General features: G+C 46.8%; 3 protein-coding genes across 3 annotated transcripts in view; 1 reads left to right on the top strand and 2 right to left on the bottom strand.

The window, feature by feature from the left end:
* Positions 1-9230: 9230 nt before the first annotated feature.
* Positions 9231-14396, top strand: GPRC5A (G protein-coupled receptor class C group 5 member A). Its single transcript, XM_040968216.1, has 3 exons — positions 9231-10199; positions 13322-13380; positions 13533-14396. Exons 1-3 carry the CDS (start codon positions 9257-9259, stop codon positions 13623-13625), a joined length of 1095 nt encoding a protein of 364 aa, XP_040824150.1. The 5' UTR covers positions 9231-9256; the 3' UTR covers positions 13626-14396.
* Positions 14397-28650: 14254 nt separating this feature from the next.
* GPRC5D (G protein-coupled receptor class C group 5 member D) lies at positions 28651-36608 on the bottom strand. Its single transcript, XM_040968227.1, has 3 exons — positions 35714-36608; positions 29947-30014; positions 28651-28905 (listed from the first exon to the last, which is right to left on the bottom strand). The coding sequence occupies exons 1-3, from the start codon at positions 36606-36608 to the stop codon at positions 28834-28836; spliced, it is 1035 nt and encodes a 344-aa protein (XP_040824161.1). The 3' UTR covers positions 28651-28833.
* A 15169-nt stretch (positions 36609-51777) lies between these two features.
* The window catches only part of HEBP1 (heme binding protein 1), a 23608-nt gene continuing 4779 nt past the window's right edge, over positions 51778-70606 (bottom strand). Inside the window, exons 2-4 of the mRNA XM_040967237.1 lie at positions 68823-68961; positions 65780-65960; positions 51778-52375 (exon numbers count right to left, since the gene is read on the bottom strand). Coding sequence (XP_040823171.1) covers positions 52204-52375; positions 65780-65960; positions 68823-68961 — 492 coding nt within the window. The 3' untranslated portion in view covers positions 51778-52203. The remainder of the gene's footprint in view (positions 52376-65779; positions 65961-68822; positions 68962-70606) is intronic.

The following is a 70606-nucleotide window of genomic DNA, read 5'->3' on the forward strand; positions in this document are numbered from 1 at the left end:
TGGGGTCAGCTCTACAGTGGCCCCTGAGTTGCTCAAAATGAACGCAAAGGCATGGTAGCAGGTCAACTTCCCCTAATAGAAATCACTTGGGACAGTGCCTTTCACAGCCCTGGGCAAGGCTAGCAGGTGGCCCAAGCATCTGTGGCCTTCCCATTCCTGGCTTCTTTCCGAAACGTCCCTGCCTTTAAAGGGCTAGGCGGAGGGTTTATTCTTGAAGGGGCAGCTCCCATCTCCCGGGTAGGAGACTAGGGAGGGCTTGGGTGCTGCCTGCTGCTAGGAATGGCAGGGGAGAGAGGAGAGGAAGGGGAGGCAGGGGAGGCTGGTGGCAGAGAAGGGCTGCCTGGGAAACAGAGGGTCTGCCCCTCCCAGGTCTGGACAGCCCAGTGCTCAGCGGTTTCCCCAGGAAGGGTTGTCCGCCTTGAGCAGAGCGCCTGGTTTGTCCTCCCAGGCCTGGAGGTATCTCGGCTTCTACCCCCAGCCCCGCCCAAGCTGAGCCCAGGCAGGGGCGGGCACCCCGCGTTCCTTGGAAGATATCTGGGGGATCCTGTGAGGGAGGAGAGATTTCCTGTGTTGCGATTTCAACCCCTCCGGCTTCTCTTGTTCCCTGGGGAATTTTCATTAGAACTTTTTTCTCCCCTACACTTCTTTCACTCCTGAATGGTAATTAAGGACGGTAGGATAGAGAGTAGAGTTTGACTGTGATGTTGTTCTTTTCATACTGGGCCTGTTGTTACTGAAAGATCCACCAGCTGAGCTGAGAAAAGGATGTCACTCAGTACACAACCAATAGCATTTTTTTGTTGGTGGGATCTTTGACTTTCTGAGTACTTCGGTGTGTGTGTTTCTATTTTTATGGCTTTTACAAAATTAGCATACATAGCCTGTCCATTTCCTATGTGAGAGCTTCACATTTTTCTCTATGTACGAAAATATGCTCCTTTTTTGGCAAGTGTGCCATGGATTCATAAAGTCTTAGTGATCCTTTACAGAAATTGTCCTCTCATCACGGACGCAGAAAATGAAAGGTGGTAATTTTGATCAGCGATAGTGATCTCATGAGGTATGATGACTATTTCCACCCAAGCATCCATGGAACATGTGGAAAATTTCTAGTATTATTTAGTTTGCATTTTTCGGCTGCCAAGTGTTGATAAGGAAGGAGGAGAGTCTTGTAACCTTAGCGTTTCTTTCAGTTTCTCCTTGTACTTCAGTAGTTTTTACTTTATATGTTTTAGTTGCTGTAGTGTTTGTCACGGCAGAGTATCTGATTATTTAATCTTCAGTGTGGAACATCCCTAATTATTATAAAATAAGCTGTTTTTTTTTGGCCTTGATCACAACTTTGTACAATATTAAAAGCTCAACTTGTGCTTGCCTCTTTAACTTGAACGAAGTATGTAGCTGTGAATCTGGCACCTATACTTGCTAAATAAACATTACTTATTAGCATTCCTTCTTTTGTATTTATTTTCCATTTTTGCTTCTTTTTAACCCTGCGGATCCCTTTGCTTTCAGAGGATCCTATAGGCACACTAGGTTAGTCTTTCCAAGATGACTGGTTGTAGCTCTAGTCTCTTGCTGTTGCCATCTTGCTCTGGGGCATGGGGTCTGCTCTTCCTGTTGTCTTTCTAGATGAGCTAGGCACCTGAGGAGGTGGTGGTCCCATTCTCAGAACTTAGACGCATAAACCTGGAGGGAGAGGTGATGTGGTGTATCCAGTGTGACTGTGTTACCTTTATATAAAAGAAGGGTCCTGGGGGGCTTTGAGGTAGATCCTGAGTGCCCTTCATTGTGTTCTCCCGTTTTACCAACATTCCTTTTCTTAGAATTATAAATCTAAAATCTACATACTTTCTTTAGAAAAAGAGGAAGAGGGAAAAACTCCCAGAGAACTTCTTAAGAAGTGTCCACTTGTCCTGGATCTCTCTGTCACACTGTTTTGGTCAGCCTAAGCTGCTGACGATGGTGTATTTTCTCTCTGACACTACATAAAAAGTTCCAGTTTGTGATGTGATGCAGATGTTATTCACAAGCTGTGGCTGTGATGTGTCATTCTTTACATCATCCGAACCGGGATGTCAATGGAGAGACGGGGATCCCAGAGATTTCTCAGCAGGCTTTTTTCATTGACGACTAATCCTCCGTCGAGGTCTGAGCAGTGTCAGTGGGACTCCTCCCTTAGCAGAACTCAGCCTGGATCGAAATTATGAGGATTATGCATCAGCACATATTCATCTCAAAACATTTTTTTTTTCTTTCCCATTACTCACACTTGCTAATAAATAACTTGCTTCGGGTAAATATTCCGCAGTTAGTCCAAGTCTGAAACATCTGCTCTGTGCCCACAGGGCCGAGCACCAGGCGGACAGACTGCCAATGATAGGCGGCTTGCTCTGTTTCCTTCAGAAGCTGTTATTAATGTGTATCCTGTGCATACAGGAAACTATTGAAGGCCAAGAAATAGTTGCTTGTAAAAACTATTGAAAAGTTTGTAAGTTTAGAATGAGATGAAATTAATGTTGGTAATACTTTATATTTTTAATTAAATTTCCAATGTTTGTTTGAAAGGCAGGAGGTGGGAACCCCAGCCCGGAGAACTCCGATATGTGAGATGCCCACACTTAATATGCCGTTTCACTGCTAAATCCAGAGCCCCCTTTCTTGCTGATTTGGTCAGCTCCATTTGCAATGCTGAATTCCTTTGTCCACTGCCCTTGGAAGCTGCTCTGGGAAACCACCCAGGTTTATTTCTTCTACAAACCCCTGACAATTTCTTTTTAATGTGCTTTTTGCTGACTCCTACCATGATGAGGCTATGTCTCTCTGCTTCTGTCTTTGGCTTCCTGTGCAATCTCAATCCCTCTGAAGGCTTCAGATACCACCTGTAGGCTAACCTGTGGATACAGGCCAGCCTTCTCCTGAGCATCCGACTTGTGGGTGCACCTGCCAAGGGAATTGACAGAACCAGGTGTCTGGAAGTCTGGCCTTTTCAAGCATTACTTATGTACTTACTTTCTTTGACAGCTGGAATTGGGAGTGGAGTCAGGCCTTGAACCCAGGTGTTCCCATGAGGGATGGGGACGTGCCAGGCAGTGTGGTGTTATAACTGCTCTGCAGAATGCCTGACCCGAGCCTGGCTTTAAGAACTGTGTAATTTCAGGCAAGTTTGTTTTTAGTGCTTCTGTGTTTCATTTTCCTCAACTGTAAAAAGGAACATAATCATAGGATAGTTGTGAAGATTAAATAAATTAGTGTGGAGTTCAGAGTAAACCTTCAGGGGCTGAGTGCTGTGCCCCGTGTAGCTCACTTGTATGTCTGATGTTTACCTCTGATTGAACAAAACTGGGTAAAGAGGGGCACTGTTTTGTATGTACCTCTGGGTATTTCCTGGACACCCTGGGGAACTCCTGTGCCAGGTATGCCAAGGGCGCCAGCACACGTTTCGGTTTATGTGATTTGTATACCAAGTGCAGTACCTGACGTCAGCTAGGTGCTTGAATATTTGCTCAGTGACAGCAAGGCTGACTCAAGGCAGGATTACTGGGTTTGGGGACCTTTCAGGGAGCCCTGCATCGTAATAGGTCAGATTAAATGGACAGAGGAAGAAGGGACAAAAGCTTGGGCTCCTGTGAAAGTGACTAAGAGATGCAATAAATGATTGAGTTATGAGTATGACTGTTCATAAGAAAATATTCTTCCTGTGGGGACATTGGGTATCTTTCCCATAAATGGACTGTGGGATATTAAATGAGATGATATACGTTTAAAAAGGTATATGAGCAAATGTATTTGAGGCTATTTTTAACACTCAGTGTAGCGGTCATTTTCATTCATAATTACATCATGACAATTGTTGCTCCTAATTGAATGTAGCCATTGGAGAACAGATAATGGTAGAAAATCAAGGGGTCATCTTCAACAAATGGGTCAGTTATTTGGTGTCAGTCCCAGGTCCCAAAAAGCAGGTCCTGCCATCATATCTGATGCCAGAATAACATAGAAGGCAGGATCCACTTTTAGCAGTATTCTGGCCCTAGGGTAGTTTGTTCTCAGACCCTCTGGGAAAGCCTACATAGAGTCACTGTGGGCCGCCTCCCAGGGCTGGGTGGAAGTACTGGGATATTTCTCCTGCCACGTGGCAGGTGAAGAGGGGTCTGAGATTGGAAACTAGATGCTGAGCCTGATCCCAGGTTGGCGCTTGTCTTGGTTTGCTGGGCAACATTGCCAGTCTCTGTCTTGCCTCTTGCCCTGCCCTCTGGGGCAGCATTCGCTGGTGCCCATCTCTGACCCTTGATCAGCCCCTTCGGCCTCTCGCTGGCGCTTGGGGAGGAATTTGTGGCACAGGCGCTTTGATGGGAAGAGATGGGGTGGGAAGGCAAGGGAGAGGGCGGTTCTGGATGTTATCCACCCAGCACTCCCAGAGGAATGAACAGCGGGGCTGGGATCAGACCACATCGTTTTACAGCCCCTCATTTTCTGGAAGACACACTGGAGGTTTGGGGAGATTATGTGACTTAGCCACATGCATAGCAACATGGGAAACCCCTTTTCCCTGTGGGGAAGAGGAACCAATGGTTCAGAATGGAACCCAATAAGTAACTCCCCGTTCCCTGTCTCTCATTCTCTTCCTCCTCTGTTTCTCCTCTGCCTTCCTTCACCATCACCTCATTTTTTTTAATGCCTGATTCATTCCAGAAGGATTTAAGGCAATAAAAAGTGATTTTGGTTTCTCGGAATCCTGTCTTTTCCAGCACTTTCTTGGACCATTTTCCCATAGAGACTTGCTTCTAATGACTTTGGTGGAACTTGATTTTTCTATGATTAATTCAAAGAACTGACAACTTTCTTTGCTGTTGAGTAATCTTTATCTTCCAGGGAAGAGGAGAGTAAAAGGGAGGTGAATTAGAATGCTAGTTCTAAGACACTTAGTCATCCAGATAAAAGAACATTTACTAAGGTCTTTTACGGGACACTGGTGTGAGAATTAGGAAATATCTTAACTGGATATTTGATATTTAAGGATTATTGTTAATTATTAAAGAATGGTTAAGAAGCAGTTTTTTATTTTTTGGAAGATTTTTTTTTTATCTAGAAGGAATAGTTAGAAGGAGTGACAGATAATAATAATTCACTGGTTTACACTCCGAATGGCTGTAATGAGTGGCACTGGGCCAGGTGCCACTAAACCAGGAGTCTGGAACTCCACCCTGTTCTCTTATGGGTAGCAGCGCCCAAGGCTTGGGTCATCTTCCACTGCTTTCCCAGACACTTCAGTGGGGAGCTAGATTGACAGCGGAATAACCAGATCTCATACAGGCACTCATGGGGTGCTGGTATTGCAGGTGGCAAATTAGTACACTACATCACACTGCCAACCCTGAGTCTTAATTTTTTTTTTAAAAAAGGACACCCACCAGGATATTTATGGATAAAATTAGGTGCTGTTTGAAATTCACTTAGAGAATAACCTAGTGAGTGGAGAAGAAAACTAGATGAAGCAAATTTGTAGAGTAAAAATTTTGAAATCAAGTGATGGTTCTTCCACTGACCTTCTTTATCAAACTTTCTTTAGTAAAATCTCTAGACAGTTTATTTAAAAAAATAAAAAAGTCTTTGGGAAGCTTTGAGATAAAGCGGGCTAAGCCGCTGCTTGGGGCCAACATCCCCTAAGGGAGCACTCACTCACTGGTGTCTTTTGAAAAGCCTTAAAGTCCTTCAGGGCCCGATTCTCCTCTCGCATGCCCGCTGGCAGGTGGGAGGCAGAAGTGACATTGAGTGGAAACTTTCCTCTTGGCACTGCTGCTCATTGCGGCTGCTCTTCCTGAGCCCTGCTCTGTGGGTGCCAGGAGGTTCGGAGACGCTGCCCCCTCCTGCGCAGCGGCCAAGAAGTGAGGGGTCTCTGGGTCTGCGGTGGGGGCAGGAAGCCGCTGCCTCATTGTCGTTCTGTCCAACGCTGGAGCTATCCTTTAGGCAAAGATGCCGTCCATCTCTGTTGAACCTCAGAGTCATCAGGTTCAAAGTCCTTCACCATGAGTAGATGTTTATGCCCCGAGTACTTGACCGTTGTCAGTCTGCAGAGGTACCTCGTTGGGTGGGAAGTAGCAATTTTCAGGGAGAGGCAGGAAGGGTGAGAGAGTGCAAGGTTTCTTGCTAAATACCACCCATATGATTAATCTCAGAGGGTGTGGAGAAATGAAATAAATGCAGTGTGATCCATGACTAGGCCCTGGGTCCCTTCCCAGGGTTCTTCCTCTAACACGTTCATGCCCAGACAAGGTGGAGCCACCAAGAGGTCCCTGTCCACCTCGTCTTTCTCTTGGTCCCCATCAAAGGATGGACAGTTGTCAGCAGAGCAGATGGGGCTTGGGGCACTTGCACTTCGAAAAGTACCCCCTTTGAGCCTCCTGTGAGTTCCCTTTTCCTGCTGGTTCTCACACTGCCCCACCCTGCAGAGGTGAGAGATGACCTGGTTCTCTGTGCCGTGTTCTGACTGGGGGCCATGTGCAGTGACGTGGAGCACACAGGCTTCAGATCCGGGGGGAGGGCAGTCTAAAGGCAGCAGCGATGGCGGCACCTTTGTCCCTTCTGCTGTGGTAGGGATGTACCTGCTTCCTCCGTTACCGTCCAGGACCTGGGAGGATGACTGGCTAATGGAGGCGCTCAGCAAATACTGAACAATGAAGGAAGTGAACCTTCGACAGCCCGCTTTCACTAGAGTCAGGAAGATAGATTTCAACTATACTTTTAAAATTCTCTTTTTAAAGATTCATTTATTTTTATTTGAGAGGTAGATTTTACAGAGAGAGAAGGAGAGAGAGTAAGTGAAGGTCTTCCATCTGCTGGTTCACTCCCCAAATGGCTGTAATGGAAGAGCTGAGCAGATCTGAAGCCAGGAGCCAGGAGCTTCTTGCTGGGTCTCCCATGTGGGTGCAGGGGCCAAGGACTTGGGCTGTCCTCCAGTGCTTTTCCAAGGACATAAGCAGCAGGCTAGATTGGAAGTGGAGCACTTGGCACATGAACCAGTGCCCCTAGGAGATATCAGTGCCACAGGGCAGGGGGTTAGGGTACTATGCCACCGTGCTGGCTCCTAAAATTCTCTCTTAAATATATATATATATATATATATATATATTTATTTATTTATCTGGAAGGCAAAGTGGGGGAAGGAGAGGGTATGAGATAGTTCTATCTGCTGACTCTACATGACTACAACAGCAGGGCCGGGCAGGCTCCGGAAGCCCCATCCAAGTCTCCGTGTGAGTGAATTCAGTTACCTACACCGTCACGGGCCACCTCCAGAGCAGGAAACGAACTGGAAGAGAGCTGGGGCTTGAATCCTCTGACACTGTGGGCATCCCAGGCAGTGTCAACTGCTGTAACCAACATCTGCTCCAGCATAGCTGGGGTTATTTGGTTCTAACTCACCACATGTGATATTTCAACACGCAGTGAGCATATATTTGCATATGTGCATTACATGTGTCCTCATATGCATACTTCCTAACTGTGCTATTTGAATAAAAGTATTCCGGTACAGTGACCATCTCACTGTATGACAAGACAATCTTACATCTTAGGCAAATTCCTTCTGCCTTGAGGCAGATACGCTTTTGTCTTGGACACTTGTAGAGCAGATGGCGTACTTTGCGTCACATTGCACTGCTATGTACCTTATGATTTCATCTACTCAAAGAAGGGAGGCTGTTCTCTGCTTTCTCCGGTGATCCCAGGAGACTGTAGCGGTTGGTTATTTTCAGGCCCACTGCTGGTTTGTGACGATGAAATATGGGGCGATTTATTCTGCTGTCTGGAAAGAGGCCGGAGTTAGCCGGGGCCTCGTGCCTTCTGCTTCCCAATCCCAGCCTCGCTTGTTTTGGATTTCCTACAGTACAACCCCTCTCCATGTCTGAACCAGGGGAGACCAGAGCCCACACTGCATTCCTCGAGGTGGCCTCAGTGAATGCCTGCCTGGCCTGAATGTTGGCGTCTTTTGTCAGCTTCTCCTTTCCAGTCTGCTTAGACCCTTCCATCCACCATCAGTGGTCAGTCTTCTCGGGAGGAAAAGAAAATCCCTGCACACAGAGCACATGACCAAAGGAAAGGGGCAGCGTTATGGGAAATTACAGCAGTAAAGGCATTTATACTGAGGAACCGCCAGGACTATGGCTGTGTCTAGCCCTGTTGAATTTCAACACCTTGTGCGGTATTGACTTTGGAATTTGAGAGCCATCTGTTCTGAGAAGATGTCTAAAATCTCCTTCCTCTTTTCCAATTTCCCAAATTTCCTTTCCCACTTGTGCCCCCAACCCCCTAGAATTTAGATTTTGCAGGGTTTTGGCGGATGGCTGGGTCTAAAATTCCCATGGGGGAAGTGGAAGTGGAGATAGGAGCCCTTGTCCTGGGAGATTATAGATACGCAGGAAGCAAGTTGGGGGGACTCTGGGAGATCCGTGAATCTTCTTAATGGATGAGTAGATAACCTGCCTGGTGGCCCGTCCATCATCTGGGGCTCCGCAGATGGAGCCATAAGAACCATCTGATGAGGGAAGGGGGTGGGGGAGAGAGACCTCACCTTGCATGGTCAGGGTTGGGCTGAGGCCCAAGGTGAGAGCTGGAAGCTCAATCCAGCTTCCCCTGTGGGTGAGTCCCACTGCTGGCTCCTGATGTGCTAATGTGAGCAGCTGGAGTCAGGAGCTGGAGCATGCCATTACCTGGTCGCTGTGCACAAACACCTGCTCCAGATGTCTGCCTTTCTGTAGAAAAATCTGCACTTTGGGAAAGTCCTCATCCATGAGAGAATGGGATGCTTCCAGGGCATATGTGAAACACAGCCAGAAGCAGAAGAAAAATTGAAGACTGATAAATTAAGATTCAAGTGTTAACTGCAGGCCTGACCATCTCTCTGTTCATGATTCCTGAGTCAGCCGAGGGCAAGTCAAGAAAGAAATAACTTGGCAAGCTGTTCCTTGAAAAAAAAATTTTTTTTAAAAAATCTCTTTAGAGGGCCAATTCCTCTGGCTTCAAGGTCAAGATGAGGGTGGTTAAATTGGATGGGGAAGCATGGCGTTCTACTCCTATCAGTCTTTAGGGTTTGCTGTAGTGCTCACTTTGGCAGCACATACACTAAAATAAGGTTTTAGCAAATTCATTTCCTAATTCATTCGTTCCTAAATTCATCTCCTAATCAGTTGCATGTGTCTGAGTTTGTTGAGACTCACTCTCCCCCACCCCGGTTTTGTTTCGATCCAGGACCAGGATGAGTTCCACCGGAGCTCCGCAGACTTCCCGAGCTCCCGAGGGTTGCCGCTTCGACCTGGCATCCAGGTACTATATGCTCTGTGACTTGAACGCCACGTGGGGCATCGTCCTGGAGGCGCTGGCCGGTGCTGGAGCCGTGACCACAGTGGTCTTCATGGTTGCTCTCCTGGTCCTCGTCTGCAAGGTGCAGGACTCCAACAGGCGCAAGATGCTGCCCACGCAGTTCCTCTTCCTCTTCGGTGTGTTGGGGCTCTTCGGCTTGACCTTTGCCTTCATCATCAGACTGGACGGGGCCACAGGGCCCACGCGCTTCTTCCTCTTTGGTGTCCTCTTTGCTCTCTGTTTCTCCTGTCTCCTGGTGCATGCTTTCAACTTGACGCAGCTCGTGCGGGGCAGGAGTTCGCTCTCCATGCTGGTGACTCTGGGCCTGGCGTTGGGCTTCAGCCTGGTGCAAGACGTCATCGCCATCGAGTATGTGGTCCTCGCCATGAACAGGACCAACGTCGACGCCTTCTCGGAGCTCTCGGCGCCTCGCCGCAACGAAGACTTTGTCCTACTGCTCATCTACGTCCTCCTGTTAATGGCCCTCACCTTCCTTATGTCCTCCTTCACCTTCTGTGGCCCCTTCACTGGCTGGAAGATACACGGGTCCCACGTCTACATCGCCATGCTCCTGTCCATCGCCATCTGGGTGGCGTGGATCAGCCTGCTTTTGGTTCCCAGCCCGGGTCCCAAGTGGGACGACACCATCCTGAGCACGGCCCTGGTGGCCAACGGCTGGGCTTTCCTGTTTGCTTATGTTGGGCCCGAGTTTCGGCTGCTCACAAATCAGCGCGAACCCACGGATTATCCGCTCGAGGACGCGTTTTGTAAACCTCAGCACATGAAGCCGAATCAAGGGATGGAGAACAGAGCATATTTTGAAGATGATATGTCTCAAGGTACGTGGCCTGGCATGCACACCTGCCATTCAGGCAACAGTTTAGGAGGTCCATGTCCCACATGGGAAAGCCTTGTTTTGGCTCCCAGCTGGGGCTCCTGACACCAGCTTCCTGCTCATTGTAGACTCTGAGAGGTGGTGCTAATGACTCAAGTCATTGAATTTCTGTCACCTGTATGGGAGACCTGGATTGTCTGGCTCCTGCCTTTGGCTCTCACTCTGTTATTCTGCCTGCCTCTCAAGTACACAAATACAGATTTATTTGAAAGAGAAAGATAGAAGAGGGGCCAGGGTGGTACTGTAGTGGGTAAGGTAGCTGCCTGCCGTGCCAGCAACCTGTATGAGTACCGGTCCAAGTCCCAGCTGCTTTATTTTCTCTCTGACTCTCTGCTAATGGCCTTGGAAAAGCAGCAGAAGATGGCCCAAATGTTTGGGCCACTGCCACCCATGTAGGGTATCTGGATGAAACTGCTAGATCCTGGCTTTGACCTGGCCGAGTGCTGGCCCTGGCAGACATTTGAGAAATGAACCAGTGGATGGTCAAATGTTGCTTCAAATCATTGAGCCTTAGCAGGTCCAGGTGCACAGAGCAAGGGTTTCGCTGGGGTGCTGGGGTGCTGGGGTGCTGGGGAGAAGATGCTGTTAGCACAGACCTGCAGGAGCCTCAGTTCCCAGGGATCCTCACCCAGCCCAAGAGCCACATCTCACTGTGTGTCTCCAGGCTCCTAGTAGGGGAGAGATCATATTGAACATAAAAGGATCAAATGATTTTGCTCTTCTCTGGAATTAGAAGACAGATTTTCTGCTAATTTTTTAAAAAAGATTTTATTTGTTTGAAAGGCAGGATGAAAGACTGAGGGAGACAGAGAGAGAGCAACAGAGTGAGCACCCCCCCATCCACTGGTTCACTCTCCAAGTAGCTGCAATGGCCGGGGCTGGACCAGGCTAAAACTGGGAGTGTGGAATGCCATGTGGATCTCCCACACAGGTACAGGGATCCAAGCACTTGGGCATCTTCTGCATTAACGTGGAGCTGGATGGGATGTAGAGTGGCCAGGACAGGAATTAGAGCCCCTATGAGATGCTGGCATTGCAGGTAGCAGCTAAACTCTACAGGTGCTCTTATGAGAAACAGGCTGGAGCGACAGCCAGCGGCTCCCTTTGCTAGTGGGATGTACTCATTGAGCTTCGGAGTTGATGTGGATCTGTGAGTCTAATCACTATGCAGGGTGGGGAAACACCTTTAGGATGGGTGAGTGAGTAAGCCAGGTCTGGGCTTGGGTGATAACAGCCCGGGATGCGGCGCCTCCTGGCACTTCTGCCAGAAGCAGCTGTGGTCTCCTGTGGTTGCTTAGGAGCCTTCAACGAAGGGGAGGGGCAGGAGGAGCAGGCAGGTTCTGCGCCCCAGTCCCTCCCAGGCACTCCTGGGGGTCCCTCTGGGCCTAGGCCTTGCTGCCTGCCTTTCACTGTAGGAGCTGCTCCCGTTAGTTTCCCCTCCAAGGAATGCTTTGCTGCTCACTCACCCTGCTCACCAGTGCCCGCCCCCTTGTCCCAGCACCCCGAAGTGTTCCACATGGTGGGAGCCTCACTCCCCAGGCCATACAAGCTGCACACTCCTGGCTGGAGTCACTGCATTTGCCTGCCTCTGCAGCTGAGGTCACGGAGCTTCGGGCCCCTGCCTGCCACCTCCCCCGTCTCCTTGACGCTTTCCGGAGTCTTCCTTGGGCATCGTGCTGTCCTGTGCGTGTTAGATCCGTTGAATGTTCTTATGAAAGTCTGTCTCATCCGATAGGTCTCTGTCCTTGCCATAACTTCCTCATTCTGCAGAGTCACCTGCGGGCCATGGATGATTCTGGTTTGTCCTTAGAGTCCTCACCAGCTGTTTACACACATTTACTGAGTGAATTGGGCAGGTGGTTCCTGTGGGAAATAAAAGACCTGCTTTAGATTCCATTTGTGGTGGTTACATGTGTTTGTTCTTCTCAACCAGTTCTCCCAAAAGACACAGAAACCAATTGTTCACCAAAAAATACATACAGAGTAGATATATATTTATGTATACAGGAAGTAACTTTCTAAGGAAGAAGAGAAATGCTGCTGAGATCCTGTCTGGTACACGTCTCATCAGCTCTACATTTGAAAAGACATTTAAAATGTTGTATTTGGGGGGTTGGTTCTGTGTCATAGCAGGTTGAGCCACCACCTGCAGTGCCGCCATCTGATTTGAGTTCCGGTTCTGGTTGTTCACTTCCGATGCAGCTCCTGAGGAATCACTTAGGATTTCACCAATGTACCTGAGTAGTCAGTGGACGGCGGCCCAGGTCCTTGGGCTCCTGCACCCACGCGTTAGACCTGGAAGACGCTCTGGGCTCCTGGCTTTAGGCTGGCCCAGCCCTCATCATTGAGGCCGTTTCTGGAGTGAACCAGCAGATGGAACAGCTGGTTTCCTCTGACTCTGCTTCTCTCTCCTCTCTCTCTCTTTCTCTCCTTCTTCCCAGTCTCTCTCTCCCTCCCTCCCTGGAATTCTGCCTTTCAAATAAATAAATGTGTATACAATTATTTTAAACATTTATTTATTTAACTTATTTGAAAAACAGCGAGAGAGAGGAAGAGGAGAGGGAGAACTTGCATCCGCTGGTTCACTCCCCAGATGTTTGCAGCAGTTGGGGCTGGGTCAGGCTGAAGGTCTCCCGTGTGGGTGCCTCAGTTCCTGAGCCATCACTGCTGCCTCCCAGGAACCGGGCCTGGAGGCAGAGCCAGCATTGGCATCTGGGGGCTCTGATATTGGCACACCAGTGTCACAAGCGCCTGGGCCACACATCCTCCTGTAAGTGACCTTTCCAGTGTGTTTTGAGGTGGTCCTGGCATGAGGTGGCCTCCTTCTCTAAGTTTTGTTCTCTAAGAAATTCCAAAAGGCCTTGCAACGTGATTTTCATTTACTCAGCCAGCACTGAGCTTGCTCTGCAGCTGGCCCGGGCCTCAAGCCAGTGATCTGAGGAATGTCAAGTTCACTGAAGAGATGGCTCTGAAACAGACACGATGTGAGGCTCCGATGAGTCATGCGGCAGGCTGCACGCAGGCGGGGTCCCCAAGGTTTCAATTTTTCGTCTTGCTCTGTTTCAGGCCGTGGAGAGATAGGGGACACACTCCACGCCCCTTACGCCACCCATTTCCAGCTCCAGGTAAGATCACCTTCTCTGCCCTGCTCTGGGAACTGCCTCACCTGCCCTTCGGGGCCAGGGGTGTCCCCACAAGTGAGGCTTTGGGAGGAGGGGCAGGCGGGCGAGTGGCCCGGGAAGGCGTGGGTTGGATGACGTGGCTGCTTCCGTTTCAGGATCGGACCCCCCAGAAAGATTTCTCCATCCCCCGGGCTCAGGCCCGGCCCAGCCCTTACAAAGGCTACGAAGGCAGGAAGGAGGGCAGCTAACAGGCTTCGCCAGAGCTGCGTGTGACCACCCTGCCACATAGCGAGGCGCGAGGTGCCCACCAGTGGAATCTTCCAGGAAATCCCACCCAGGACGTTTGAGGGGTCCTCTGACCCCACTCCCACCACAACCATTCCTCTCTTACGTCCAAGCCGAGGCAGGTGAGAAAGACTCGAGGCCCCAGCAGCTTTTATGCCTAACTTGGGATTCTTTCTCTACGTGGGAGTCTTTGAGCTGCCTAGACCCAGGTGTCACCGAGTCCTTGTCACTTACCTGTGACTGAAAGTGTGCACATCAGCCCTCAATCCTGGCATGCTCGGCCTCTGGGGCAAGCGCGTCCAGCTGCAAGCTGGGAATCTTCAGCCTGGAGCACGACTGGGAGCTGAGCGAAACCAACAGAGGCTGCACGCCTGGCTCTCTCCTGTGTGCCAGTCTCTTGGCTCTGCATCTGCCCGGCCTTCTGCGCTGGGTAGAGGAGGCTGTGGCCAGCCTGAAGAGACTGTCCCCAGTGTTCCCCAGCCAGTCTGCACCCGTGTCAACTCGCGGACCAGAGCTGCCCGTGGACTGGCTTTCCTGGACCCCTCCAGCACCGACAAGCGCAGTTGCTCCCGAAGACGAGTTTGCCTGCCGCTCCTGCAGGCCATTCTGGCACTGAGACGCCTCCCCTCGTCCAGCTTTCTGTAAATACGTTCCCGTTGTACTCCCCAGGGGGGCAATGTTATTGTATAATAAGTTATTCAGCCGGATATTCAATAAAGGTGTGGTGGTGATTTGTTTTTTTTTAAAAACATTTATTTATTTTCATTTGTATTGGAAAGGCAGAGAGAAACAGTTTGTCTTGTGGATTGCTCTCCCAACATGCCCACAGCAGCCAGGGCTAGACCAGGCTGAAATGAGGAGCTGGGAACACGATCCAGGTCTCCTCGCTGATAGGCAGGGACCAAGCAGCTCGAGCCGTCCTCTGCTGTCCCTCAGGATGGCCGTTACTAGGAAGCTGGAACTGGAGAAGGTGCTGGGACACTTTGATGTGGGACATGCGGGTCCTGGGCAGTGGCTTAAGCCCTGTGCCACATGCCTTCCCAATGGTGGCAGTTCTCCCTGCTGTAGCGGAGGTTCCAATGGCTCCAAGGCTCCCCGTGGGGCTTCATGTTGGGGCTGAAGTTCAAGGTTCATTCCTCTGAGTTTGTACTTGACCTTTTCCCATGTCCTCCTGAGACCTAAGACACGTCTAGAAACCAGGCAAGGTGAGAGCCGGGAAGGCTGAGTCCAGGGCAGTGGCGACCCTGGAATGGGGTCTGGGAACTTCAAAGTCAGGTGTGTATTTCACTGAGGTTTGATGGTCAGAGTGGGCAACTCATGGATGGGCTTGGTTCATGATTCTCTCAGTAAAAGACATGGCACCTGGCAATCCTAGAGACCGCAATGGGGGCCCGCGAGAGGAAGTCTCTCTCTGAAAAGGAGCAGGAAAACCCCCGTCCTTGGAGAGTGAATGACATGCATTGTTAGCTTGGCCGGTGCATCACTTCCTAGGAGCCGACATTCATCCCAGCAAGGGAAAGCTCGGGTGGGGCAGGGGCGAGGTGATGGGTTAGCTAACAACCTAGAGGTTATGTTCCACACAGGGTTGGCTAATAGACTTGGCTGTAACACAAGCCTAGTTTGGCATTGAAAAGGGAATGACAAATAATGACATGGATTCTTCTCAATGATTCTAGTCTTTTCCAAGGCTGCACCTGTGTGGGAGACCTGGAGGAAGTTCTTGGCTCCTGGCTTCGGATCAGTGCAGCACTAGCCATGGCTGTCACTTGGGGTGTGACTCATTGGGCGGAAGATCTTCCTCTCTTCTCTCCTCCTCTCTGTATATCTGATTTTGCAATAAAAATAAGAATCTTAAAAAAACCCAAACTGGATGGTGTCTGGGGTTGGCACTCATCGCTGCATGTCCTTGACTGCTTTCCCAGGCCACAAGCAGGGAGCTGGATGGGAAGCAGGACCGCCAGGATTAGAAACAGCAACCATATGTAATGCCAACACATTTACGGCAAAGATTTTAGCTGCTAGGCTACCGTGCTGGGCCCACAGGCTTGTTTTCGTTAGGAGTTCAACAGCCCTTTCTGATGCACCTGGGCTGAACCAGGATGTGCTGAAAGTGGAGCCCAGCTTGGTGTGTGGGGTATGCCAGCTGACTGAAGGCTGGCAAACGAGGTGCCATCTCCGTTCTCTACAAATGGGATAATGAACTAACTAATGATAATCTCTCATTTGTCATTGTCAGGAGAAAACGCTGCCTCTCATTGACCAGTGCTGCCATACCCTCTGTCTCCACTGGAGGGCAGTAGAACCCCAGCTTTCAGCCCGCAGCGACCCGGCCAGGTCAAAAACGAACGTGGAAAGTTGCCTTTCTGTGATGCCAGCTGCAGATTTGTTCAGCAGGCATGAAGAAAGGGGGTCTGTTTAAAGGGTTTTACTTAAGAGCTGCTTGTTCCCCACCTCCATCTTTTAAGAGTTCGGTCTCAGCCCGTTGGCAGAAGTTTCTTCGCCCTTTGGCCTATTTTCGTGAAGTTCTGCAGGGCGTTCCCAGCCCATCTGCAGGCAGCCTGGCGTCAGCTGATGGTCTCATAGGCTGTTACTAATATCAAGCCGTATTTACGGGGTGAGAACGTTGGCTTCCTGTCGGGAAGAGTGTGCCAAAAACAGAGTGCTCAGCCTGGCCCTTAAGCCTGTTTTCTCCAGTGCATCCCGAGTTGAAACCCTTCATTTCTCTTCAGACTTAATGTTTCTGCCAGGAAGCTGACCTGTGCCCAGCTGCTCCTTCCTTGCCCTCTCCCTGCTGTTGCTGCCATCGCTGGCCGGTTTGTCCATGACCCCATCCCCTGTAAAACAGGGATTACTTCAGAATGGGATTGCAGAGCAATGACTCCCTGGCGAGAAGTGCTGCGGCTCCAGGCTCGGTCAGCCTCCAGCTTGTAGACTGTTCCCCTTGGGGAGCTCTGTGGCTCCACCTTGTGGCTGTTTTCTGGAACTCCTTGTGTTCAGGGCAGCCCCAAGCTTAGTCCTTCTTTAACTTTAGGGTATCGATGCATCTGGGTGGGTGTCTGACCTTGATTGCTGCAACTCGCAAGATTTGTAAAATTTTCTTGACCTTTCTGGAGCACCGCAGCTGCTAAGATTTGAGAGTTGGAGTCCTCCTTTTTGCAGAGGAGGAATTTTGGACCTGGTGGAGTTGAGACAACCAGGAGTAGAGTTTGGGTGTCTGGTTTTTCTGCTGGGGGCAGTGGTGTGGTCCGTACTGGACTCTTTCCCCAAGGCAATATTTGAGAAAACGATCAAATGAAATGAAATGTCACACTTTCCAGGCCTTCCCCCCATTTCCCTTTGTCTACCCACACACCATCCCTTCCTCTGCCTTCTCCCCTGGGCGTCTTCTCCTCTCAGCATGGAAGCCGCAGGGAGAAGGGGTGAGAACTGGCTTTTCCTGGTTAACTGCAGAGTTTGGGAACACAGGTGCTGTAAGGAGGAGTCGCAAAGCAAGACAAAGGATCCATCTTCCTTTTCCCCAGCCAGTGGGATAATCCTTCAAGTTCCATGAGACCCATCTGGAGCCCCAAGCCCCACATTCTGTGTCTCTTCTGTGTGTGCCGCTGTGGCCCGGGGCCGCCCCTCACTCTTGTGCAGTGGGGAAAGCAGAGGGGGGAAGTCCTTGTAACTGCTGTGCTGCTACGACAGCTGGAGGCGTTGGCTGGAACCCTGTGTCTTACACACCAAGTCCACTCAGGAACCTTCAACGTGAACATGAAACTGGAGTGGAATGGGGTTAATCCAGTGTGGACCCAGTTGTGTTCAGCTCAGAACTTCTTCCCTGTCATGGCTTGCACATCTCACTGGCTTTGTATCAACTTCATTTGACAGTGTCTTCTGTCATCTGAAGCCAGGAACTTCCTCCAGGTCTCTTCTGTGAAATATAATTTTATGTGTGCAGAAATCCCATGGTTTATTATTGTTGTGTCCCCCCCCCCCCCTTTATTTAGTCCCTGCAGATGCTGGAGAGCCAAGAGACTGAGCAGCAGGTCCACGTGGGCTGCCCGCATCCGCCTCTCCCCGGGACGCCACGCTGCCTCTCCCCTGCCTTCCGTGACAGCGGCACAGGTGACTCAGTGGCTAGGCAGCCGGGGCGACAGAGTCCCCATGTCACCGCACAGGTGGCTGGGGGGTCCAGCTCATGCTGTTCTCCTTGGGCCTCTTTGGGGGGGGGATACTCGGTGTTTGGAATGAGGTTGCGCTAGATAAGCCTTGGGAGCCCCCTAACTCCTCGGGTTCTGGACTTTTCCTTGCCAAACGGCTGCGCCTCAGATTTGCATCTTAGCTGGTGTATTGTGGTAGACACTGTGTTCGTGCAGGCCCTCTCACAAAGGGGCTTGAGCCTTACCAGTCCAGGCTGCTGCCCGTCAGGTACGCGTAGCCAAGGCTCGAAACAGTGCTTCGCTCAGTCTAACAGACTCAGCTCTCATTTGTTTTAAATATGAAAAGCCCAGCCCATGCTGCTCTTTGCGCGTGATTCATTGCACAAGAAAGAATCCTATGATTTGTATTACTCAATGAAATCAAAAAGGTTTGTGGGTTGAACCTCTGTAGGGTGAGTTCAGTCACTTGAGTCATAGGTGCTTGAATGCTATGCACACTTGGGAGTCAGGAGGAGCTGGAGGGAGCCGCAAGCTACTTAGAGAGAGAGAGAGAGTCAGAGAGAGAGAGAGAGAGAGTCAGAGAGAGAGAGGTTTCACTGGGAGACAGGAGAGTGGGGGTGAGAGGATGGAAGAGAGCTGTCAAATGAAAGGAAAATTGTAAAGCAGAGATCTGCCAAAATATTTCCTTTCTCTGCTGTTTTGCTTTATTTATTATTATTATTATTATTTTTTGTCATCCATAATCTACCACAGGGCAAAAATAACTGTAAGTCACTTAGTGGGCATCTCCGTTGTCAGATCAACCCTTATTTTACTTCATAATGACCGCAAAGCACAAGAGTGGAGAAGGTGGCAATTTGAATAGACCAACAGGAAACCATCAAGTGCTTCCTTTAAGTGAATACGTGAAAGCAAAGGAGGGCGCTGCCAGCAGAGGGCGCAGAGCCTCCCGCCCTGTCCTCCAGCCGCGCGGAGTCCTTTCCGCAGGCGCTGTGTGACGGGACTTGGATACTTTTCCAGATCTCCGGGGCGGGGGGGTGCGCGTGTTGTTTAATTTTAACAGAAACCTGATGACATAAGCTGTATGCACAGTTCATGCTAATCCCAAGTACAACAGTCAGGTTCAGGCCTGAGGTTTTACGCAGGACTTCCTAACGTTTGCTTTAAGGGACACTGAGAAGATGGCCCGGATATTTTACGGGTAAGTGCTGGTTGCTGCCAGGTGCGGGTGTTGTGGGCTGCAGCCACCTCAGCGTTGGCTGCTCTAGGGCTCAGGGGACCCATGTCCTGCCCCACCTGCAGCCTCGCTTGAGGAACTCAGCCCCCTCTCTTCCAGTCCTCCAAGTCGGATTTCTGAACGGTCTGCTGCTTACAGTGGCTACCCTTAGGGTTAAGTTTTTCCTCTCAATTCTCCCTCCCAGAATCTTCTACCATCGCTTGGTATAATGCTGGTCTTCATGCCAGCAGGTCTTCAGAGAACAGACTCTCTGAAATTCACAGAAGGACACTTCCAGAGGCTGGAGGCTGTACCCTGGGGTGGCTGCATCCCGTCCTGGAGTGCCTGGGGTTGAGGCCTGGCCCTGCTCCCGCTTCCGGCTTCTGCTGAATGCACACCTTGAGGGGAAGCGGTGATGGCTCAAGGACCCAAGTCTGTGTCGCTCATGTGGGAGGTCCAGACTGAGTGCCCGGCTCCTGGCTTTGCAGGCCTGTGTGTGTTGGGGGCGGGGGCAGGGGTCGGTGTGAACCAGAAGATGGAAGATCTCTTTCTGGCCATTCAAGTAAAAAATACATAAATAAATACAAATTTGGAGAACAAGTATGGGAGATGCATATTATGCGGGAAGTATATATGGATTTAAAATTATGTTTGCACCAAAATAAGCATGATCTTTCAATTCTGTGTTCTGTGAACTTTGTGAAGTACCCTGGCGCTGGCCAGTTGACTCACCTTTCTCCAGCTGCCGTGTGGGTCGCAGGGAGAGCACAACTGTCTCCTTTTTCCTCTGAATTTTCCCGAGCTTTGCCCAGTGACTGGTACAAAGGCGGAACGAATGAATAAACTCTCGGGGAGAAGGGTTTGTTTCTCTTGTCACAGACTAACCAGAATTACGGCTTCTCGGAGAGCATCATTCTTTTGCTGTTTCTGATGTCTTGAATGCCAATTTGTCCTCAGAGAATTCTGCCAGAGTTTAGCTGATCAATGGTAGTTTTGTTGCTTTCGGCACAAGAGTGCTTGCACTCAGTGCAATAAAAGCAGTTGAGCAGCCGCGGCCGGGAGCGAGGCGGGGACATTCTGCAGGCTCAGACTCCGTCACGTCCCACTTTCCCCCCCTGAGGCTTCTCTTTGTCAGGCTTGCGAAAGCTGTGTTTCCTGGGAGAGTGATGCAAGAACATGCTAAACGTACGGAAAAGCGCAAAGCACCCCCCACAGCAAAAGCTAAGAGCAGTGTAGATGGATTCCCCCAGAGGTCAATTGCATTGGGTTTCTTTTTTTTCCCCCTCAAGCACATTACTTTTCTAAACTGTCTTGAGCCAAAATGGATGAACAAAGCCCTTCAGATTCTATAAACTGAATTACAAACAGATGAGAGTGCTGGCAAATCTGCGCAGAGATTTATCTTGCTGGACTCTCGAGGCATCGGCTGCATCTGGCAAGGCTTTCTCCTGCGGAAGCCTGTGGTGTCTGGAGCAGATGTGAGGATGTGGAGGTGTGTGCATGCACATAGAAGTGCATGTGTGTGCACCCATGGACACGGGAGCGAGCATACGTGTGCATGTGTGTGAGTGTGCGTGTGTGTAGGGCTGGGCTGCACATTGACCCCGACAAGGATGTAGAAGTCACAAATCCACAGCTGAATGTCCCCAGCAGGACTGGCTCATGAACTTTTTCACTTTATTATGCCCGTGAAAGCCATCTCTGTTGCCTTCCTGCGCCAGCATGGCAAAGGGGAGACACGCGGAAGACACCTGTTGTAAGGGATGTTCCTGGGTAGCCGAGCAGGAGGGAGGGAAGTTGGGAGCACCTGCTCCTGGAGCTGCTGATGGACTCTGAGACTCTGTGTCTGTGACAGGTGTCTCTGTGAGCCTTCCGGGGGCAGGCATTGGTCACATCTGCCCCTCTGTGTGATCACCAAGCTTCCCTGCAAACCCCAATCTTTGATCTCAAATCCATAGGGAGAGTCCCAGAGCCAGTCTGGGTTCCACATGAACAGATGGGGAAATGTGTGTGTCTTCTTAGGTTCTAAATTTTTGTTTACAGAGCATTACATGATGTTAGGTATAAGTTATCAGGAGATGATTTAAAGTAGGTGAGATGTGTCTTACAGTCCTAAATTTTTTTGATATCCAGGGAGTCCTGGCACCATCCCATCATGGGTCAGGGGACAACTGTGTGAGAGATACTCAGAAAGGTCAATGAAAAATGCATATTATGCTTTGCATGATTTAAGAATTATATCAAAAGAAACGACTCTTTTAAAAAAGAGTTGTTCTTTACTTATTTGAGAGGCAGGATAACACAGAGGCAGAGGCAGAAAGCTAAAGAGATTTTCTCTGGATTGGCTTATGGCCACAGGCTGGGGCTGGGCCAGGTGGAAATCTGGAGCCAGAAGCTCCATCTGGATCTCCTATTTGTGCAGCAGGGGCTCAAGCACTTGGGCCATCCTTTGCCGCTTCCCCAGGTGTGTTAGCTGGAAGATGTTGGGAGCAGAGCAGCCAGGCCTTGAGCAGGCCCTCCCATGCGGGATGCTAGTGCTCCAGGCGGTAGCTTAACTCATCAGCCACACACACACATACAAAAGATTATATAATTCTGTTTCTTTTCCATGAGCTTTTAAAAACATTTATGTTTTCATTACTTGAAAGCCAGAGAGATGGATGGGAGTGGGGAAGAGAGAGAAAAAGAGAGATCTTCCCTCTGTTGGTTCATTCCTCAAATGCCTACATCAGCCAGGGCTGAAGCCAGGAGCCAGGACCTGCATCAGGTCTCCTTGTGGCTGGCAGGGACTGAAGCGCTTGAGCCGTCATCTGCTGCCTGTCAGGAGGTTAGATCAGCAGCAGAGTAGCCAAGACCCAAACCAGCACTCGGATATGGGATGTGATTTGACACACTGCACCACAATTCCCCACCCTCCATGAGCTTTCTGAAATACTCTCGGATGCTCTCCTGGCTTATTCCTCCCAAGCTGTCTATACCACGTGTTTCTGCAAATAACACTCAGGTTGCCCTCTCCATAGGGGTCTTGTTGGAAGCCCTGGGTTAGGAATCGAATTGGAGATGGGGGCAGGGGCATCTGGACATGTTGCCTTCGGCCTCAGGCCCCAGTGTGTCTTGGGGCAGCACTGATTCCTGATGCTTTGAGCTCCCAGGTGCCCCCTTGGGGGACATGAGCCCTGGACAAGGGGACGCAGCCGAGCCCCCCAGCCTCTTCCCTTTCTGCCTCTCTCTGAACCCACCTGCAGCCGAACAAAGACCTTGCACATCGCTAAGTGAGCCTTTAATCTTTGCGTCTTTATAAAGTCATTTCTTTTCTGTACCTCGTCCACGAGCCACTGGTGAATTGACTAAATAGTTTTTGTACCCTATGAAGACATGTGGCTGAGAGGTAGGTCCACCTGCAGCGCCCTCCATGCCAGCACACCTGTCCTGCCCTGTGGATGCAGCTCTCGGTGTAGGGGGCCCATTTTCTAACTCACACGGGTCCCCATTAGGCGTAGCCCTGGATCGTCTGCTCTGTGACTGTCCCTACCCTATACAAGAGATTCTGAGTTCCTTTGTGAAGTATCTCTTGACCTCGGCTGCCAGACAGCGTTACTCCTGGTTCAAAGTTCCCACTTCACACTGGCTCAAGCTTTTATGATGGCAGCCATCTCCGGGAACGGTAATTACACGGCCCATCGTGGAGCCGTGTGGCCAGCACATCAGTCTGGCCCACAGCAGGCTCTCCTTTCATCTGCAGTGATCTTTGAAGAACACTTGATGAACAGGTAGGGCAGTAGAAGATTCAGACAAGCAACTCCTTGTCTGTCTTCAGGATGCACACAGCTAGTTCAGCAACTATGTCAGAATGGGCTGGCTAGCGAAGGTAACAGATCACCTCAAGTCTTGGGGGCTTAACACAACCACGTTTTATTTCTTCCTCACACTGCATGTTCATCACAGAACCTCGAGGATGGAACAGTCATTATTTGGGATACTGCAGAAAGAACAAAATCCCGAAGAGATTTGGAAGTGGCGTTTTTGTGGTCCCATTCAGACTTGGAAGGGGTAAAAAGGACGATCTTACCATGTGCTTGGGAGGCAAGGGAGCCTCGGAATAGATGGAACACAGCAGTTATGGCAGCCACAGTGACACTCTCCATAAAGCAGAGCCATTATTTGGTGGGGTGGCGGGTGAGAAAGAGAGAGGAAGGGAGAGCTCTTCCCTCCACTGGTTCACTCCCCAATGGTTTGCAACAGCTGGTGCTGAGACTATCTGAAGCCAGGAGCCTCTTCTGAGTCTCTCACATGGGTGCAGAGCCCAAGGCCTTGGGCCGTGCTTGACTGCTTTCCCAGGCCACATGCAGGGAGCTGGATGGGAAGTGCTGCAATAGGGGCAAAGCCAGTGCCCATAAGGAATGCCGGCGCCAGGCAGAGCATTAGACTGTATGTTGCTGCACTGGCCCCATATCTACTTGATTTTACTGAGGTGTTTCACTTGTGTTGTAAAAAGCAGCAGAGAGAAAGTGTGCAATGTAGCTTATGAGTATTTGGTGAGATCCTTTGTGTCTTGGTAAGATGAGTGAGAGGGCTGGCACGGTCACTTAGCAAACTAATCCTCCACTCGCAGTGCCTGCATCCAATGAGTGCCAGTAGTCCCAGTTGCTCTGCTTCCCAGGCAGCTTCCTGTTTACGGCCCGAGGAAGCAGAGGAGCATGGCTCCAGTCCTTGGGCCCCTGCACCTGCATGAGAGACATGGAGGAAGCTCCTGGCTCCTGACTTCAGGTGGTCTCAGCTCTGGCCATTGTGACCATTTGGGGAGTGAGCCAGTGGATGGAAGCTCTCTCTGTCTCTCTCTCTCTCCTCCTCTCTGTAAGTTTGCCTTTCAAATAAAAATAAATCTTTATAAAAAAGATGAGTGTGTACATGGCATAACCGGAGACTCTTGGCCGATCCATTTAATGGATTGAATGAGATGGTGGATGTGAAAATTATTGATAAATTGCAAAGCACGGTACAGTGGAAGGTGTTTAGACAATTGTGAGCCTGAAGCACCAGGCATGTCACAGCTCCTTGCAGCTACGGTCTATTCTCCCCTAGTTCTAGCTTCATGTCTTCATTTGCTTTAAAAAATGAAGCCCTAATAATAACAACTACAGCAAACGTTAGTCTGAATAAGCTTCCTGTTTAAATCAAACATTGAAAAGGTCAGTTTTTCTAGAAATAAATTACCTTGGGAAGGAAATAATGTCACTAAATTGAACCCTGCAGAATGTGAAAATGAATTGCAGTTGATGTCTACAAAGGTTCCTCTACACATAAATACCGCACGCATGGGAACTGCCACAAAATGTCGTGATGTCGTGGCCGGCCCCCTTAATCCACGCAGGAATGCCTTGTCTGAAGCAGACGGGACGTCCTTGAATTCATGAACGTAATCATTACAGGGTGAATTTCATAAAGGCATATCTCCTTAAAACACTAACATTACCTAAAGGACATGTTAATGAGTTAAAATGATGTTCATTCCATAAATTGAAATACACACAAATGCAACAATGCAATTTGGGTTTTCTTTATCTGTGCTCCATGCTGTTTTGTGCACAGCTTCCTCCATGTTTATCTTGCGGTCCTGTGCCGCTATTTTGCCACTAGTGGACGGTAATACATTACCTGAACTTCCCGCTCTTAGTTTATCTGCGACCTGTGGTCACAGTTACCTCAAAAGTCATTCTCGTTAACCCAAGAATTGATTTAACCAGAAACCAAATACAATTCAAGCTTAGTGGTTCCTCCTTTGTCTTTAGAAAAATCCAGGAAGATGCCCAATGGCGTTGCTAACGTGCGTCGGAAAGCTGCTCCAGGGATGACTCACATCAAGGTCAGGGATTTCTCACTGTGCTCACCTCCTCCACTCGACAGCCTGGATTGGCACAGTCATCCACTCACACTCGTCCTTCCCCGAGATCCGCCTGAAGGGAGCTCCAGGCAAGGCAGTCTAGCAACGCGTGAAGCCACGGTGGTATGTCTGTGCTTCTGGGAGTCACCACCTTGGCGTCCTTTGATTAACTCAGTTGTGAGAAATGTTAAAACACAAACTGCATTTTACTGCAGGAGGTTTCCACACTCTGTGAAGAATGGCAAATCAGAGCTCGCCCTAGGGACCAGCTGCTTAGAGTTGATCTGAGCCATTACGTGGGCGCCCCCCCATGCACAGGTGCAGGTCTGACTTCATGCCTCAGCATTTTCTCTGCATTCATTCCTGGTAAGGGCAGAAGGTCCAAGGCTCTGGGCACTTTTTTGGGTATAGAGTTGTGCTGATAACATTGTGTTGGGCAGAATGTTTTTACAAAGAGCTGCTAATTTTAGGGTAGCAGAAGAATATCTGTAAGCATTGGAAAACAAGGTATACAGGGTGAACTCTTGAATGGCATTTGGGAATCTGGGCCCCAGGTCTTAGTTCTCCTAACGAGCCCTGTTACTCTGGGCAAGTCCCTTGCCCTGGCCTGTAGCATAAGGGAGATGTGTCTCTAGAATTCTCTATGTGGACTGCCTTGCCTCGGGGTGAACTCAGAAAGTATCTGTTGCCTTTGAAAAAGTTTCTTGCTGTACATTGGATGCCACGATGCACTTCAACCCGTGTACAGTTTGTGTCTGTGACAGTTAAAATATTAAGTGAACAAACAAACAAGAAGCCATGCTGTCCATGTCCACCCCAAAGGCTCTCTTACACACAGGAAGTTTTGGGCATTTGGTGCTATGGTTAGGACATTGCTCAGAATGCCCACATCCCATACCAGAGTGCTTGGGTTCAAGTCCCAACTCCGCTTCTTGCTAACGTATACCCTGGGATATGATGGCTGTAGTGATTGGGTCCCTGCTGTCCCCAACTGGAAGACCCAGTGAGAGATGGGCTGAGTTCACTGCTCCCAGGTTCTGAGTGCATCAGCTCTGAGTGGGGTGGGCATGTGGGGGATGGATCAGTGGATGGGAGAACTCTATCTCTCAGTATTTCAAAGAAATCAAATAATTAAAAAAATTTATGTTAGTGGGAGATAGAATTAATCAATTTATTTTGGCACAACTTTTTTTTGAAATCTATGCATAAAATGGGCTTTTAAAAAGTTCATAGAAAATGAATATTTTATGAGAAAACCAGGCATGGGTTAAAAAAAAAAATTTCTGCACCAAAAATGAACACAGTTGTAAAGCCCATTCTTCCATTCTTGAAGTATCCCTGCATAAAGCCTGATGGGGCAGGAACACAGATCTAGCGCATTCCGTGGTTTCAGTTCCCCACGTGCACCAATTAAACTTCCCAAGCTCCTGCTGTCTTGTTAACCTGGCTTCAGCTGTCCGTCTTCCCTAACCAGCTCAGCCTCGCCTCAGGTGTTAGCCGCTGGAAGCAACCTTCAGAGCCAGTTCAGCCCTGCCTAATGTTCACCCACTCTCGGCCCTTAGCTGCCCTAACTGCACACATCCCTCTGGAAGCTAACCGTGTGCTTGTCTGTCCTGTGCCCTTCTCTCTCTGAGGTTTGTCTCTGGCCGGAGCCCAGGGTCTGTCTTTTCCTTGTCTTGTTCCTGCACGCTTAACAGAGCCTTCATTTTGTTTTTTTTGTTTTTTTTCACAGTGCTTCCACATAGCGGGCACTCAACACTCACCTGCCTGAAATGATCTCATTGGCTGCTTGATCAAGCACATCTGACTTGCTACTACAGAAGCAGCCTCAGAGACAGGGGAGGAGGCCTGCCCAGGAGTCAGACAGCAGCCTCAGAGACAGGGGAGGAGGCCTGCCCAGGAGTCAGACAGCACTCCCCGACGGCGACAGCGGAGCTGGGTAAGTCTCTTGCTTCCCCAAGGTTTTGCTCCCCCCACCCCCAAACCCTGAGGGCTGAATTGGGCCCTGATTTCTCCTCGGGAGGGATACTCCCAACTGCGGTCCTGTGATGACTGTGCTAAATATCAAACGTGTATGAGGGCCTGTGCAAGGAATAAAGGCAAGACAAGGAGTGCAGAGGCCCTGGCTTGTTAGAGGAATTGAGACATGCAGATTTGCTTTTCATGTTTGCCACGTAAGACTCTTTATGAGCATCTGCGGGGCTGGTTTTCCCTTGGCTGTTACTGGTGCATGGAAGCAGGTCACTGACCCAGCTGTGTTTGCTGCCACCCTGGCTGGCGTGGGGTGATCACCCAGGGTGGTGAGGTCCACCAGCTTGCAAGTCTATGGGACTGTCCATGGCATTTAACTTGCTCAGTTGTGATGATTCTGAGAACTTTCTTATAACTTTCGTAGAGACCGTTGAGTCCATCATGTTGTGGGTTCATTTGTGAAAAACGACCGCACGCCTTAACTTACTTGAATAGCTACTACAAAGATAAGGGAAAAAATAAAGAAAAATAAAATGTAAGAAAAACCAAGAAAGAACAAGTGTTGCTGATGTTGGAGAGAAACTGGAACTTCCTGTGAATTGTTAGTGGGAATGGAAAAAAAATTAGAATTACCATACGATCTAGCAATCTCATTTCTGGATTTTTAGATTTTCAAGGAGATAAGCGTATGCTCATGTTCATTGCTGTATTATTTACACTAGCCAAAAGGTGGACACAAACCCAAATTTGTCAGAGAAAACACTGTAAGAAGGTATTTGAAATAGTTCCTGGAGGGGTAGGCATTTGGCCTTGTGCGTAAGTTGCTGATGAAGATGTCTGTGTCCCCTATCAGAGCATCTATGCTCGACACCTGACTGCTTCTATCTCTAGACTGCTGTTAATACAGGCCCTGGGAGGCAGTCATGGCTCTAGTGATTGGGTTCCTGCTATCCATAAGGCAGGCCTGGAGTGAATCCCTTGCTCCAGGTTCCTGACTTCGAGCAGCTGTGGGCAGGGCGGAGTGGGGTGGGATGGGGTGGGATGGGGTGGCTGGGGCGGGGAGTGAAATAGTGAATACGAGTTGTTGTTTTTTTTCTTTTTGTTTCCGCTTCTTAAATAAGCAAATGTTTGAAAAAAGCTTGTGGAAAATGGAACTTAAAAGTAAATTGATTTGGGTGCAGAAATGTTTTGGAATTCATGCACAGCTTCTTCATAATATGCATTTCCGTGAACTTGTAAAATTATCTTTGAACATAAAATGCAATATTGTTTAGCCTGGAAAGACTATCGTGTCATATAGACGGCATGGGTGGATCTTGCGGATATTAGGTGCAAGCAAAATAAGTCGGTGATAAGGACAAATACCGTGCAATTCTGTAACAGGAGGGGTCTAATGTAGACAGAAGGCTATAGAAGGCAAGAAGAATGGTGTTGCCAGGAGCTGGGGGACGGCGTGTTCAGTAAGTTCGGAATCCCAGTTTTGCAAGGTGAAAGACTTTTAGAAAGCTAGATATATGTAGTTAATACTGAACCTGGTGCTATAATATACTAAAGAGGTTAAGTTGTGTGATGTGTTTCTTGCAGTGTGCAACACAGGATTCGGAGAATAACCCAGTGGAAATAAGTTACTACTAACCTTTGTGCTTTGCCATATTAGGATGTTCCTAACTTCTTCAGACCAGGGTCATGCAGCTGTTAGTAAGACGCGCTGGTTCTTTCCAGCATTTCTAAGAAAGGGAAGTTTTCAGTTACATGCATGAAGAAAGAGACATGTAGTCAAGGGAGGGTGGCCAGCAAGACTGTAATTAAGCTCAGAAGGGAAGTCTTCCACAAAGGGTCCAGATGGATGGACGGGGGCCACGAAACAGAGCCGGATGGCTGGGCTGATGCTTCGAGGGACCTGTGGGGCTCCCTTAGCCAGGATCGTCTTCCAGGTCGTCACCGCTCGTTTCCTCTAGGCCTTATGACCCTGCATCTTGTGGGGAACTTACGGTTGCCCGAGGGATGCAATATTCTTGTGTAGGATCAACAGTCTGAAAGGAAAGAAACACCACCATCAACTTTCTGAGCCAGCATAGATCATATTTTCCAGAGCTGTGTCTTGAAATGTTATCTCACCGTCATTTAATTCTCTCTTAATTAAAAAGAGCAAGGGGAGAGAAAAAGCCAAGCCTACCCTCCGATAGGTTTGCAAGGTTTTTGAATCACTCATCAGTGGAAATTGAAACTCATCCAGGAAAATCTTGAGGGAAGAGTCCAGATGTTTCTTAGCACGTACATGCCTTTGTGAGCTTCTCCCAGAAAATGTCATGATCTGTGTGTCATTTTAGGAAAGTGCTAAGTCTCTGGTAACAGACTCGGGGGATTAGCTTAGGTAGTAAAATTTACTGGAGAGAGGGCCTGAGCATGACTTTAACTCTTGGATTTTAGTTGCTTTTAATCACCATAATAAAAGAATTATGTCCCCTTGTGGTATTTTGGGCTGTCCAGATATGCATGTGTGGAAGCCATCACAGTACAAATGGGAGTGGTCTGCAGTATTCTTAAGCAGTTGCCCCTCTGATTGGTCCTGAGAGTGTTGCAAATGGTTCATGCATCTGGGCAGTTAGATGATGCTGAAGAACTCAGCCTAGTTCTTGGAGGGGTAGCCAGGGCTGCTGGAGCCAGACAGGGAGGTGTCAGGCAGTTGGTAGGGGGCTCAGGGACTGGGCACTGATACCCGTTTACAGTCTGCCGTGGTGGGCAAGGCAAAGCCCTGTGAGTCCAAACTGTTTCCTCCTTACACAGAGCCCTCCGAGCTGCCCTGTCTTTGCGGGCTCCTTCACCTGCGTGAGAGCGTATCTCTTGTGTTGAAGGCGGTGGGGGATGTTGGGAGGCAAAAGCTGCACTTGATTCTCTTGCATCACCTTGCTTAAATCTGGATGGCTCCAGGTCTATAGGTCTTTAGGGGAAGGTCCTGCCCTGCCTATCCTCTCTTGGGCCAGGAGAACCATGGGAGAAGAAGCCCAGGAGCTCTCCCAAGGAAGGAGGGCTGGCTGTGTCCCTGCTGGGGGAGGGCAGACGAGCGCATTTACCTGCAGCTGAATGGGAGTACCATATGAAGTTAATGCTACATCCTCCTCAGCTCCATCACTGTCTCGGGCTGAAAGCCAAAGGAGGGAAGCGCTGGGTTAGTGTCAGAGATTGACGTGGAGAAGCACAGGGGGACGGTGAGACAACTCAGTGCCATACAAAGTGCCTCCTGACCCTTCAACAAGAATTCTCAGATGAGGCTGGTATGAAGAAGGGTGATGACTTAAGGGAGCGTGCTCAAGGTTAATGGGCAAGCTTGCCTATGGGTAGCATATGTGTGTTCAGGAGAAACATCTCTGAGTTCAGCAATGGGAGATGCTGAAGATCCATCACTTTCTGGACAAAGAGTGTTTAACCCTGGGTCAAGGTATCTTCTCAGTGTAACCCAAATGACCCTGGGCACCCCACTCATTTCTATAGATCCTTTAGGCTCGAGTCCCCACCTGCTTGGATTCAAGTTTTAAGAGCAGATATAATGAAAACAAAATCCCTGGAGACAATTGTCTGCTTTCTCAGAATAATGATGAGCTGAATTTTTGGTCTAGCTCTTGTCCTTGGGATAACAAGACTCCTTCTTGGTAGCCAGCTTTCTCCAGTATTCTCATCAGACTAACCCAAAGTCATGCATACGATTGGGTTTCATCCGTATCCTCCAGCAGACTTCAAGATGGATGGGCAGGGACTGTGTCTGTCTCTAACATTGAACAGCTGCTGGATGTGTCATTGTTCTTTGCTGATCATGGCCATGACTGTGTCCTAGGGTTTATACTTGGAGAGGAGGGACCATGAAGAAAGCCACTGCCCCTCACTCGTATTAACAAGGCCCAAGTGTGCTAACCTTTTGTTGCCTGCTTCTGATGAGATTGAAATAAATTATTATAAAAGTCGTGATAATCTATTTCTGAGAGTTGTTTTGGAGATGAAATCAATATATTTATATGGACTGGTTGAACAACATCAGAGCAGTGCCTAATATATGGACAATACCATATGTACTGTCTTGTATATATGACGGACGGTAGTACTGTTGATGTAGTGACCATCTACTGCTTGGATCCTTTTCCTTCTGGAATGTTATGGAGGGGTTGGATGCTGTGAGAGGAGGCCCTTCTCTTTCCTTCAGGGCAAAAATAGCTGTTTTGGGTTTAGCTGTCCTCCATAACATAATAAGACTTTTACACTCAGTCCCTTGGTAGCTTCATTTCATATTCTCATTGGACCAGTTCATCAGTTATAAGTCAATGCTTCCAGTTTTAATTATTATCCATAAACTTACTAAAAGGCTGGAAGTTTTTCTGTATCAAACTGGCAACATCCTCATGGTGGGAAACCTGCGCCAAGGGAGCCCCGGTATTTGTTTGCCTGCAGAGGAGGCAGGGAGGGCCCTGTCTTCATCCAGTAAAGACAAGGAAGCTGGGGGCTCCTGGAGGTTGGGGCCCTTGCTTTGGGCTTAAGATGGGTTCCCAAGCAGAGCAGCACCCCTAAGCCCCATTCTGAGGCCCCATTCTGCATCCTCGTCTGCCCAATTAGCCTTGGGCCCTGAGTCTTGATACACAGCACGATCTGTGTCTTATCTATCCTGGACCAACCAAATGCTGCCCTTGACTCTGTGCTTTGTTACCAGCTCTCACTCTGTGACAAAAAAGAACAAGCTTCCCACGAAAGAACAAACAGAAATGCCAGCACTTGGGATCATTGCAGTGTGCTGGCCCTGGGAAGGTGGGCATGCCTTGGAGACAAACATATTGAGAATTGTTAAGGAGGACCCTACTCTGTCAAAACTGGTGTTTACTAGGGAGTAGCTTTCATTGCTTTGCTTGCTTTTTTTTTTTTAAATACTCATTGGCTCATATTTATATTATACAGAGTCCTAAAACCTTCAAGAAGAACCATGCTAGGCTTGTTTACACGTTGCACTCTGGATGGAAGAGTTCCAACAGTAATGTGATAGTTTGAATGAGGCTGGGTCCTGCTTAGAAAACTTGATACAATAATGTTCTAACTAACCTAAAATGGATGAAACAGGCAGTGATGGAAGGGGAGCTTTCATAAGAAAGAGCCACAGTTTATATTCTACTATAATCAATAACCTGCACAGGTAACATCACTTAACATTCTCAATTCAAAGAGCACTGATTTTATTTATTGAAGGTTAGCTGTTCTGTGTTGAAAAAATTCCAAAATGTACTAACTGTAAACATTAAACAAGTAAAATATCCATCAACTAATTAATTAATGAAGGATATGTTTAGAATAACATCCTACATGCATGTAAATGAACTAATTAAGCATTAACCTGATTTCAGAATTGCTTCTTCACTTTATTGCATTTTAATAGCTTCATTTGTATGCTGCACAAATTGCTATTTTTTGAAAAGATTTATTTATTTGAACTTCAGAGTTTGAGGAAGAGAGAGATGTTTTCCATCTGCTGGTTCATTCCTCAAATGGCCATAATGGTCCAGCTGTACCAGGCCAGATCGCGTGCCATTAGCTTCATTTGGCTCTCCTGTGGTTGGCCAGGGCCCAAACACTTGGACCATTTTCCATGACTCTCAGACCAGCAGAGAGCTGGATGAGAACGGGAGCAGCCAGGACTTGAAGCAGAGCTCATATGGAATACTGGTGCTGCAGATGGTAGCTTTACCCACTGTGTCACGCTGCTGGCCCCTGTAAATTAATTGCTCTGCTCTTACGTGTCTTCGTGTTGAGGTTTTCTGAACCTATCAATATGCTGAACTGTACAGCTTGAATCACATCCCGTGACAGCACATGTCTCTGCTTTTTGGCTTGAGAGCATGGTTATCAGCAACTGATTTTAAAGTTCAGTAGGGATCAGTGTTGTGGCACAGTGAGTCAAACTGCCATCTGTGGTCCTGGCACCCCCAGGAGCTGCTGTTTGAGTCTTGGCTGCTCCAAGTCTGACCCAGCTCCCTGGTAAAAACAGTGAAAGATGGCCTCAGAGCTTGCATCCCTGTCCCTCACGTGGGGGATCTGGATGGAATTCCAGGCCCTTGGCTTCAGCCCAGCCCAGCCATGGGGAGAGGTAAACCAGCTGAGAACACATGTCTTTCTCTGTTCTCCTTTCTCTGTCACTCTGCTTTTAAAATAAATTAATTCCCCCTCCCCCCCTTTTTTTTTTTCCAAAAAGAAAAGCTCAATGAGTATACAGCTTCTTAGAGACTTACAGACCAGGGCAAGGGATATTTATGCTTGCTGTCCTGTAGTGACATGCCCCATTGCATTTTCATTCTCCAGCCACATGTGTTTATATCTCAGCATTAAGGTCCTTAAGCCACTTCAGAGAGATCAGCTTAATCTGCTTTTGAAAGACTTCCAGGGGAATGGATCCTTAATCCCCTTCCCTGATCTGTAGCAATGAGTGTTTACCAACTCTTAGTTCCATATTTAATCTAAATCCCTCAGGCCTTGGGTTTGAACTATTTCCATCTATTCTCTTAACTGGAGATGGAAAATGGCAAGCCCACAGCCTCTTGGGAGGAAGTTCCCACACTCACTCAAGCCTTTACTGAGCACTTCTAGCCATAACTCTTCTTTTCAGCTGCATGATTCTGGGTTTATCACCAAGTGGTAAATCACATAATTACCCAGTGGAAGTTCCCAACAAGCAGCTATAGTCAGAGGAATCACATGACAATGCCCCATGGAGTCAAACAAAATCTTGTGATTGAATCCAGAACTCAGAGCGAGAACTTGCATAGCCTGAGAAAGGCACAGCAAACATAATGAATACTATCGCAATTTCATTGTCTCGATCTGTTCATGAGGTGCTCGCGTTAGAGCCCTTCATCTTTTAGTTTTCCTCTGAGTCTTCCCAAGTTCCTTCCCATTTTCTTTTTCCCTACAAGTGGATTCTCCACCTGGAATTAGCATTCTTGCTGGTATGATGGTTCTTGCCAGTCATACTTTTGTTGATTTTCACTGTCGACTCAGGACTCACAATAACACGATTTTTTCAGATGCTTATACAATATTTGGGGAGTATTTTGCTGTTTTGCATACCTTTGCATGTTTTTCTTTGCTGGGCCTAATCTTGAGTGTTTCATGGAGTTTTAATCATTCTAACACTGAACATTCATGTGTTTTCCAGGTGATCTAAAATTCTGATTCTATAATCTGATCTTGAGTTTCTGGTACTCTTCTCAACCTTGGAGAGCAATCTATATGTTTTATTATACTATTGATTTCTTTTCCCACAAAATACCCAACGATGTTAGCAATGACTATTCTTGACAGACTATTTTCTGCTCAGAAATGAATTTTCTAACCCTGTTTGCATAATAGGATATTCTTGGCCAAACTGAGAAATAATTATATAGCAAGCCCCTGCTGTTTTAATTAATAGATACTTAGAACACTTGAAATATTTGGCTAGTATTTGGAGAGTATGGGATATTGAGACTATGGATCCTGGTATGTTTTGGTGACTATGAAACTCCCAGAATTACTTTCTCTATGACTTTTGATTCCTGGACCCATGCAATACCAGTAAAAACAAGCATACAAAGTCTTATCTTCTGGTAAGAGTTGAGAAGTATTTTCAAGAAAAAGTTATTGCAATCTTATTGCAAACCTCAGCGATCTGATTATACATTATCGAGAGGCAATGGAAAACTTTAATAGGAAAGATGCATAGTGTCAATTTCTGACTCTTTGCCAAATAAATTGAAAGGAAAAATCGATGTAAAAATCTGAAAAGGATTTAATTTGAATGTGCAATTAGCCACAGATTGCAGCTCTAAGATGTTTCTGTGCTTAAAAGCAAAGCTTATATTAATATTTTGAGCCTGGTGAATATTGTATGTATTATATAATACAAAAAAACCAACATCAGAGTCACACATTAGAAGTAAAATGAAAAATCAGATGCCTTTTAAGACAAAAATATTGGTGTAAAACTATGATATTTGATTATGAATAATAGACCAGATGTTTTGGAAAAGGAATGCATGAATTTTTACATATGCCCAGATAACTGCAATTAGCCACCGTTTCTCCCAGGTTTCGGGAGTTCATGTGTCTTTGTTAGCATAAGAAATATGTTTGATTTCTTAATAAAGCATAGCCGGTGGCTTGGGTTTATGTAAGGATAAAAATATGATCCAGAAATATTTATGAAAATGTTATGTATTGCTTTGTTTCTCATAGAGAAAATGCTCAAGATAGAATATTTCTTCCTGTTTCTTTGGTAAACCTTGAAGAATATTAAGCTGTGAATGGTTAGAAAAGCAGAAATTCAGAGGCTATTAGGCTGTGTGACTTTTATACGTAGTGAGTCTTAGGAATTTCATGAATCAGATGAAGACTTTTGGAAAATCAGCTTTGAGACTCAAAATTTTGAAATGCCAATCACTGTTGCTAGGACAAACTTTAGACCTTGAAAGGCAACACGTGTGGACTTAGCACTGGCAGTCTTGTGACTGTGTAGTGTAAGCCTAATTTGGGGCTTGTTAGCTTATAGTGGATGCCTTTCTTAACCCAACATGAGCATTCAGTCATGGCCATCTTTTTAATGGCTTTTGATTTATTTCTGTCTCGACCTTTCTCTATAAAGCTCCATATTTTGGAAGAACTTGTTTTTCTGCAAAATCTAACTTTGGTTCTGGGAGTTTCATTTCCATGTTGGAAGTATGAAGTCACCCACTCAACATCTGACCATTTCCTTCCCATTCTATCCCATTACCTTACTCGTTCCCAATCTCTCCCAAGTGAACATCTCTCTGCACCCCAAGACCCCCAGACAAGTACCTCGTGACAGCTCCTGGTTCTCTGCCCGGAAGGTGCGCTGGTAGACGGGCATGGAGCAGGCATTGCTCTGTACAGGGCAATCCTGTTTACAGGATCTGTAGAGAATGCAGAGCTCAGGGATGATATACACCAGCAGGAAAACCCAAGCATTGGTGACCAGGGCGATGCAGACGACCGCATCGTCCCAGTGCGGCTGGCGATGGAGCTGCGGGTTGCCTCTCATGAGCATGGAGATCCACACCACCCAGATGATGATGGAGATGAGCACCGTGACGAAGATGAGCCTGCCATGCTGCTTCCAGTTCTGACACGGACCACACAGGGCGGCTTTGGAGACGAAGAACGTGAGGGCCATCAGCAGGAGAACATAGACCAGGAGGACCACAAAGTCCACGTTCAGCTGGTAGGGTGTCATGTGCACGAACATCATGCCTCTGGTCATGATGAGTGTCACATATTCGATGGCGATAATCGTCTGCAACAGGCTGGCCCCGATAGCAATGCACAGGATTGTCATCCAAGAGAAGGAGCATCCACCCCGGACCAGCTTCGCTAGGTTGGAGGCATGAGCCAACAGGCACGAGAAGCAGAGAGCAAAGAGAACCCCAAAGAGAAAGTAGCGGACGGGCGCAGTTTGCTGATTGAACTGGATGATGAAGGCAAAGGTGAGTCCGAAGAGCCCCAGCACCCCCAGGAGGAAGAGGAACTGGGTGGGGAGAACATTCCAATGGCTGCAGTCCTGGACCTTTCGCATGAGAAAAAGAAATGCCAAGAGGAGCAAAATGGTAACTACTATGCCAATGGCAGCCAGGGACTCCAGAACAATGCCCCAGGCCCCCTCGGTGTCACAGAGGAGATAGTAGTCTCCAGTGGACTCAATGCAGTCCTCATACATGGTGACTTCTAAGTGGACCTCACAAGAATGGTCTTCTGATGCCCTGCAGAAAGAAAAAGATGAGACAAACTGAAGACTTTACAGGAACCCACACGAGAAACACCTGCTGGGTCAGCCTAGGCAGGGCTAGGAAAAGCAGAAATGGTTTTACTTGGTGGCTCTTATTCATTTTATGTCACAGTCTCCATAGCCTTTGAAGACTACTACAAAATCTTTTCTATAAAATAAATGTATCACAACTTTATGAAGAAGGCACAAGCTATAGCAGGCTCCAGAACAAGGGTTTCCAACATTAGCGGGTTATTTGATTATTCTAGGTAATGATGCATTGCTTGAACGAGGCAGATGTTTTTCCCAAACAAATTTTAATGACTGATTTTTGCTTTCCAAATCAAATTAATCCAATTGCAACAGATTATTAATAAACACGTGCGGTTTGTTCACATCAAAGAATTATAAAAACAAAACATCTCCTTTCAAACTTCTTGGTTTAGCCCCAAAGTCCATGTCTTGATTTTTGTGGCTCAGGAAAAGAAAAAGTCCCACAAATTTATTTGGGGAAAAATATCTTGGAATTGAATAACTTTAGCCCTGCTGACTTGAATGATTCCCCAAACAAGACTCCAGCTATCTAGAGAGATGTTGGCTCCCAGTTGAGAGGGTGTCCCCTCCATTCCAACTCACCTTCTCTGTGGCCACTCCGGGAGCTGAGGCTGGACGTGGCGAGGTTGTAACTGCAAGTGAGTAAGAAGGAGACAGCCTCAGCTTCTTTAATCTCTCTGCAAATGGGCGGAAGGACTGCAGGCCCTCACTCAGGTTCCTCAGTGCCTATAAAAAGAACCGGAAGGACAGAAAGACACACCTATTCCAGTTGCACAGCAACTTTCCTGCAGAGATGGCTCTGGGAATCATTTATTTTATCTTACTGCTGACCAGGGGCCCTTGGCCTTTGGGTGGTCCTGCAGGAGAGATGAATTGAGAAAAGACCGTGCCCTCCCGAAATATTCCAGTGGACTTAAGATCCCATATAAGCCCTCAGTTGGCCAGACACAGGGAATCCAGAAACTTCCCCACATCTTGGTCCTAGTTGGAAGAATTAAGAAACATTTCTTCATCATGCTAATAGGAGTTTTTCTGGGCCATAAGACAGAGTGGTTTTGCCTATACTGATGGGAAATTGACCAATGGCTGTGAACGTTATAAATTGGGTGAAATTTATCTCCTTTTTCCATGAATCTCTTTTCCTCTCTTATGGGAACCCTTCCTCAGGCCCTGGCTATTCATCAGAGGTGGGCCCCTACCAGTGTCATCTATTCCTATCCAAGTCTGGCTAAATTTTCCCCCTAGCCTCTGGTCCCACTAGGATGTGCTTGTTCTGGGTTTCATTGGACTGTGCCTGGGCTCTGAAATAAAAGAACTCAGCTGATCTGGAATGTGCCCTCCTACACACGGGCCATCCCTAATTTCTTCCAGAAATTGCCTTCCCACAAAGGTCTGAAGACCCTGGATCTGTGCTTGCTGCATCTGGTTTCCTTAAGCTCTTTTCCCAGTCAACTTTCCTTCTTTCTTTGGGCACACAGTCTAGTCAGGTTGCTTTAATGCCCAGAGAAATAACTTGTCCCCAGCTCACCTTGCTTAGATGTTGTTGCTGTTTTATTCCCACGGATTCAATTGTTAATCCAAGCACTTTCTTTCCTCTAAGATCTGGTTCATCTCACTGTTTCTGTGCACGACCCTGTCTACCTTGCTGACTCTAGCTCTCTTCTATTGCCTTCTTCCTCGGACTCCACAAGACTCAAGATCTGTAGGGTGGAAAAGCATGGAATTCAATGTGCCTGGAAGGGCAGTGGAGGGTGGCCCAAGTTCTTGGGCTTTTGTCACCGTATTGGAGACCCAGATGGAGTTCCTGGCTTTGACTTGACCCAGCACTGTCTGTTGGAGCCATTTGGGAAGTGAATTAAGTTGATGGAAAATTCTTGCTTACACTTGTTTGTAACTGCTATTCAGATTAACAAATAAGTCTTTAAAACAGCAAAGTTGATCATTTAAAAAGAAACATATTACTAATAGAAATAGATGAATATTCAGTTAACAATGTATTCATTTATTTTATGTTGATTAATCTCACCTTTTGATTAGATTTGTAGTGACCTAGTTTTGGGGGATGGCGAGGCAATTTCTGCCTTTTGTTTTTCCAGAGTTCCTGGTCCTGAGTGGAATGCCTCTTGGGTGATGAATGGTTGGATTCACTGAATGGTTTTTATGATAAATTCCAGTCTTTTCTGAAGCTACATTTTAATGCTATGGATTCCTCCCCTAGATGCTTCTAAGTGGGAGCCTCCTGCAAATCAGACAGAATCTCCAGGGATCCATCCTGCAGTGGAATTCTGTCTGTAGAGAGTCCTTCACTTTACTAGCCATTTCTCCATGGACTTGGACACATCCTTGGGACGAGAGTTCTCCCCTCTGCTTGCTTTGGGCATAACGGTTGTCTGCACTTGCAGAGGCTGATGTTTAAGCGTGAAGGGATTTCTCAGCTGATGCAATGTGATGTCTGTGCACATTCACACAGCGAGCCCAGTGAATGGTTACATTGCTGTTGCTAAAATAGCAAGTGGGATTTCCAGTTGATTCCTCAAAGAGAACTATTGGGACAACCCCCTCACCTCCTACCTCCTCCTGCTGCTTAGTCAGGGTCACCCTTTTTGGCTATGATGTTTTTGGAGTGCCTGTCTTCTAAGGAGCTTCCTCCTGACCGCCCATGGCTTGAGGCAGGTGAATTAATAGGTTAATGACCACCAAGTCCTTTGAGCACCTTAGATAAAAGGACCCATCTCGGGTATTAATTATTGCTATTTTAAATCTAATGTGGTAGAATTAACCCATTTGCTGGGATCCTTAAGAGCAGGGGGGCCCATTTTGCCCACACACATCCAGTTTACTCACCCCTCATTTCTTCCAGCTTTTATACGGCAACAAATGGCTTTGATGACCCCAAATAGCTTGAATACCACAAGTCCATTAAAAACAGGGATGAAACAGGCAAGAAGCCAGACGCCTTTGGCCCAACACCTATTGGCGTTTGTTCCTTCTCACAGAAACGGAGCTGCAGGGGACCTTGAAGGTCACGCAGCCCCGGCATCACCCTTTCATTAGCAGTGAGGAAGTCTATGTTATAACTTGAGGAATTGAGTCATAAGGAAGCAGAGCCATGCACCCAGGGGTGGCATGCTAGAAAGAGTTGGGACTGTCTGACTGCTGGCCACATCCTTGCAGCTACTCCAGCCTGCCTTTCCTCATACTCTCGTGTCGCATCACAAGGACAGGCCCTTAGATGTGAGCTCAGAGCATGAGAATGGCTAAGATGCTCTTCATCCTGCAGCTATTAGGATGACCCAGTGAGAACAGTTGGGACAAGGAAGGCTTGCACTGGCCAGGAATGGCGGTTCTCTTGCTACCTGGCATTTCCAGGGCTGGCTTTAAATGGGTGTAACCAGTTTAGTGGTACAGGGCTCCCCACTCAGACAGGCTTGCACTTTGAGGCCCCAGGGTCACCGTGTTCTAAGTGCAATGGGATGGGACAGTGTAGCACTCGCTGGAGCTTGGAACTTCATGTACACTCCATCCTCCACCCAGCTTCCTGAGACGGCTTCTCAACCTCCTCCTCTCTGCTACTCCTTGCTGTCCTGTGTCTCCTGTCCTTCCCATCGCTTGAGTTTCTGAACCTGTTACGGCCACCTGTTCCTCCCAAGTCCACCAGTCTGTTCTAGGTTGAGCTAGTGGATCTTTGGAAAGGGGAAGCCCCACCTGTTCATTTGATATTAGACTTCAGAAGTTATGTACCTGGCCTTGGGTATCTCATGCAATTTTCTGGTAGATGACATGATTTGATGTTAAAGGTAACCACTATACAGCTTCGTTATGTTAATAGAATCTGGAGTTCACCATGAGCTTTCATAGCAGTTGACTATCAAAGCAGCAAATTGTAAACATTCTTGACTGAGTGACATTTATTACACTGGTTGTTGTTGTATATTTTCACTTAGATTGTGACTATTAAAACATTTGATTGAGCCTAGTGTGATAGGGTAATGGTTAAAAGTTCTCGCCTTGCAAGCGCCGGGATCCCATATGGTCGCTGGTTCTAATCCCAGCAGCTCTGCTTCCCAACCAGCTCCCTGCTTGTGGCCTGGGAAAGCAGTCAAGGGCAGCCCAAAGCCTTGGGCCCCTGTACCCATGTGGGAGATCTGGAAGAAGCTCCTGGCTCCTGGCTTCAAATTGGCTTAGCTACAGCCATTGTGGCCACTTGGGGAGTGAACCAGTGGACGGAAGATCTTCCTCTCTGTCTCTCCTCCTCTCTGTATATTTGACTTTGCAATAAAATAATAGATCTTTCAAAAACACATTTGACTGAGCTGATACACTTTTCCTTTTATTGAATTATTGGGGAAAGCTAGATGGCATGAAGACTACAGAGCAGTGAGGCTACTTTGAAGAGCTCAAGCAAAGTAGAGTTAAAAGTTGAATTTGGAGCCAGCATTGTCTTGTAATAGATTAAGCTACCACATTCAACACTGGCATCCCACATGGATGCTAGTTTGAGTCCTGACTGCTCTACTCGCTGTTGGTACTCCTGGAAAAGCAGTGAAGGATAGCCCAAGTACGTGGGCCCTTGCTACCCACTCAGCAGACCCGAATGGAACTCTGGGTCCATGCCTCAGCTTGGCTGTTGCAGTCATTCTGTAACTAGCAGATGAAGGTAGAGCCTTCTCTTTCAGATAAGCAAAAATGTTTAAAAAGCTAAATTTATTTTGGTGTAAAGGATTGTAATCCATGCATATCAGTTGTCTTCAAAATATTCATAGAAACTAAATGTGGATTTCAAATCTTTTGTGTCAAGAAAACGCCCTTAATTTTCTACACATTTTGAAATACTCTTGTATGTTCTAGTTAAACCTCTATATGTAGAAGTACATCTCTAACACTATTGAGAAAAATGTTGACTAGTAACATTTTTCATCTTATTAAAATTATATTCTAAAATGGGAAAAGGAGATGTCAAGTTGTACATGAAAGATACTTTTTTAAAAAAAAAAAAGATTTAATTATGTTTATGGGAAAGTCAGATTCACAGAGAGGAGGAGAGACAGAAAGATCTTCCATACGCTGGTTCACTCTCTAATGGCCACACAGCTGGAGCTGCGCTGATCCGAAGCCAGGAGCCCAGAGCCTCTTCCGGGTCTTCCACATGGGTGCAGGGTCCCAAGGCTTTGAGCCGTCCTCTACTACCTTCCCAGGCCACAAGCAGGGAGCTGGATGGGAAGCAGAGCAGTTGGGATTAGAATTGGCACCCATATGGATTCTTAGCACACGCGAGGCAAGGACCTCAGTCACTAGGCTACTTTGGTGGACCTAGTGAAGATTCTTCAAATGAGATTTTATGACATACACAAGTTTTGATAAAAATAACAGACTTAATATATTACTTATAATAAATTCTTATTAATGAAAAGTTAAAATCTTCACACTGAAGAGCATACCTGGGGTAATAATATGGTACTCTTTAAATATCTCTATCACAGGTTTCCAAAGAAAAAATACATGCCTTTTGACCACCTGTTTAGTTGTGTGCAGAGAGAGCATTTTGAAAAAGTACATGGAGTGCCAGCATGGTAGCTTAGTGGCTATCACCTTGCTTTGCCATTGCTGGGATCCCCTGTGGGTGCCAGTTTGTGTCCCAGATGCTCCACTTCCCATTCAGCTCCCTGTTTGTGGCCTGGGAGGGCAGTGGAGAATGGTCTGGGGCCTTGGGACCATGTACCTGCATGGGGGAGCCCAGAGGAGGTTCCTGGCTCCTGGCTTAAGATTGACTTGGCTCCAGCATGGTGGCCACTTGGGGAGCGAACCAGCAGATGCAGGATCTTTCTCTCTGTGTCTCCTTCTCTCTGTGAATCTGCCTTTCCAATAAAAACAAATGTTTAATTTAAAAAGTCTATAGAAAATGCATAGGACCAAAAACCAGCATGGATTTCAAACAAACTTCCATTTTGTGTTTTTAAAAAATACTTTCATATATAAGCTAATAAAAAAGAAAATGGATCAGATAGATGCCAAAAATTATTTTTCCCAGGATGTGTGGACTGATTCATGGATGTGATTTTTTTTTTTGCTATAATGAGAACCATATTGACAAATACTTGCTGGCATGCTATAATATTTTATCAACGCTGTATAGTTGCAAAACAAAGAGGTAACTTTTTAATGATTTTGATTTGGTTGTAGTGTGGCAGATTTTGTGATTCAATTAGACGAAAACACAACAATTTTGAGTTAGCTTACATAAGAGTGACCTGACACACACAAAAAATGAAGAAAATAAAAAAAAAATGACTTGACAATGTTTATAGAGAATTTGTGGCATTGTTAAGGTTCAAATTCCTCTATAACTAGATTAGATGTAATCTTCTAATTGGAAAGTACATTGTTGATTCAATATTGAAGCTTATAAAGAAATTAGAAATGTGGACAACAAATATGATCAAAAAATATGGTCATTTTAAAAAATTCAGAAGATCATGAACAAACATGAGATTACAGTACCTTAACGTTTGCAGATGTTCATGGATTTAGTGAAGTCAAATGCAAGGCCAACAAGCAAAACTTGCAGAAATATTTGTTCAGGCTTTGGAGCTGACAAAATCTGTCACTGTATACAGTCAAGTTCTTGTCGTGAGGAAAAATAGTTAAGCCTGCTACGTAAGTTCAGAAATAAGAAATTTTTCTGAATTGGAAAAATGTCTCAACATATGTTCTTTAAGGTATTACGATAATGAAATTGCATATTGGGCCAATTTGTGGGGACATTCCTAATTAAATTGTAAAAGATGGGAGAACCCTTTGGTTATTTTCATGTGTCAAGCACATGTGAGGACTTCAAGGGACACGGCTCTAATTATCTGACATTCCTCCCAACAGGAGGTGGATCCCGGTTCCCTCCTCTTGAATTGAGGTTTCCCTTTGTGACTGTATTGTACCTAATAAAACGTGGTGGGAGTGGGGACACACAGGTTCTGAGGCCAGTCTAACCCTGGCCTCGCAGCTTCTGCTCGGCTCTCTTGGGTGACCTGCTCTCCAGTTGTGCTGTCCTGGGTCAGAGCTGCCACACTTTGAGAATCCCAAGCCAGGAATAAGGCATGTGCAGGTTCTGTGGTCCACAGCACCTGCGACCCCAGTCTTCCAGCTCTTTTTTTTTTTTTTTTTTTGCTAAAGCACCAGCATGGAAATAGATCAGCAGAGATGTCACTGAACAGATGGCTTAAGACAATTAATAAGCAGGTCTATATGTCTGGATTATTTGCATTATTGTCACTCTTCCACATACTGACTTTTGTTTCTGTGGAGTTGTAAAATGGCTTAAATTCAAAGGCACGTATCCCTATGGGAATCACATAAGCCTAGAGGCACCAGCATTCCACGGAAAGGGTACATTCCAAGGTCTTACAACTTTGCTTATAAACGTAATGATTAAAGCTGCTGCATATTCCTAGCATGGTTGCAACACACAGAAAACATTATAAAATCAGTTTGAATGAAATATGAGATTGTTACATCTCATTTTCTCCCAGTCACAATTACTACTTTTGTAAAAACCAATCTTGAAAGAAAAACATTTGATAAACACATTTCCTTTTTGAAACTCTAAAATAATGAGTTAAAGTTGAACAAAACCCTAAGTGATCGTATTTAATCCTTATGTAGGTGAGTGATCAGAAGACGTGTGTATTATTTCAATTAAGAAAAATTTCCAGTACTCCTACAATATTATTATGATTAGGCACAAAAGCCTATTGTGTGCATTTTTACAGTTTTAACGTTGGATTTTACAAAGGGGAGAAGGTTGAACAGATTGCGCTGTTCTCAGTTACACCAACGGAATGAATTTATACCTTCTAGGATGTTTGCCAAACAAACATCATATGAAGATTTCTGTTTTGCGCCACAGGCCTGTGACAGTGGGTCTGTGTTCTGAGACATGCATTGTTGCGGGGCTAACGGAGCGCTTGTACAGAGATGGCTGTGGGGGTCACTGGGTGAGCTTTCGGGGACTGTCACACATGTGGTTTGCTGTTGATTGAATTGTGGGATGCGTGCAGGTTGCTGCAGGATGAGACAGGACGCAAGGTAAACAAGTAATAAACTATCATAGATATCTTGCAAATACTCTGTGGTTGCCCAGTGGGGAAAAGACTTTTCAGAGGTGATGTCTGAGCTGTGCGATATACAAGAAGTAAAGACGTTTGGTTCCTTTTCAAAGGCCGCTTGGGGAGCGAATCAGTGGGTGGAAAATCTATTCTGTTTCTTCTCCTCTCTGTATATCTGACTTTACAATAAAAATAAATAAAACTCTCTTTTTAGAAAAAATCCTATTGGTTATGCTTTCACAATATATACCAACTCGGGCCACTTCAATGTCACCATCAGGTCTCAACTGACCTTCGCTATAGTAGACTCTGAACAGATGGCGTGCTTCCCCCCTTGTCCCTGAATCCCAACCTTGGTCCTAACCCTCTGCCTCTTACAGTGCATCATCTCTTACACGGCAGCCAGAAGGAGTCTTTTTTTAAAGTATTTATTTATTTTTATTGGAAAGTCAGACATACAGAGAGGAGAGACAGAAAGGAAGATCTTCTGTCTGATGGTTCACTCCCCAAGCTGGAGCTGAGCCTACCTGAAGCCAGGAACCTCTTCCGGGTCTCCCACATGGGTGCAGGGTCCCAAGTCCATGGGCTGTCCTTGACTGTTTTCCCAGGCCACAAGCAGGGAGCTGGATGGGAAGCGGGGTTCATATGGTATCCTGGAGCATGCAAGGCAAGGACTCTAGCCTCTAGGCTACCATGCTGGGTGCTGAGGGAGTCTTTTAAAAGTTGAATTTGGGGGCCAATACTGCTGCTGCCATTGACATCAGTGTCCTATACAGGAACACCGGTTTGTGCCCGTTCTATCACTTCTGTTCCAGCTCCCTGCCAATGTTTCTGGGAAAGCAGGGGAAGGTAGCCCAAGTTATTGGGTCCCTGCACCCAGGTGGGAGACCCAAATGGAGCTCCAGGCTCCTGGCTTTGGCCTGTTTCAGACCTGACTTTTATCAACCAGCAGGTAAAAGACCTTTGTCTGTCACTGTCTTTGAAATGGGCAAAATCCATCTTCCAATGTTGAGTTTTAGGTCACTCTCTGCTTAAATTCTACAGTGCCAGAGAAGGAAGGTAAAGGCCTGTCAGTGACCCCAGCAGGGCCAGCTCACTGGCCTCTGGCCTTGCAGTCTCGAGGCTCCCCTTTGTTCACTGTTCCAGCTCTTGAGCCGCACAGGCTTGCTCTGTCTTGGGAGGTTTGCACCAGCTGCTTGTTTCACCTAGAATGTGAGCTATCCCTGTGGCCAGTTCCCTCCATACCTCTGAGTCCTTGTTCACCCTGAAGATTTCCTGGACTTCAACAGTAAAACTTGCGTCTCTCCACATCATCCTGTGTAAGGCTACCCACTCTCTTTATCCTGCCAACTTTTCCATTTTCCCACAGAACTTACTACTTTTTAAAGCACAGTATTTTTTTTTTGTCTGTCCTTCAGTACCTATGTCCCCTACTCAAAAAGGGCATGGCTGTTAGTTTCATGCACAACAGTATTTGGCCTCTAGGAGGAGCTTGATAGGATTTGGGAAATGAAGGAAAGAGGAGGATTGAGGGTACATCCAGCCAGGGAGTGGCATCGAACACCACACATCAGGTTCAGGAGAAGGCAAGGCCAACGGGGAAGGTTTATAGGCAGAGGGTCAACGGAACACAGGTGGTTTCACAAGTTCTCATTCCCAGCCAGGCATGATCAGAAGCACTGAGCTTTGTTCTCCAAGAGAGAGTGTCTGTTCTTCTCCACTCATCCCTCCATTACACCTAAGAGAAACGGGGAGGAGATAAACAGCCAGTTAACTGGTCAAGAAAAAGTGGGGACCATCCAAAATGGGGAGGGATGACCCTGTTTTGCCCAGAGGAATATTTTGTTCTCTGACGGTTGTCAAGGAGAGTGGTGCCTGGGACCATCCAGCCACAGGCTTAGTTGTCCTTCTCAGGCTCATTTCTAGTTCTTTATCCATTTATATTTGTAAAACAGAGCTATGGAGTGAGAGAGGGAGAGAGAAAGGTCTACCATTGATTGGCTTCTCCCCCAAAGGCCACAACAGCCAAAGCTGGGCCAGGCAAAAGCCAGAACCTTTTTCAAGGTCTTTTATAGGAATGCAGGGCCCAAACACTTTGGCCATCCTCTGCTGCCTTCTGTGGCACATTTGTAGGGAACTGGATCAGAAACAGAGTAGCTGGAACTTGGATTGAAACTCACATGGAATACTGGTGTCATAGCGACAGCTTCACTCACTATACCACAATGCCGGCCCCTGATTTTCATGTTTTTGATCTGAGCAAATTAGGTGGACAGTGATGCTATGTATACATACAAGGAAGACTATGGCATGAATAGGTTTGGAGTATGGAAGAGTGTAAATGAAGAGTTTAGTTTTGGGCATGCTAACTTAGAGCTATCGCTGACTTGCTTGTGGGAGGAGGTCATGGGCTGTGTGTCTCTCGAGTGTATAGATTTATTCATGCACTTTTGATTTTTTTTTCGTGCCAACAGCTTTCTGCTGGCATCATGGGCATGTACAGGCTGGGTATCATGGTCAGACAGGTGACCCTCCTCCATCCTGCTTTTCCAGATTTCTCTAGGGAATTTCATGAGTTGGAAAATGTTCATTCACTTAGTTATTCAGCAGTAATGCATTGACATATGAGGGTAATGCAAAAAGGCTGTAGAGAAACAGTTAGTAGATATGTTTATTTTGGTACAAGACATTTTTTGAAACATGTATTTCTGTGTAACTAAAATTCTGCCTAAACTTTTTGAAGACCCCTAAGAATACCAAGATTTCAAAATTTTTTTTTGCACCCAAATAAATTCACCTTTTAATTCCACTTAACATGTACTTGAAGTACTCTCATACATTTATCTTCTCCTGGGCACTTTGAGTACAAGCAGCACTATGAATAATACTGAATATTACTAGATGAATAGTAAAAATATTAGCCCTTGAGACAGTTTCATCTATCTGGCGATATGTGCTAGTAAACAGCTGAGATTTATGCACTGTGAGGCATGTGTGACTTGGAGAATAAACTAAAATTTCATTGTACAACCTCCTTTCCTACTAGGAAGACTTTTTAATAGGCTAGACTTTACCAGTTCCTTACACATTTTAAAATAAATAGATCTTGTTTAGTTTATTGGAAATGCAGATCTACAGAGAGAAGGAGATATAGAAAGATCTTCCATCTGCTGGTTCACTCCCCATTGCTCTGCAACGACTGGAGCAGATCTGATCTGAAGTCAGGAGCCAGGAGCTGCTTCTGGGTCTCCCATGTGGGAGCAGGGTCGCCAGGCTTTGGGCCATCCTTGACTGCTTTCCCAGGTCACAAGCAGGGAGCTGCATGAGAAATGGAACAGCTGGGACACAAACTGGTGCCCATTTGGGATGCTGGCACTTGCAGGCTGAGGATTAGTCAACTGAGCCATCACACCAGCTCTGATCAGGAAGAATTTAGAAGAATTCTAAGCTGGACTGGAAGGGGAAGGATAGAAAGAGATGGGAGGTCCCAGGAGTGGGAACAAAGCATGCAGAATGGACAAAGGGACATCTCATGGGAACCAGTCATGGTTCTAGGACTGTTGAAGGATAAGGAATCCAGCCAGGAGGACGTGGTCCGAGCTAGCTCCTAAAATGATTTTTTAATATTGATTAATGAATTCACTGTCAAGGAGAGATGAGGTGATTTTATCTGCAGTGTGATTAGGAGCTGTCGCTATGCAGGCCACACCTACCACTGTCTCAGTCAGTCCGCTCTGATGCTTCTCCAGGCATGTCTGATTCTTGGTTCTCTAGTTGTGGGTACTGTTTGAGCTTGTCCGCAAGCTCCTGTAAAATAATGTTGCTATGGAAACAGAAACACGTCTAAAGAAAAAGCCTAAAGCTAGTTAAGACTATAAATTCAAAGGCAAAATCCAGGGCATTGGTCCACATAAATACTCATCAACATGTCACACTATGAAACTGTAATTGCTGTGCCCAAGATCAAAGTCACATGACTCAAGAGTGGAGAAGCCAGACATAAACTAAGGAGGCCGTCCCTGAACAATGGCCTCCCTGTGTCAGCAGAGTGTCCTGTGGTATTATGCACACAATCATCAATCATCCGATGGTCTTTAAACACTCACCTTAGCATCAGAGGGTGGCATGGTGCTGCGTTATAACCAGGACAAGTTGTACTGAGCAGTGCTTAGAAAATGCAAAGAATATTCATGCCCACATGGGATGACATCTGGGGGAAGGCAAAGCACCCCTCTGATTTAAAAAAAAATCTTTAAAACAATTTGTATAAAGGGAGCAAATGTTATGTATTTTACGTGTAGTTTTTAAAGCCTAATGATATTTTCCATCTTGCCCTCTCCCTCCTTCTGACCCTTCTTCTTGTCTTACTTTTGAAAAAATTTTTACGATGACATGCTTTCAGTTTGCTTTATAATCACAGGCTCAACCTTCTACTAACTAAAGAATTCATCCAGTAACAAGTAAAAGAAGCAGTGTTCTCCAGAAGTGTAGATGAGAACCAAAAACAATAATGAAATCTCAAAATGTCAATTTCACTCACATACAACTTTTGTACTCAATTATCATAAATGTATGCACTGTTCCTTAGACGCTGCAAGCCTCAGAATCAAGCCAAGATTGTTATTTACTTATTTGTCGAAGCAAAGCCTGAATTGAGTACTAAAATTGAGAACATTGACTTCCTGCATCACACACACACATGCAGATTTTCATCTGGTGGTTCCCTCCCCAGATATAACAGCCAGGGCTGGTCCAGGCTGAATCTAGGAGCCAGAAACTCCATGTGGATCTCCCGCACGAGTGATGGGTCCTAATGATTTACGCTGCCTGCCTTGCAGGTGTGCAGTAGTGAGAAGCTGGGATGAAGAGGTAGCCAGGACTTGAACTCGGGCACTTTGGTATGGATTATGGGCATCCTGAGCACTGATTTAACTGTTGTGCCACAATGACCACTCATAATAAAATCAAATTATTATTTATTTCCAGTTATTTGAGAGAAACAGACAGAATATGTGAGTGAATCTTCCATTTGCAGGTTCACTCCCCAAAGCCTCTAACAGCCGGGGTTAAGTCAAGCCAAAACCAGGACTGGAATTCAACCCAGGACTCCTGAACGTGTGGCAGGGACCCACCGACTGTTGCGGGGAGCTGGACTCACACCCTGGCCCTCTAGTGTGGTATGTGTGCATGGCAGGCAGGGTTTGAACTGCTGTTCCAGATGCCCACCCCTGGAATATAGTTTGGACATTTGTCAGCATCTGTGCTCTTCTGGGTCCTGTCTTCCAACTTATTTATACAACAATCTTAATTATCAGCCATGTCCTCGACTCCAGATTCTAGGGAAGGGGAGTGAAACGGGGTTGAGGGTATTTTCATGAGCTTCTGTGTGGGGAAGATGCTGACAAGACAGTGAGTGGGAATCAGCACAAAAGCTTGCATTATTAAACCACAGATTATCGATCAGACTTTCAGGTCTCTGTGGTTCTCCCTCCTTCCTCCCTCCCTCAAATGGCTGCAATGGTCAAAACTGAGTCAATTTAAAGCAGAGAGCCAGGAGCTTCTTCCAGGTCTCCCATGTGGATACAGGATCCTAAGGTTTTGAGCCATCCTGTACTGCTTCCCCAAGCCACAAGCAGTGAGCTGGATGGGAAGTAAGCAGCTGGGACATGAACTGGCACCCATATGGGATCCAGGTGCTTACAAGGTGAGGGTTTAGTGATTGAGCCATTGTGACGAGCCTAGATGGAAAATCTTTATCCTTCTGTCTCTCTGCGTGCTGCAAAATCTGCTTTTCCAATTAAAAAAAAAAGCCTTAAAAAACCCATGTCCAAGTCAGAGAGACAAGGCAGGTGTGGACAGTGCTCTCATGTGCTGGTTTGCCCCTCAAATGCCTGCTCTGGCCAAGAGGGAGCCTCGCTTAAGCTGGGACACCGGAGGCAATCCTGATCTCCTGTGTGGGTAGCAGGGACCCAATTACTTGAGTTATGGAAACTGCTGCTTCCCACAGTCTACTGGAAGGAAGCTGGAGTCAGGAGCCCAGAAATTGAACTCAGGAACTCTTGCTATGGGAACAGGTTGTCCTAAGTGGTGCCATAACCACTTAATCCAAAACTTCATCCCAGACTGTTTAGTTAAAGAGAATGGGCCTTCTCTTTTATTGGATCTCATCCCGTCATCCTGGATAAGTCCTTCAGCTCCATCCCTGGCCTCCAGGGCTGCAGGATTCTCGGGATGTGCTGACCGTCTTCCTCAGTCGTCTCCTGGGACTCCTGGAACCTTTCCCAGACCACAGCTGTCAGAGTGGTCCTTGGCTCATGACCGTGACAGCACTCCGACAGCCGTGACCAACGTCTAGTGGAGGGATGTTCAAGCAGGCGGGGGAGCCAGGCTGCCTTCCCCAGGATCTTGGGTTTTCTCTTTTCAAGAACTCTGAAATGCTAAATAAAGGATTCCGGCTACAGTAAACACTCCATTAGTAGTGCTGAAAACCATATGAGGGTACTTCAAAAACTCATAAACAATGTAATAAAAAGATGCAATTTTTGGAGGAAGAAAAAAGGAATCTTTGCTTACAAATCCCTGGAGAGGCAGGCATTTCGCTCAGTGTCCCACAGGGCAGGACCTGGTTTTGAGTCTCTCTGTTCCAGTTCTTGACCCCAGGTCCTGCTAATGCAGAGTTTGGGAGGCAGTGGTGATGGCTCCAGTAACTGGATTTTGCCCCCGACATGGCAGGCCTGGATTGAGCTCTGAGCTCCTGCTTTTGGCCTAGCCCAGGCGTGGCCATGACAGGCATCTGGGGAGTGAATCAGCTGATGGAATCAGCTCTTGGCCAAAAAATAAATGAGAAAACTGTGCGTGGATTTCAGAATCCACGTTGGAATAAATCCGTTTGATTCCTTTCTCAAGTGTTCTCGCTATCTGTAAGATTATAGAATCCTGGGAATAATTGCACCCTGGATTTATCTCAGTTTTTTAAACCAAAGATTTTTTATTTTTGATTCCCTTTTAGACAAATCTCTTGTAAGAATCATAAGAAAGATCATGCACAAATCACATTTTCTCTTTAATACCAAAAATACAAATTCAATAATTTTTTAAATCACTTTGAAATGATCCAGATGGCTTAAAAAAATGCTGCCTGGATTTTTTTTCCAGTCTCCTAGAATTTTCTAATCAGTGAGAATCATGCTGATCTTGACTATTATTTCCAACCACAAGAAAAAAGAGCCTCTGTACATGGAACATGCTGATTTCAGGAAACTGGCAGTGAGAGACATGGAAGGGAAGTTGGTGAAATGTGGCTTGAATTTGGGAAGCATCTCCCACTCTTTCCCCCACCCCAGGGTAAGGAAACACCCAGAAGCTTCCAGCAAGTTCCAAGCTGCATGAATCACTCATGTCTTCACAAGCCAGACCTCATTCCGACGTCCGTAGGGCTTCATGGGAGGGTCATAGCCAGTGCAGAAGTAGATGTCGCTCCGGTAGGTGGCTGTGCCCTCGAGGGCGGCACGCAGTTGGGAGGCGTGTGCCACGTAATCTGCCTCCTTGGCATAACCACCAAACTGCCTGAGGATACAAGTGGGGAAAGGACATGACCTTGAAGAAAGAAGGGATCTTACAAACAAAAAACAGGACACTCAACATACCTAGTATGACAGCATGCTAGAGCATAGAGGGATTTGGCTTTCCTTGTGCCTCAGTTTTCTCATCTGTGACATGGGAATATATCTGCTCTTTCCTCCAAATATATTATAAGCATTAAAATGCCATGGTGAGTGTGAAAAATTCTGTTGCAGGGTCTGAAGTACAGTTGGCACACACCAAACATGAGTTTCTGGTTCTTTCCTGAAGTGTCTTATGGAGATGCTAGGATGGCTTTTCCCCAGGGCCATGCCTTCCCTGCTTCTCTCTAGCTCCCTCTGCTGCCCCAGCTGCTCCACTTCTCTGCCTCTGTCACCAGCTGAAGAAGGCAGAAGGAAAAAAGGGGAGCTGGGTGGAGTTCAAGACCCATCCAAGGCAGTTCCGGGAACTGAGCCCACCACAGCACTCACACACAGTCGCTGAACAGAGTTCCTGCCGTCGAGGGTTAGCCCAGTGGTTAAGATGCCCGCCTCCCACCTGCTGCTCCCTGGGCTCCCTGGTCTGGCCCCTGGGTCCAACCTCTTTCTAATGTAGGAGCTGGGAACAGGTGAAGGCTCAGCCGCCTGGGTTCCTGGCATCCTGTGGGAGACCTGGGGTGAATGTCCAGTTCCCAGGTTTGGTCCTCACTGGATTTGGGGAGTGAACCAGTGGTTGGAAGATCTGTCGGTTTCTCTCTTTCTCAAGGACATCCATAAATTAAGTTAAACAAAACCCCAAAGCTTCAAGCCTTGGCTGCCTTCGCTCAGAAGAATGGAGAACTCAAAAACTGTAGGACTCTGAAGAAGATTTATGAGTAAGAATGCTCCTTAAACTCAAAAACTAGAAAGAAAATAACCTACATGTAATAAACGCCTCTAGAAAATATTACTCAGCCATTAAAAACATCCCAGGTGAATATTTAATAGCATAAAATGTTCATATGGGAAATTGTGAGTAGTTTGTATAATATGTATATGTATAATATGTATGATATGTTAGCACATATACTTAACATTCACTTTAAAATAATCATTAAAATATAATTATAGTGTGACCTAGACTACCTAAGATTGATTTTTTTTTAAGATTCATTTTTATTTTTGTTTGAAATGCAGTTATAGAGAGAGGGAGAGATAGGGAGAAAGAAAGAGAAAGAGAGAGAGCGCGAATCTTCCATCCACCATTCACTCTCCAAATGGCAACAACAGTCAAGAGTTGGACCTATCTGAAGCCAGGAGCCTCTTCCAGGTCTCCTCTTCTGGGTCTCCCTCGTGGGTGCAGGGTTGCAAGGACCCAAGCCATCCTCTGTTGCTTTTCCAGGCCATAAGCATGGAGCTGGATTGGAAGTGGAGCAGCCGGGACATGAACTGGCACATGCATAGGATGCTGGTAGAGGATTAATTTACTACACCATGGCACCAGTCCCTAGTATTTTTTTTGAAATGTTTATTCCAAGAGTAATAGTTGCTTATTATCAAATTTAGTAAATGGTGAACCTTATTAAAGAGAAAATGGAAATAATTTATTACGCTGCACACAAAGACATTTTTAAAATTTGGATGTTTCCTTTTTTCCTTGTGGCATGCATGCAAACATACTTATTTTAATAATATTTTTTCAGATTATGAAAATAGTATGTATTCATGCACAAAATTTGAAAAAACTACAATGAAGAAAATTTTAGACATTAGATAAAACCATGAATGATTTTTATCAGGTTTTTCTTAATTTCTAAATATAAAAGAATTTCATTCAGTTGGGACTGTTATAATCATTTTATGTTCTAACTTCTCACCTAAGACTGCTTCCATATCATTAAATATTATTGGATCAATGACAAAAATAAGACAAAAATAATAAATAAATAAACCAACAAACTAGATACCAACACAGACCAGGACTCCAGGGCATAGGCAAGCTGGGGCCCCACAGTCCAGAGACAGGAATCACTCTTAACAAGCCTTCCTAGTCAGGACGTTAAAGCAATCTTTCCCCACAAAGCAAAGAAGCCTCTCCTGTATCAGCTGCTTCCCTGGCAGAAGTTGGGCACAGAAAAGCAAGAAAGTCTTTCTGTTCAAGGTTATTTTCTTTCTCATATCATCTTCTTTTCCCAAATGTGTCCTGTAACCTACCCTAAATACTCTGCTCTACATTTGGGTTCTATTAAAATCTTAAGGAGAGTCTAACACATCACCCCCAACCCCACCCTTTCTAGTGACCTTTGTGACTCAAAAGCCTGACTTTGCATGGGGCAAGATTGGGCCAAAGAATGCATTATTTGTGGTGGAGCCCTCTGAGTCACACTTGCCTTCTTTGTGAGTAGTTAGTCATGGTAGAGGAGGAGGACATGCGAACACCCAGGATTGGGTCTCTGAGGGATTGATTATTCGAATGTCTAGACAACAGCAGCAGCCCGAAGACAGCGCTGAGACCAGTTGGAATTGAAATTGATTCCTCAAATACACTGGAGGAAGCTGATCAGGCCATGGAAGGAAGCTAAGCTCTGGTGTCGTTTAGAGCAAAGAGGAGGAGACGGGATTAGCAGACAGGATGGATATTCAAGGAAGGGGTTTCTGTCAACAAGACTGCGAGAAGGCAGATCACTGTTTTTTTGGTTTGTTTTGTTTTTATGAAGAATGCCTTTAGGCTGGGAACCACTTGTCTGTAATGCATCACATGGGGGCAGGGACCTGGGAACAGGTGTTGTGTGCTTCCAGAAGCTTTTACTTGTGCTGATACTGAATTCTTTGTGAAAACAGATATTGTCTCTTTAAACTGATTTTGGAGAGGCCCAAAGAAGTGGTCCTCAAATGTCTTCATTTAGGATGGGCCTTTGGTTCAAGCAGTTAACATGTCCTTCGGAATGTCCATGGAGTTCCCTTTGCTTACAACCAGGCTTCCTGCTAATGTGCAGCATGGTGATGTGTTAGGCAGGGAGTCAGCGAATGAAGACGTTGAGAAGTTTCCAATAGCTTCTATCTCTAAATCTGTACCCCTAACCCTGCCCCTTTTTATGCCAATTCAGCATACCCTCTTTTCCATGAGGCACCCATCTCCTGTATCATAAAAGATGCCAAAATGAACACACACGTACTTAGCTATGAAAACCTTCCTCATGGAAAACACCATGACAACCTGCCAGAGGCCATCACATAGGTTGAACCCTGCCTAAACTCCACACCATCTCCATACTCCATTAGGGCAACGCCCCTTCCCAACAAAGGGGATCACTGCCTGCCTGGCACCTTCCTCTCCTGGTGGGGCTGTCACGATTACCTCTGAATGTGTCTTCTCCTTCTTTAATTCTGATCCGATTCTTTAATTTCATGTCTTTGCTTTGGTGGATTTTTATCTCATAAGAATCTGAAATAAAACCACAGGGAACCTTCAGCTGGCCAACAATGGGATGGCCCAAGTGCCTGGGTCCCTGTCACGCATGTGTGAGACCCAGACTGACTGCCAGACTGCTGGCTTGGGCTGGGCCCAGTCCTGCTTTTGCAGATATCCGGGTTTCTGAACCAATAGAGAGATGGTCTCTCTCTGTGCATCTTTGATAAAAAACAAAATAAGATTTAAAAATTCAACATTTGGAGGCAAGCTGGCTAGTGTGTATGCTCACGTGCTAGTTCTGCCACCTCTACTGTAGTGTCTTGGGCAAATTCTTCAATTTCTCTGAGTTTGAAGTTCTTTAAAGTTTCATTTATTTTTACTTGAAAGGCAGATTTATAGAGAGAATAGAGACAGAGTCTTCCATCTAGTTGGTTGATTCCCCAAATGGCCACAGTGATTGGGGCTGAGTCAATCCAAAGCCAAGAGCTGTCAAAGTGTCCCGTGTGGATGCAGGGCAAGGACTTGAGCCATCCTCCACTGCTTTCCCAGGCCATTTGCAAGGAGTTGGATAGGAACTGGAGCAACCGAGTCTAAAACCAGTGCTCATGTGGGATGCCAATGCTGCAAATGGAGCCTATTCCATCACCTCACTGGCTCTTTTTATTTGTTAACTAGGATAATAACAACATCATATCAGCAGGTTATTGAAAGATGAAAGGAGAAAAGATGCTGCAACTTCTCAGTGGATGCCTCTCAAGTGGTAAGCTCACAGGAAATGGCAACTATCAGGGCTGGCACTGTAGTACAGTGGGTAAAACCACTGTCTGTAACGCTGGCATTCCATATGGACACTGGTTCCTGCTCCTGGCTTTGGCCTGGTCCATCCCTGGTCACTGCAACCATTTAGGGAGTGAATCAATCAGAGAATGGAAAACTTCTGTTTCTCCCTCTCTAACTCTGACTTTCAAATAAATAAATCCTTAAAAAGGAAAGAAGGAAAGACAAGATGGATGGATGGATGGGAGGATAGGTGGAAGGAAGGAAGAAGGGAGGGAGGGAAAGAAGGAAGGAACAAACAAGAGCTAATTGCCATCCCAATTTCCCACAGCATCTTTGGGGCTTTGGTTCCAGGTCCTTCACAGATACCAAAATCTTTGATGCTCTCAATCTCTTCTACAAATTGCATAGTGCATAAATCCAATACACATCTTCTCACATACTTTAATTTCTCTCCAGGTTATGTTTAATACCTAACACAATGTAAATGCTATCAATAGTTGTGCTATATTCTTTAGAGAATAAAGGCAAGAAAAAAGGCCTATATATGCTTAGTATAGATGCAACATTTAAAAAAAATTTGTTTGTGGTTGGTGGGCTCTGTAGATACAGAGGGGCTGCCTTTGGTTTCTTCTTTCAATTTCTAGTCTCCCAAGGCAAGTGGCATGAAGGAAATTTAGAGTAATAATGCGATCTGGCTCCATGAGCAGTCCTCAATTTCTCAAGGAGGACTGCTCTCAAAACCCCATTTTATCTTGTAACACAACTCCTCACCCCTATTCCTGATCTTAATGCTTCATTTTGCTTTTTCTCTTTCTGCTCCATTAGAGCACGATTCTCTGTTTTTGTCCACTAATATATCCAGAGCACCATACCCAGTGCCTGACACATGTCAGACACTACCATGGAATGGACCATTCTGGGACAAAGCAAAGATGACAGTGTTTAATTCCACTATTGCAGTGAGGGTTTATGCAGCGTTGTTTGTCCCCAGCTTTACTCACTCACCCACTCACTCACTCACTCAGATAATAAACATTTAAGCACCTACTATGGGCACAGTGGTGAAGGCTAACACAGAACCAACAGCAGCCACATTGGAATGAGCCTGACAGCCACTCCAAGCAGTTTGAACCTGACCCTGGATTCGAAGCTGAACACTAAAGTATTTAGGGTAGGGATGGATGCAGTCAGACTGTGATTAGATAGACTGCATGTACTAGTGGCAGAAGAGGATAGAGGAGATGGCAGAGGGGTGAGAGACACAGCCAAGTTTGAGCTCATGAAGGCCGGAACAAGGGCAGATTTGAGAAGTGATCAGATGTCAAGGGAGATGGAGAGTAGGAGACTCCTCAAGGCTCCTGTTGAGCCTCTAGGTGGCAGCAGATCCTCAAGCTGCAACAGGGGCCAAGGGCTGAGTCACTTTGGAAAGCACGAGTGCAGGTGGGTTGTTCACGATTCGGACCATGGATGTGTTGATACGTGCATCTGTGAATTATATCCACACAAAGATATTTGCGAACACTGCTCATCTTCACTCCTCTTAAAGCTAGTGTTTATTTTTCACCTACTTTAAAGGCAGAGGGCCCAAGCGCTTGAGCCATTGTCTCCTGCCTCCCGGGATACAGCAGCCTGTATCTGAATCTGCATGGGATGTGGGCTCCCAAGTGGTGGTTTCACGGGCTGCACCACAATGCCCACTGCTTCCCCCCAACAACGATCAAGTAAATATCCAGATGTATTTCTGACGCTGTGGAAACCTCTTTAGACTTGGGAAAGAATTGGAGTCAGACATGAATTTGGGAGAGATCTGGGAGAGAAGTCTGGGAGTCCTCAGAGAGTAGGCTTAGATGTAGCCTGCGTGTGTGTATAAGGGGCCTGAAGGAAACAAAACACCCATGCAAAGGGGTGCAGCACCCACCCCTGACCCCTGCCTCTCCACCTAGCAGCCTCCATGTTGGCAACAGCCCAGGATTTTACACTGCAAAGTTCTACTTGTACTCCAGCCAACTTTACAGGTGGCCCTAGCCTTCTCTCCAAGGAAAGCACCACAGGAAAGTCCCCTCTGCCCGGTGCCAAGGGGGCTACCCAGCCTGAGAACACTGGGTAATAAAACTCAGGAAGAATGTCACCTATCCACGCAAAATTCTTTTGTTACAAGAAGACAAGGACCTCTGTTCCAGCCACCTCCTATAACCCTGGCGCAAGATAAGGAGAGATGTGAGGCACGGCTGTTGTGCAAATGAGATCAGAAGTTATGCTCTGGGAGTCCTAACGCCCAGCGGTGGGTGGAGGAAGAGGGACTCCACGAAGGATCTGCGAGAGAGGCAAAAGGAGACCCAGCAGGATGTGACAGCGCGTGTCATGACTCACCGCTGGAGAGAAAGAGATCTTCCACCACCTGGTCCCTCAAATGTCCATGAAACCCAAGGCTGGGCTGGGGTAGAAGCCAAGAGCCTGGAACTCCAACCAGATCTCCCACGTGGGTAGCAAGGATGCCAGTACTTGAGCCATCACCTGCTGCATCTCAGGGCGCACATCAGCAGGAAGTCGGAACAGAAAGCAGAGCTGGCATTCAAGCCATGTACCTTGACACAGGATGTGGGTATCCCATGCAGAGTCTTAGCCACTGTGCCAACGCCAGCCCATACCTGTTCTGGTGTTTAATTTCCAGGTACCGAAATCTTTGTAATTAAGGTAAAAATGCCCCTGTTTTATCATGGAAGCAATTTCTTTTTAAAAAAATATTTGATTTGAGATACACATAAATGGGGACAGAAAGAGAACACAGGAGAACTCCTGACTTCTGGTTTCCTGCCCAGACAACCATCACAGCTAGGGATGGACAAGGTCAAGGCCAAGAATTGGGAACTCGGTTCAGGTCTCCCATACAAGCAGCAGGACCTCCACTATTTGCACAAATACCAGTTGCCTCCCAAGGTCTGCATCAGGAGGCAGCTGGAGTTAGGAATGGGAGCCAGGACTCAAATGCAGGAACTCTGAAGTGCGCCTTGGCAAATCTGAAGTACTTGACTAAAGACCCAGGCCGTCACGTAGGAATTTTACTGAAAAATGAACACAGTTCATCCTAATTCCATTTACAGAAATGCACAAACACGCCAGGGAATAAAGCCCACCAGGAAGTCAACCCTGCAGTGTGCAGGAAGCCCAGCGCTAGGGGCCCTCAGCTGCCATCATGGGACAAGCAGCTTACCCCTTCCCGGCCTAGGTTCCTGTGTGCTCAGGGAGGTGACACAGCTCCCACAGCTCTCTCAGTTCACGAGCACCTGAGTGTGAGGTCAGGAATGCTCATAAAGTGCTTTGAGCTTCTTTTGAAAGGAGATAAACACACAGCACAGACACTAGGTTTGTAAGCCTGTTAATAGGTCTCCAACTCCCCAGCTTCAAAGAAGTTGTCCTCTAGGGCATTGTATTTTATCTCCGCCAGTGTCAGGACAAAGAATCCGGCTACCATGGCAACAAAGGAATCAAACACACACATGCCCTGGATTCCTGAAACACCAAGGGAGTTGATTAAAAAAGGCTGGAAGAGTTGGGGGTGGGGACAGGGAAGTTGAGGGGGAGGATGGCGCAGCATTAGCAAGATGCAGCTAACCAAGGGGGGCTCTCGTCCAAGGAGGCCAGAAGCCATAATGTGTCATCTTTCAGGGAGTGTTTGGCGCAGGCAAGGAGGAGAGAGATACAGTGACTCTGGGCCTGCCCACCCAGCTCTAAAACTTGACACGCAACAGGTCACGCACAGTGGTGGGAGTCAGCTGGGCATGTAACTGTGTGCAGAGCAAAGGAATCAAGGCAGAAAGTGCCAGGTGCCCACCAACAGGAAAACAGAACTGGGAATGGTTGTTTCTGACTCAGAACGTGAAGGGGAAGTGTTCCCGGAAGACCTAACCTAAGCCATTATTTTTAAGAATCTTTGTGGATATCAGCAATGAACAACGTGATAACATCCCTGACCTCCCAACTAGCAAAGACTGAGGAGAGGGTTTCCAAAGAGCTGGATGAGGACGAGTGAAAGTCTGGAAGAGGATGCTGGGTCAGATGAGGTGGGGAGTGAGTTGTTGTGATGTTAGATGGACAGTTGGAGGGGGCTGGGCTGTGTCGTGGCATGTAATAAATGCCATGACATAGAATTCTCACTAGACTTTCCTGCTTGGTGGGGACCCAAAGTCCACTCACCCCCTCTTCATAGGAATGGGAAATTTCATTACCAGCTGGGCTTTGGTCCAAGCCCATTGTGTGCTGAGGTTAGGGCAGGCTGAGGCCCACTGGGGAGGCTTCGTTTTTTGTTTGTTTTCATTTTACTTGAAAGAGAAAAGAAAATCTTCCAACCACTGGTCCGTTCCCCAAATGCCCACAGCAGCCAGAATGGGACCAGAACAGGACCAGGCTGAAGCCAGGAGCCAGGAGCTCAGTCTGTGTCTCCCATATATGTGGCTGGGATCCAAGTATTTGAGCACCCCCCTGCTGGCTCCCCCTGGGTACACTAGCAGAAATCTGGGGTGGAAACCGAACAAGAACTTGAACCCAGACACTGTAACATGGGACACAGGTGTCTTAACAACTGTGCCAAATGCCCAGCACAGGGGAGCGACCATGACATGATTGATCCTGTGGACATTTTGGAGGGGCGGGGCAAAGGTGGGGGACTGAAATTAGTAGGTGATAGCAGTTGCTCAGGAAAGTGGGGATAAAAATGTGCGGCAGGATGGATGGGAAGGAAGGGACCTTGGCAGGTGACAGACCTGGGTCAAAAATTAAAATGTGAAAGGTGATGAAGTCAGAATTACATGGGAGCTGGTGGGTAGGATCATGAAGTGACCCTTAGAATGTCAGGAAACACAAAGAGGCACCACGTGGGGGAGAGTCTGAGTTCCACGTGGGACGCACTGAGGTGGGAGACACTCGGGGAGCTTGATGGAGTGCTGCCTCCGGGGGAGCTGGCAGCGTGAGCCTGCTGCTTGGAGGAAAGGCAGCTCTAAGGGCACTGTTTAGAGTATCACTCATGTGGACATGGTGATGGGAGCCCCTCCCACCTCCCAAGGGCTCATGGGACAATTGGCTGCTGGAAAAAAATGAAATGGTGACTGATTAAGTTTGAGATACACACCATTCCTATTGGCAGGAGTTTTGGAGGTAACTTCAAGATTGCAAGCACTCAATCCACCGCAGCAGAACCGTCACACGTCTCTCCAGGTGGGGTTGGAATGCCCCCCAGGCCAAAGACTTCAATGCCCAGTCAGGTGTCCACTTGTGTCAGATTTTAGTTTTCAGTAGAAGTGTTCATCCCTGGAGTTGGTGTCTTGGCACAGCATGTTAAGTTACCAGCTGTGACACCAGCATCCTGTACAAACACCAGTTCAAGTCCTGGCTGCTCCACTTCAGATCTAGCTCTTGGCTAATGCGTCTGGTAAAGCAGTGGAAGGTGGTTCAAGTACCGGAGCTCCTGACTGCCCTGTGGGAACCTGGATAGAGTTTCAGGCTGCTAGCTTTGACCTGGCTCACCTCTAGCAGTTGTAGTCATTTGGGGAGTGAACCAGAGGAAAGAAGATCTCTGTGTCTCTGTAACTCTCCCTGTTAGAAACAGTCCTCCGTATAAGTTCAATCCATGGATACCTGTTCTTGTCTTTGGAAAGACACAATCCTTATCTGGAGACACTGGGCTGAGTTCGCCTTTAGAATGTGTCTCCCTGTGTAAGCTGACAGAGACCTTGTTCTCTGTCGTATCTTTAGCACCTACACAGTTGATAAGTACAGAGTAGGTGAGCCATGGAATCTACCTTTTCCCCTCCTTTGGATGAATGAATGGATAGAAGAATGAGCAAATGACATTAGCTTTGTGTTTACATTGTCTGATGAGATCGGAGTCAGAGGTCAGGGTAGGGAGTGACCAACAGTTGGCTGACAGTGGCAGCTGTAAGAAGGAACCAAGTTGTGCTGGGGAGAGAAGTGCAGGGGTACAAGTAACCAACAGCCTTCTTTCAAACCCATCTAGCCACTTCTTACTGAGCACCTGGTAGATTTTAGCCAGAGGTCCTGCCTCAGGAAGCTTGCATTCTAGGGGAGGAAGGAGTGACAAATAAATGAACAAAGAATACAATTGCAGAAAAGTGATGCAAAGAAAAAATAAAGCAGGATTGGCAAACAAGTAGAGGGTTATTTTTGATAAATTGGCCAAGAAAGCCCCTTTTAAATTGAAGTGAGGGAGCCAAGTTTGGTGAGTCAAACTCAATCCTGGGCCCAGTTCCTTGTGACTACAGAGTACTGCAGTGATCTAAGAAACTCCACCAACCCTGATCTGTAGCACTCACATGGGGGCCACACAGAGATTAGGGGGCGGGCTCTTTCTTCCAGTCCAGGCAGAGCTCCCCGTTTGCTGGTGGCTTCCCCTGGGGGGCCTGCGCCTTTACAGGGCAAAGCAATGTCAGCAATCCTGGGTGCCAGGAGCTGACCCGGCTCCTCCATAGACACAACTAAACTGACCTTCGGAGCCAACGCCTTGTAAAGCCCATTGCAGAAGATGAGAAAATTGCCCAGGACAATTTACCGAAAGTTACAAAACTCATTCCTCCCTTGAGTGGAGGCTTCAAACCAAGCATATCTGCCATAGCTTTGGCCTTTTTGTTGTTGTTGCTCATTCCAGTAAAGCCTTAACTCTCACTGGGAGGTGACATCAGGATGCTAAGATTCTGTCTGCCTTCCACCAAACATCATGGGGGCCATCCACAGCTGTTACTTCACCCTCATCACAAAGCAAAGAGCAGTTACTCTGACCCACAGCTTGAAGGCAAGGAAAGTGAGGCACAGTGAGGCTCAGCAAGGTGCCAGAAGTTCCCATGGTCACTCAGTGGTGAGCTGGCACTAGAGACCAGGTCATCATGACCCTGGACCCCTGATTTTCAACTCTTTCCTCTGCACCCAGACATTTCTAGCAAAGTATGTGAAAGCTTCAGACCTCAACTATCACTGAGAACCCGATGCCACATGCCGAGCTCTCTGCTAGTTGGCCTTCATAGAATGACTGAGGACAATAGCCCGGAATGTCACCACGAGTCTAATGAGAATGATCCCAAGGTCTCTTGTGAGGACTAAAATATTCTGAGAATATCATTTTTTCCTTTAGCATTCTATTCCTCTAAAAAGCAGTGATAATTAACATTGATAATAAGCATACAGTCTTCTTGTAGACCTGAGGAGGGATTGAAGGATGTAAGACTTTCTTTTATGGAATCAAAGTTGCTATAGAACACCCTCATTGTGTTACTTGGATTGTACCTTCGTATTTGAAATAGTTCTTTTGCCTCTTTTCATCTCTCTTGAGTGGAGACAGAAATAGCACAATGATAGGAGGGGGTACTTCTGAATGCCTATTTGTCAGGGCAGTGACGCCATGTGGCTAACTGAGGAAAGCCTAGATGCTAAATTAGAAGTACCAAAAACAAATGCACAGCTAAACATTATACTTGGTACTTTCATTTGTTTATATTTAAAAAGAAATCTCCATAGATGTGGCTTTGATACTTCTAGATAGAAGTCTTTTTACATCATAAAGGATGAGAGTTCCTAGGAGAAAAAGCTCTAGGGAAAGAAATGTCACACTGTGTTGGAAACATGCAATCCCAGCAGGCAAGGAAGATGCTAAAGATGCTCGTAGTTTTGTCCAAAGGACTGAGATGCCAGCTCGATGAGACCCTCAGTGGCCAACAGTGGGCCAATCTGAGTGTCAACAACTGCAACATTCGATAGCATATCCACATCCATGTTCATAATGAACAAAATAAAGATGCAGGGACCAGCACGGTAGACTAGTGGCTAAAGTCCTCACCTTGTCCTCACTGGGATCCCATATGGGCGCTGGTTCTAATCCCAGCAGCCCAGCTTCCCATCCAGCTCCCTGCTTGTGACCTGGGAAAGTAGTCGAGGACAGCCCCAAGCCTTGGGACCCTGCACCTGCGTGGGAGACCCAGAAGAAGCTCCAGGCTCCTGGCTCTAGATCAGCTCAGCTCTGGCCATTGTAGCTATTTGGGGAGTGAACCAGTGGACAGAAGATCTTCCTCTCTGTCTCTTCCTCCTCTCTGTATATTTGACTTTTCAATAAAGATAAAATAAATCTTAAGAAAAAAAAAAGGTAGGGGAATGGGAGAGACAGGAACTGGGGTGGGATAGGGAGTCAAATCTAAGTGGGAGCTCACTCTTGGGTCTCATCCTGCACTTGGATGCTGTGAGAACGAGGGCTTCCTTAAATCTGTGCTGGAGGTGCCTTGCTATCCCACTGCAGGAAGACTTCCCTACGTGCTGCGGAAGGAAGCAGCGTGGCAGCTGGATGGCCCATGCCAGCTGCATTATACAACCTGTCCTCTGGGGGGCCTCACATCACCTGGCTGAAGACTGCCCTTAGCCGGGAGCCTCACTTTCCAGGAAAATCTGTCCCACCCTAGGCTAAAGAGCAGAACAGTGAAATAACTAAGTTGGGGAATCCCTGAGAATGGATCAAAACTTTGCCTAGTGCCAGATTACTAGTACAATTATTTTTCATGAAGTTGCTCTACAGCGGAATTAACCCCTGCGTGTACGGTGACTACTGGCAGAAATCCCCCCTCTCCATAGTTCGGTGCCTGTCACACAGCAGGTTTTTGATAAATGGAGACTCACAAATTATCTAGAAGAGATGTAGTTTCTGGAGGAGATGGGGTGTCCAATCATTTGCACCTGCCACTCCACGGTCAAGGGAACATGACCCCATCTGAGGTCCACAAGGCAACACAAGGAAGACATCAGAGTGGGTATATGCTCTACCCAAAGGGCCACGGTCATGAACTTCCTGGGGGAGGTGGGTGATGGTGATCTCTCAGCTCTGACAGGTACTCCCTGCCTTTCTGCAGTGCAGTGGGAGCAGGGGGGCGGGGCGATGAAAACCAGTTACTCCTCAGTCCTATATGATCTCAAACCACAGCTTGACCTATGCATTCTCAGAGGCATCTCCCTGCATAACAGGGTGGCGTCTCAAGTGTAAGCTGAGAGAACAGCCTCTTGACCAGCAATGTGGCTGTTGGCCAAGGTGTTCATTCCGAGAAAATGCCAAAGTGTGTGCTGTAATCTAAAAGATGCTACAGTGATTCAGTATGTCTGCCTTGATTCAACACCAGCGCTCACTGGCGATGACCTGGGGAGGAAAGGATGGGGAGCAAGTGTCATGCTGGGATGCTGAGAGCACCACCTGCTTACATGGAATAGACGGTGATGCTGTCCCGCTCCTCGATCTTGATGCTCTCATCGCTGGGGGAGGGCGGGTTGCTCTGAAACTGGTTTGGAATCCGGAACCAGACTTTCAGTTTCTTCTGTAGGGAGCCATCTTCACTGGGGAACACAGCAAAGGAAATAGGGACCGTCATCCCCATCCCGATTCCTACAGACATAAAAACAAACAGGCAAGGTGGGCATTCGACGTAGTGAATGTTCAGGGATGCAGGACACACGTTCTTCTCAGTCCTCTTCTAAGGCAGTGTTGCTTCGTCCTTAATATTAACAATGCATATTTCAGTTATTAAACACTCAGCACTGGGCATTTAGCCTATTGCTGAAGACATTGTATCATACAGAAGTATTTGGGTTCAAGGCCTCACTCTAATTCTGGGTTCCAGCTTCCTGCTAACGAGCACCTTAGGAAGCCGCTGGTGAAGGCTCATGTGACTGAGTTCCTGGCACGTACATGGGAGCCCTGGGATGAGTTTCTGGATCCTAGCTTCAGCCCTAGCCCCGTCCCAACCCCATCCCAGTATCAGCTATTGTGGGCATTCGGGAAGTGAAATAGCAGTTTCTCAAACAACTGTATGTATGATTGAAAAATATAGTTAGACATAAATACCTCTTATCTATCTATGTACATTCATTTTAGAAGTATAGTGTTACGTTAAGGGAATTTTTTTGGCGATATATTTATCAAGATTGCAGATATAAAGACGCTTCCAACGGTTTATGGAAAGTGCATCTTACCTCTTATTTTTCCTTAAAGACTTATTTGAAAGGCAGAATAACCAAAGGAGGAAGAGAGATCTTCCATTCTTTATCTCACTCCCTAAATGCCCTCCACAGCCAGGGATGGGATAGACCTAAGCTGGGAGCCAGGAACTACAATCGAATCTCCTGCCTGGGTAGCAAGGGCCCAACTACATTAGCAGGAAGCTGGATTGGAAGTGGAACAGCCAGGACTTAAATGGGCACTCTGAGATGGGTCAAGCAACAAGTCAACCTACTGTGTCACAAACTGGCCCCAATGTATACTATCTTTTAATTCCACTTTCCATGAACTTTTTTTATGTGTATGAATTATTTCCTACATAAATATAAATTTTGAGAAAATATTCCAAAATATGGGGAAGTTTTTGGTAATAGGATATTCACTGGGGTAGAGTTTATAATTCCATTAAAAGAGGAATATGTCTATGCAAGCTATGGGCATATGATGTAATGTAGCTTATCTATGAAAAACCAAGCCTAAGAAGACGATAAATAGTGGAAAACAGACTAACGTGCAAAATATGTGATTGTAGGAATACTAAGATTACATTTCAAAACCTACTTTTTTGTTAAGATTTATTTACTTTCATTGGAAAAGAAGATTTACAGGAAGAAGAAGAGACAGAGGAAGATCTTCCATCTGCTGGTTCACTCCCTAAATGGTTGCAATGGCTGGAGTTGAGCCAATCTGAAGTCGGGAGCCAGGAGCCTCTTCTGAGTCTCCCACATGGGTACAGGGTCCTAAGACTTTGGGTTGTCCTCAACTGTTTTCCCAGGCCACAGCAGAGAGCTAGATGGGAAGTGAATTTTCTCTAACGAATTTTGATTTCACATATAATTTAAAATATGTTACAACAGTGTTTTAAAATGATATATTGTTGGTCAATTTATTTTCCAAAGCCTGATTACTTTGTTCCAAGTAGCTTTTACTATATTAATATAAATCTCCAACTTTGTAAATTATCAGCTTGTGACATATCCTAAAAATAGAACACAACTCCTTTTCCACCTGTTTCCTGATCTTTTTGGGGTGCAGCCAGTCCAAAGTGCAGTCCAAATTAGAGGCTTTCTTTATTCAAAAACGAAAAAGTGGAGGAGGGTTTCCTGAGCAGCGGTTCAGATCCTGCTTTGTGCTGCTTGCATTCCACAGAGCCGCTGGCTTAGAGTCTTGACTCCGCCTCTCATTCCAGCCTCCTGCCGAGTACACCCTGGGAGGAACCAGGTGCTAGCTCAAGTAGTTGGGTCACCTGTAGTTTTAGGATCATGGCCTTGGCCTGGTCCAGCCCTGAGTATTGTGGGTATTTGAGCAGCCAATTGAAGATCTTTCTCTCTCTGCTCTTCAAATAAAATGAAAATAAATAGAATTTACTTATTTGAATGACAAAGTGTTCTCATTTGCTGGCTTGCTCTTCAGTACCCACAATGGGCAGGGCTGGGTTTGGCTGAAGGTGGATTTGGGGACCTGATCCATTTGGGTAGCAGGGGAGACTTGGCTGCCACTTCCCAGGGCGTGCCTTGGATCAGAAGCCAGCGATTCCCACGTGGGATACAAGCATCTTCACTGCTAGGCTAAATTCTTATTCCAAGAGCTTCTTAAAGAGCCACTCATAATAGTTAAACATGGTGTACATGCTAACAGGCACATCTTATGTAAAGTTTCAGGTCTATCATTTTGATAGAGGTGAGCCAGTGTGGATGGTCAAATTGTTAAGACAGGAATCCTCAGACCACTGGCTCCTTCATCCCACCGTCAGAATGAAAGCTGGCACCAGCTACACTCAGTGCCCATGGTCTCAGCCTCTGTGCCCAGCAGAATCAGCGGCAGTGGGGCTGGCTCTGGGCATGGCCAGTCTAGGGTGGAAATCTCAAATAAGAATTCAGCTTTGCCCTCTGCCTGTGACGTGGTATATTGTGGGTACTTCTTACCTAATCAACCAGTACAAAGATATGGTAAGCACTATGGGGTTAAACAAACCAAGAAGTAAAAAGAGTAAAATAGTTTCATACCTGGGAGAAAGCCCTGAATCAGGGATGCCCAGCAGGGACTTCTTAGCAGAAGGGTGGGCTGGGCCAATATCAAGTTGGCCTTCCGAGAGCTTCCTGCAATAGACTCCTTATACAAGAGGCTCATGTGCCACCAGAGCAGGTGTGACCGGTGCCTTGTAGTCCCTCCCTTGCACTTTCTGCTGATGAAGTGAGATGGATAAAGTTCACCTCCATGACCAGAGCCATGTCCCACAGGGGTACTCACCTTTGTCATTGGTGCCTCCCACATACTTCATGACTTTGGGCATTGCTTCTCGGAGAGCCTCATCCACAGGTTTGTCTGTCACTTCCACTGTGGCAAACTTCCCTCCTTCACAGGCTCTTTCTTCATAGGAGATGTCTTTCTGGAGACACAGAAAGACACTGCGCTTACCAGACACCAAGTGGTAACCCGTGATGCCTTCTAGAAGCAGTAGGAATCCAGCTGCTAGAAGTATAGCTGTTACCCATCTGGCAGACCTCAGTGTAGTACCTAGCTCCTGGCTTCCACTTGGCCAGCCCAGGTGATGGTGGGCATTTAGGGGAATGAGTCAGAAGATGGTAACCTGTTTTGTCTCAAATAAATTATTCTTTTTTTTTTTTTTAAAGAGTTTAGCTGCCCTAGGTTGGGCAAGTAGGCTTTCCCAAGATTTTAAAAACTGAAGATTCTTGACTAATAAAAGGGGTGTGAGTCCCAAGTAGACATAATGATCCCTAGGGGAGGTTCGGATGATAGGGTCTGGGAATGGTCTGTATTGTCTGAACATACAGAGTTAATATCTTAGCGTTATATTTGAATGTAAAAATACCTACTGGCTTTGTGATGCAAAACAAGATAAAAAGAAGTCAGAGAGACCCGAAATTTTAAATGCCAATTTCATACTTAAGGGCCGCTTCCTGTGGGCTAGAGGGAATGGTTCCAGATCAAGGTTCAAGGGACAGCAAACGGGCCCTGGCTTTGGGGTGATATGCCTGCTCGTCCTGAGGGGAGCTGTGAGGTCCTCTAGTTGTAAGCCTAGCTTTCAGAGTGCCTTCTGGAGTAGGCTTCTTTGTTGGCTTGTTTGTTTGAAAGGCAGCTAGACAGAGAGACACAGAGAGACTCTCCATCTGCCAGCCCACTGTCCCAGATGCTCACAGCTGCCGGAGCTGGGCCAGGCCAAGGTCCGGAGTCTGGAACTCCATCTGGGGCCACCATGTGGGTAGTGGGGGTCCAGCTGCCTGAGCCCTTCCTGGCTGACCTCAGTGGCAGTCCACCTGTAATGTTGGAAATGCTAGAAGCACTTACTCAGGGAATCACAAACTTGCAGCTGTGAAAGGGATTTTGGAGCTCACTTAGTGTAACCATCTCACCAGAGAGGAAATGAAGAACCAGAGAGAGTTGCCCAACATGTCATAGTTACTAAGTGGCTTCCCGCCCTCAGACTCCAGGCGCATGCCTGTTGCAAGAGTCTCCTGATGGCTTTTGGGGGTGAAGCAAGCATTTTAACCTCTTTTCTTTAGCCCTTATGTTAGTTATTATGGGCAGACACTTGTATGCCCAAGTCAAACTCAGAGCAAGGGTACTAGATGTCATTTTATGCAGTTAAGTTTTACATATGGAAAGATCTACTGGAGAAAGGGCCAGCTGGCTCCTTCCTTTGATCTTCCCATTCTATTCATTCAACTACCAACTACTGAGCTACTATGTGCAGAGCATTGCGCGAGATACTCTGATAAAGAGATGAAAACTAGATATTTCTTTTCTGAGCATTAAACAGGTGAGGACTGGAGCCAGTGCAACAGCTCCATTGGCTAATCCTTCGTCTACAAGCACTGGCATCCCATGTGGGTACTGGTTCATGTCCCACTTCCCATCCAGCTCCTTGCTTATGGCCTGGGAAAGCAGTGGAGGATGGCCTAAAGCCTTGGGACCCTGCACCTGTGTGGAAGACCCTAAGGAAGCTTCTGCCTCCTGGCTATTGGAGCTCTTTGGGGAGTGAAGCAGCAGATAGATCATTCTGTCTCTCTGTA

The sequence above is a fragment of the Ochotona curzoniae genome, unplaced genomic scaffold, assembly GCF_017591425.1.
Source record: "Ochotona curzoniae isolate NIBS_2020 unplaced genomic scaffold, NIBS_Ocur_1.0 contig_1482, whole genome shotgun sequence".
Taxonomy (NCBI): Eukaryota; Metazoa; Chordata; class Mammalia; order Lagomorpha; family Ochotonidae; genus Ochotona; species Ochotona curzoniae.

Excerpts from the sequence above, each read along its gene's own strand:
- GPRC5A (XM_040968216.1), top strand. The coding sequence starts at position 9,257 with ATGAGTTCCACCGGAGCTCCGCAGACTTCCCGAGCTCCCGAGGGTTGC. Across the intron at positions 10,200-13,321 it reads TGAAGATGATATGTCTCAAG|GCCGTGGAGAGATAGGGGAC; the intron begins GTACGTGGCCTG and ends GCTCTGTTTCAG. Across the intron at positions 13,381-13,532 it reads CCACCCATTTCCAGCTCCAG|GATCGGACCCCCCAGAAAGA; the intron begins GTAAGATCACCT and ends CTTCCGTTTCAG.
- GPRC5D (XM_040968227.1), bottom strand. The coding sequence starts at position 36,608 with ATGTATGAGGACTGCATTGAGTCCACTGGAGACTACTATCTCCTCTGT. Across the intron at positions 30,015-35,713 it reads GAACCAGGAGCTGTCACGAG|CCCGAGACAGTGATGGAGCT; the intron begins GTACTTGTCTGG and ends TTTGGCTTTCAG. Across the intron at positions 28,906-29,946 it reads GTACTCCCATTCAGCTGCAG|ACTGTTGATCCTACACAAGA; the intron begins GTAAATGCGCTC and ends CTTTCCTTTCAG.